The 72,089-nt window shown below is 38.2% G+C and overlaps 1 protein-coding gene and 1 pseudogene across 2 annotated transcripts; both read left to right on the forward strand.

The window, feature by feature from the left end:
• The first annotated feature begins 18,907 nt into the window (after positions 1-18,907).
• On the forward strand, positions 18,908-55,599 carry AKR1D1 (aldo-keto reductase family 1 member D1). 2 transcript variants are annotated; one of them, XM_058569378.1, is made up of 9 exons: positions 18,908-19,000; positions 30,106-30,273; positions 31,768-31,884; positions 36,835-36,912; positions 40,874-40,996; positions 46,396-46,505; positions 47,243-47,408; positions 52,919-53,001; positions 54,998-55,599. In XM_058569378.1, the coding sequence occupies exons 1-9, from the start codon at positions 18,908-18,910 to the stop codon at positions 55,038-55,040; spliced, it is 981 nt and encodes a 326-aa protein (XP_058425361.1). In that variant the 3' UTR covers positions 55,041-55,599. The 2 variants fall into 2 exon arrangements, with proteins under 2 accessions (XP_058425361.1, XP_058425370.1); XM_058569387.1 differs by lacking the exon at positions 40,874-40,996.
• An 11,783-nt stretch (positions 55,600-67,382) lies between these two features.
• Positions 67,383-68,203, forward strand: LOC131400127 (ferritin light chain-like; annotated as a pseudogene).
• The last annotated feature ends 3,886 nt before the right edge of the window (positions 68,204-72,089 follow it).

Below are 72,089 nucleotides of genomic sequence, written 5' to 3' on the forward strand. Positions count from 1 at the left end.
TCACCTCCGAGAACTCATGGTCTAGGACAGACAGATACATAAATGAATAATTGTATTATAATGGGTCATACGCAATAATGCATTTCCTCTTCTACAATATTGCAACATTCAGGAGAGTTTATGGAAAAAGTCTTCAAAATTGCATTTATTCGGCTCCCTGACGCGTGGCCCCAGAATCCTGGAATAGTTTCAGATTTACCCCAGATCAATGTCGTGTTTACTTGATAAACATCATAGAAAGCCAAGGTAAAGGTAAATGCCCAGACTTTCACCAGGCGGGCTACAGAGCCCAGCAACCACAGGAAGGAGAAAGAAATAAACTAAAATAATGCAATCATTGCAGCTAAAACCAAGAAAGGGAAAGAAAGGTGGAAGGGAGAGAGAGTGGAAGGCAGGGAGGGAGGACGGGAGGAAGGAAGGAAGGGAGGAAGGAAGGAGAGAAGGAAGGAAGAGCCAAATGAGATCTAATAATAATCATTCTAAATATATCTAATCTAAATAATCATTGACAAAAAATAATAATAACTATAAATGTTTGGGCTATTAAAATATGTATAAAATTAAAATACATAATAATAATGGCATAAAAATCAGGAAAGTGGTCAACGGAGTTAAAGTTAAACCTCTGAGAAGAGGTTAAAAGTAAAATTAATACACTTTTAATCAACTTCATTGAGGTATAATTTACGTATAATAAAATGCACCCATTTTAAGAGTATAGTTAGACAATTTTTGGCATATTATATATTCATATACCACCACCACCACACTTAGATATAGGAGACATTTCCATCATCTCAAAAGATTTCTTTGTGTCCTTTCCCAGTGAATTCCAACCTTCCATCCTGGACCTCAAGTAAGCACTGATCAGCTTTCTATCACTATAGATGAGATTTGTCTTTCCTAGAGTTTCATGTAAATGGAATTATAACTTATGTACTCTTTTGTTTCTGTCTTTTTCATTCCACATAATGATTTTGAGATTCATCTGTGTTGTTGCATGCATAAGTAGTTGGTTCCTTTTTATTGCTGAGTGGCATTCCCTTGTATGACTACGCCACAGTTTGTTTATCCATTCACCCATTGATGGACTTTTGTGTTGTTTCCAGTTTGGGACTCTTATGAATAAAACTGTTATGAACATTAGTGTGCAAGGCTATGCATGGACGTATGTTTTCATGAGCAGGTGGTTCATAGGGAAAAAGTACAAATAATCAAACACAATTTTGAAAAGAAACAAAATCTGAAACACAACCACTTTGTTCATTCGGGAACCACTCCCTCTCCTTGCCTTTTCAGGCCAAGGGAGGGTAATAGTCGCCATTGTTACCAGTGCTGACATTCTGTGGTCTCCTTACACATACGTCTTCATGGGAGGTTCCATATGACCAGTTAATAGAGGAAGAAAACCAAAGACCTGGTTTACAGTTAGATGGCATGCACAATGGCCAACACCAGACAGAAGTGCATGACTGTTGCACTATAGTCTTACTCCAGAGTAGCCCTAAAGATATAGGTGAAGGAAAATCCTTCCAGTGGGCAGAATGTTGGATGGTATATCTAGTGGTCCACTTTGCATGAAAGGAGAAATAGTTTAAGGTAAAGATCAACACTAATTCATGGGCAGTGTCTAGCTAGTTGTGTAGATGGTTAGAGAATGAACCTGTTACTTCCTAGTATCCAACAAGACAACAGATACTGCCCTACAACCTAACAAGAGCAGATATTGCCCTATTCCCTGGAGGATTGTATTGATTTCATTGGTGATAGACTGATTACAACGGACCCCTTCTATCAAAGAGGGGACAGTGTTTGTCCTCATTGGAATGGACACTTTGGTACAGATTTGCCTTCCTTGCTGACAGTACTTCTTCCAGAATATGATGACTTACAGAATGTTTCATATATTGTAATTATTTACAAACAATAGTGCCTCTGACGAAAAATCATATTTATGGACAAAAAAAAAATTAGGGCAATAGGCTCATGGCCACACAAGCCATGGTCTAACCATCAACCAGAAGTTGCTGACTTGTAAAACTGTAGAATGGACTACTGAAGACTCAGCCATGGGGTCAGCAAAATAGTCCTTGTGAAGTGGTTCTTTTGGATTTTTCCTAGTATTTTGCAAATATGAATAATTTATGCAGTGAATACTTTGTACACATATAATTTTATACTTTTGCCAATGGATCTATAGATAGATTCTTAGAACAGGGATTGCTGGGTCAATGAGTAAATGCATATGTGATTTTACAAGGTATTGCCAAATTTCCCTCCATAAGAGTGCACATCTTGCATTCCTATCATCAAAGCATGAGAGCCTCTCCAATGGGGCAGATTTCTTCTGGTCTGATACGTGAAAAATAATATCTCAGTTTAGTTTTAATTTGCATTTCTCTTATTATGAGAGAGGTTGAACAACTTTTAACATATTTAAGGGCCATTTTAATTTCTTTTAATCTGAATATTCAGTTTTTAAAGTAATTTATTGTGTTGCTACTCTTCTCCATTTTTTAGAAGCAGTTCATTAATTAGAAATATCGATCCTAATTAATGTCCTAAATACATGTGTGTAAGTATGTGTATACATACACACACATTTTTATTATGATTGTCTCTGGATTTTGAACATAGGAAAGTTTTCTTCTATATTTGCAAGATCTTTTTTTTTTTTAACCTTTTAAGACTAGCTCCCCTCATTCCTGTTTGTGAGATGTTTTCCTGGCTATTCTTACTTGGATTTTTTTTTTTTTTTTTTTTTTTTGCGAGGAGATCAGCCCTGTGCTAACATCCGCCAATCCTCCTCTTTTTTTTGCTGAGGAAGACGGCCCTGGGCTAACATCTGTGCCCATCTTCCTCCACTTTATATGGGACGCCGCCACAGCATGGCTTGCCAAGCAGTGCGTCGGTGCGCGTCCGGGATCCGAACCAGCAAACCCCGGGCCGCCGCAGCGGAGCGCGCGCACTTAACCGCTTGAGCCACCGGGCCGGCCCCTTTTTCTTTTTTTTTTGTGAGGAAGATTAGCCTTGAGCTAACATCTGTTGCCACTCCTCCTCTTTGTGCTGAGGAAGATTGGCCCTGAGCTAACATCTGCGCCCATCTTCCTCTATTTTATGTGGGACATCTGCCACAGCATGGCTTGATAAGCAGTGCGTAGGTCCGCACCTGGGATCTGAACCAGGGCCGCAGAAGTGGCGTGTGCGAACTTAACCATTATGCCACCAGGCCAGCCCCATTTACTTGGATATTTTTCCATACGATTTTTATAATCAACTTGTCCAGCTACACAAAAAAAAAATCATGACATTTTTGTTGTGAGTGTGTTAAACTTATAAACTGACTTAGGGTAAAAAAGATGCAGTCATTTTAATTCCCTTTGGTTCATTTTGTAATATTAGTTTACAGTTTTCAAATGTTGAGCGATCACATTTTTTTTCTTGTGTGACTTTTGTATATGTTAGTACGTTATTCGTTTCATTTTCATCCCTTCTTGTTTTCCTTTCAACATCTTTAGGTGAGGGTTTCATTGCAATTCTTTTCTGTTGCCCATATTTAAATAAGATGTTTTCTTGTATTTTTGTCTGAGAAGGATTTTCGTATTTAGTATTTTTGTAGAGGGTGGGATCAAGCCAGAATAGTTTTCCTAACTTCACTGCTAAGGGGCCTCTGTCGTTACCATGGAGAATCCAAACAGATGACCTCCCCGTGAAGCCACTTCTACAATTCTGAGATCTGCTTCATCTGGGTCCATTCCACCAGTAGCTGAAACTTGTTTCTCCCTGGCTTTCAGGATTTCTGCTCTACTCCCAGCAGTCTTTTCCTCAAAACATGTTTCTGTCTCCATTGAAATGAGTTTTTCCTGGATATTTCTGAGATTCTTAAAGAATTAGGCTGCCTCAAGACTTGCTGATTTCCTGCGGCTCCTTAGGGAATACTCATGAGTATATTAGCTCTCCAGTTTCTTAGTTTCACTGATTATTTTCAGATCTGTTTCCCAAGGATTCCACTCAGATTTAGGCCCTCTCTTTGATGACTTAAGAGTTTTGGGGCAATTTCTGTGTTCTGGGGCTCCCTGGACATCAGAACTTCTCTGTCGCTTCCATCCACAACTTCTACACAGACTAAATCTGAGTTATGCAGGATCCTGCTTTTTTAGGTCATGTAGCCCCTGCCCACTGATGTTCTGGGTTTCATGGAGGTTACTCTGTCACCAATTTTATTGAAGTTATCTTTTGTCTTTTTTTCCCCCTTCCTAGTTTCCCTCTTTCTAGACTGAGGACATTTGGAAAGATTCAAACACTATACTGCCATCATGGTCTTGCTCTTTCTAGAAGTCTCTCATAAAATCTTGAGCAAAATGGCTAAAGGAGGCTTTCTAATTTCCAGGGCTTTGGGCTATGTGATGAATGACCACTTATTTGAGTGCATCACTCAAAACAAACTTACCTTTACCCCTAAGATGGCACTCTATTTAAGGGCAGGACTACTCTCCACAAATATCCTGCCAAACTATCATTTTCAAAATGTTGAAGACATGACTCATATAAGTATGATAAGAACAACCATCAAGGGCTTATTTCACCCATTAATAAGGACAGAACAGATAAGATGGTAAAGCTTAGTAAAGTTCCAAGAGGATTTAAAAACCAAAGGTTTAAGTAATTCATCAGGAAAGGCAGTCTAAAAATTTAGGGAAAAAAATTGCTGGGTTGGATACAAAGCTGGTTAATGTCCCACAGGGCAATACAACTAAAACTTTTGGGGTTATCTTTTCTAACAGATAGAAATCTACAAGTTAACATGTAAATTAGTATACAGACTTCTATCAAGCGGTAAAGAGCACTAGAGAATTAAATAATCATTGGAGGAATTTATTAAACAATACCCCCATATGACATGCTGTACTCTTTTTTGATTTCCAAGTTTTAGGTAACTTTTCTTAACAATGCCCAGTGAAATTATCAGAGTTCAGCTGCAGAAACCTCAGTCTTGCAATCGTGTAGAATTACTTTCTGCCCTCACTAGACCTGGGAATAAACCTGGAAGACATTATTAAATATGGGTAATGTCACACATAATGAGTTACATCACATATAATGTAAAAATATATTCTGAATCTTCCAAAAATGGTCCACTTTTATGTCATCTACTAAAAAAGTTCCTCATTTGTTTTTGACCAAATATATTCCCTATATTTCTATATTTCACACTCTTCTCCTTATAAATCCTCTTACACACATCCTTCTGACTAAAGAAACAGTGAGGATAGCTGGACCCGGGAGATGCCTGAATCGTGAAGCACAAACACTGCCAAGACATTCGCCATCACTTGCCTCTGCTTTTCTTTGTCAGTGACATTCTCTCATATCATCTCCCTCCTCATGGCAGGGACCACTGTTACCAACAATGCTTAGTTCCTCATGTACAAAATCAACGTGAGCATTTTAAATTTGTGAGGGACTCTAATTGACCTGACCTACTTTCTGTGCTTACCCTCTAGACTAATTGACACTGGCCAGGAAGTGGGGAAGATACTATGATTAGCAGCTCTATAATAACCACATGACTAGACTAAGTAAAGGAGCACTTTTCAAAAAGATGAAGGGAAGATTGCCTCCAGAAGATGGCAGGAGTGCTAGGCAGACAAAATAATAGATGTCCACCAAAACTGATCAGTCACATAATACTGACAAATGTTTTTATATAGAGACAGGATAATAAATATGATTTGTCTATTTATCAAACAAATTGTTGCACAGGATTAAGATTATAAACTCAATACAATAAACATCATTTTATTTAACATACTGATTAATTATATATTAAGACTAAAATTAAAACCTTTACATTTATCATCTATTTGTATATTTATTTATCTCTGTATGTCTTCATACTTACTTATAAAGGAATATTAATAAATCCTTTATTAGAAAGTATCACATGAATACTGAACGAAAGGAGAAAATTACATTTGGGTTGTCTTTCTGTAAAATGACTTAGTTATTTTGTGCCACAGAGGTCTGTTTTTTATTGTCACAATATTCTGTTAGCCCTCATTACTTCTAGCAGAGCTCTTAAATAATTTTAACAAAAAGTTCCTTATTGCTTAAAAGAGTTAAAGTTTCTACTAATTATTGTTTCTGGTTGTGGTGTTTTTAAAATAGTGCCTGGACAAAACAAATACATTCTCCATAACTTGTGCTTGCCTCTAGAAACTTATGTCTTATGGCTATAAGTTTTTTCCTCTAAACACTCTTGATTTTGCCTTTCCCAAATTTAGGCCCCAAATTCAGAAAAATAAAACAATGTGGATGATAGACGTGATTTACAGATGGAATAGAAAAGCTTTATCTTTATCTCTGGGTCTCCTGGATGACATTTTTGACTCTTGGCCAAGAAAACCTCAGTTTTATGATCAGTTAGTTAGAGGGTAAGACTTCCTTGGGAACAACCTCCACCCTCCAGATCAGTTTCTTTACAGATGGTGTGTCACTGGCCAAACCAGTTCAGTTAGCTGGGCTTGATTATGTGGACTTCCACTCCATTGGTAGACCTCAAGCTGAGAGTTCTTTGAAATATCCCAGAAGAAGATAATCCCCCAAAATGACAGTTGACTCAACACTTAGTCGAAGCTAGTGATTACATAAAGTAGTCAGTTGCTGCTCCAATCTCTGGAATGAGATTAATTTTCAGAGAACTCAACACCCTTTTCCTCTGGGTTTGTTTTACTACTAATCTTGCCTATTAGCGTACATTGAAGCTCCCCAGTGACTGACTAACAGGCTCTCAGCATGCTTTCCCACGCCTTCGTTTTCTTGCTTCTAAACTCCTATGATCTTTTTGTGCCATTTAAGGAGAGACAAAACATTCTTATGCATTTTTCTCAGATCGTAGTCACTGCTGTATATCTGATGGGTGGATCAATACCCACTTGACCCTGCTGAAAAAAAATTAATACGTGTTTTTTAAAACATTTTCAAGATAGATTTCTTGTACAGATTTCTTCTGGTACTGAAATTTCTCTCATGTCATGAATCCCAACCTTCAACTTGGTAAAAACTGGACTTTGCCTCCACATCAACAAAATGCTTCTTATGAGATCATTAAACCCTGCCAACCAAACCCAGTTTACTGAGGACCGGGAACCACCCTCATTGAATGGTCAGTTTGCTCTCTTCAGAGTCACTGAATCCTGCTTTGCAGGAATTGTTTAACTTCACTCAGAAAACATGTCTGCCTGTAGGGCCCAATGATTGATTCACTCCTGATAAGATAAGCAATGTTTATACTCTCCATAGAGGCTGTTCCCCTCTAAAGTACTATTTCTTATGTGGACTCTACCACTAGAGGCCCATCACACCAATTTAAATTCATCAGCCGAAGTATTAATGGACAACCACATAACGCTTGACTTCTTTTTTGACTAACCAAGGAGGAGTTTATGCCAGAACAAACATACTTTGGTGCAAATACATAAATACTAGAAGAGACTCAGCTGGATTTTTAAGCACATTTTTGAGACCTGGGTTAAGTCATCCAGGCCCCTTGATGAACAGTCTTTTACAAAACTAATAATTTTTTTCTGGTAATTGCCCGTATTACAATTGGTCAATGCAGCCTGTCTAGATTCTTAAGCGCTACTCTACAGACACTTTCACATCAGACGATTCAACAATTTATTCTACGATAGAAGGATCAGAAGGGACTAACTCTTGTCCAACTTAGAAGTAACAATCCCCAGACAATCTAACCAGAAGAATCCTGATAATGGGAAAGATCTGATCAAAGATTAATATCCCATAGTATGACTTTTTTGTTGGCCAGAAGTGGAGATGAAGAAAGAAAAAAGCAGCCCTAAACCTATCAACTGGTAGCTGGCCTAGTTTCTACCATGAGGCCACAGTGTACCTCTGCTAAACATAAATAATTTCACAGAATATCAACGTCAATTGAGGACTCTTCATGACCATGATGGGATAAGACAAAACTAAGGTCACTGCGTAATTATGCCTGAGTAGCAACACCATGCAACCACAAAAATTACCAAATATCCCATTTTCAGCTAACATGAGTGACTGCTACTTTTTCTCCAACAGCAACTCTAGCCATGCTCCGTTCCTTCTGCTTCCTAGAAAAAAATTATTAAAATACCCAATCACTGTATTGCCCCTGTTTTATGAAGGCACCTACACATACACATAAATACCTGCATCCTCAAATCTTCCCCCCAAATCACCTAACATAAGCCCAATTTCTACAATGAGCCCTTTCTCTCTCCCTCTTACTAAGGCATCCCATTCTTCCCCACAGACTGCAAGTCTTCTTGCTGTAGGAAGCTTATAAAACTAAATTCATTTGTTTACAGGGGTGTTCCTAATGGTCCTTGACTGGTAGCATTACCAAATGATTGACTAAATGGGGCCATGTAAAGTACCGGACATACGATATACTCAAGAAATTTTTATGATCCATTTTTTTGTTACAATTATGATTGATAACAACTATCCAGTAATCTGATCAAATCAACTTTCATCTTTGGTATGGTCAAAAGTAAGGATTTTTCTATCATCAGATCTACAGAGATAATAGTATCTAGTTGGCTGTGAGTACATTATATATGGAGGTCTCAATTTATTTTCATTTAATTGTGACTTGTTTGAGTTAGTCATTTGCATGATATCTTTAAAATACTTTTTGTGGCTGATTGACTTGTCAACTCTGCTGTAGTCCCATTAAGGGTACTAGAGTGCAGTAGTTAAAAGCATGGGCTCTGGTCAGATAGCCTGATGGTTGTGCCAACTACTGGCAATTTTTGACAAGTAACTTCTTTTGAACTCAAGAGCCTTTCTATGATAATATTATCCACTGTATTAGTTTCCATGGGCTGCCATAACAAACTACCACAAACTGAGTGGCTTAAAACAAAAGAAATTCATTCTCTCACAGTTCTGGAGGCTAAAATTACAAAATCAAGGTATAAGCAGGGCCATGCTCCCTCTAAAGCCTCTAGAGAAGAATCCTTCTTTGCCTCTTCCTACTTCTGGTGGTTTGCCAGCAATCCTTGGCATTCTTTTGCTTGTATTTGCATCACTCCAATCTCTGCCTCTGTCATCACATGACATTCTTCCCTATGTGTCTGTATCTCTGTTTTCTCATCTTATAACACCAGTCATTGGATTAATCCTTTCTGACTTTATCTTAACTAATTACATCTGCAAAGATCCTATTACCAAATAAGTTCACACACTGCGGTTTTGGGTAGACATGAGTTTTGGGGGACAATATAATGCAGTACACTCACCACATAAAATTGTTGTGAAAATTAATAAGAGAATCCATGTAAAGGGCATAGTAAATACTCAATAATAATCTCATTATTTTCATCGTTAAAATTATTTGTGAATTTATACCAGCAAAGAGAGTAATAACACACAAGCAACTCTTTTATTGACTGGAAATAGGAGTTATTTTAGGTTAGGTCAATTTATTTTAAAAGTATTAATATATAAAGAGTAACTTCAGCCATTTCTCACAAGAAAAGCAATCCAATATTTAAATTCACATCAATTTAGTCAAGATGTGTAATAAATTAAGAATTAATTTAAGAAATATGTGAAGGTTCTAGTTTCAGGTAAGATGGAGTAAGCATACTCCATCCTGACTCCCCCACTGAAGACAACTAGAAAACATGAAATAATGTATAGGAAAGTTAGTTCAGAACTATGAAAAGTAGATAGCAGCAGGTGGATTGGGAAAGAAGACCAGAACTCAAGGACCACTAGGCTCTCTCAGTCTCCCTCCTCCAAACAGAAAGTGGGCAGCAGGGTGCAGACAGAGAACTTGAGGAGAAGACATCTAGTCCCGGCTTACAGAGGGAAAATCATGATACTCTAAGAGCATGAAAATCCCCCACTTTTTTCCCTCTCTTTTTTTCTCCATTCTCCTATGCCCTAGTTCCCAAGCAATGCCATGGTAGGGGTTGTAGCATTCTTAGGTAACAGGGTCCAGCAGGATCCAAAACTGGGCAGAAAGGAAACCTTCCTCTCTTTTCACTGGCGCAGCAGTTCCAAGCAGGTGGGCCCAACCTCTGTTGCTTCTATTCTCTCATCACATGGCCCTGGACACAGGCACACTTACAGAAACACACAACAGAGCAGCAGGGTAACCAAAGCTTAAACCTTCTAGATGGAGGACCAGAAAGAGAGCATTAAGGGACTAGAAAGTAACAAGGAGATTGCAGTGAGGGAGGATTTTGGGAAAGCAATCCCGTAAAGGCGTTTATGAACTACCCTGGGCTCAGCCCTGAACTGTGTATGCTTGGATACCATTCAGTATAGCAAACACTTTGAGAAAGGAGCTAACAGATAGACCACTGCCTAGGTCTCAGACTTGCCACCAGGTGGTGGACATGCAAGATAAATCCAAAGATCACGGCAAAATCTGAAAACCAGATAGTGGAAGCACAGTGCACAGAAGGCAGAGGGAACCTTGTGGCCTAAACCTAACCAGATTGACTGCCTTCTAAAACAAAAATATCAGCATTCTACAGGATTTAAACACGGTCCAAAGTCTTATAACCTAATGTTCAAAAGTCCTTAATATAATCCAAACTTACATTGCATGTGAAGAACAAGGAAAATCTGAATTTGCGTAGCATAAAACCAAGAGGTGTTAATGCCAAGATGTCATAGATGCTATAATTATTTGACAAAGACGTTAAAGCAGCTATTACAAAAGTGCCTCACAAACAATCAAGAACACTCGTAAAGCCAGTGTAAAAATAGAAAGTCTCAGCAAAGAAATAAAAAATATAAGGAAGGACCAAATGGAAATTTTAGAAATGAAAAACATAACTGAAATAAAAAACTCATTGGACGGGCCAGCCCAGTTGTGTAGTGATTAAGTGTGTGCACTCCGCTTCAGCGGCCTGGGGTTCACAGGTTCAGAACCCAGGCGTGGACCTACACACTGCTTATCAAGTCGTGCTGCGGGGCATCCCACATATAAAGTAGAGGAAGATGGGCATGGATGTTAGCCTAGGGCCAATCTTCCTCAGCAAAAAGAGGATTGGCAGCAGATGTTAGCTCAGGGCTAATCTTCCTCACCAAAAAAAAAAAAACAAAAAACCTCATTGGAGTGGAATGGAGAAACTCTCATTCATTGCTGGTGGGAATGCAAAATGGTATAGCCAGTTTGGAAAACAGTTTGGCCATTTCTTACAAAACTAAACAAATTCTTACAATATGATCCAGTAATCGTGCTCCTTGGTATTTAACCAAAGGAGTTGAAAACTTATGTCCACAACAAAAACCTGCACACAGATGTTTATAGCAGCTTTATTCATAATTGCCAAAACTTGGATGCAACCAAGATGTCCTTCAGTAGGTGAATGGATAAATAAACTGGTATATCCAGACAATGCAATATGATTCACCACTAAAAAGAAATGAGCTATTAAGCCATGAAAAGATATGGAGCAACCTTATATGCATATCACTAAGTGAAAGAAGTCAATTTGAAAAACCAATCTGTATGATTCCAACTATATGAGATTCTGGAAAAGATAAAACTTTGGAAACAGTGAAAAGATCAGTGGTTCCCAGAGATTAGGAGGGAGGGAGGGATGAAGAAGCAGAGCACAGAGGATTATTGGGGGCAGTGAAACTATTCTGTATGATACTGTAATGATGGATACATGACTTTATACATTTTTCAAAACCTGTAGAATGTACACTACCAAGAGTGAACTCGAATGTAAACTATGGACTTTGGTGGATAGTAATGTGTCCATGTAGGTTCATCAATTGTAACAAATGTTCCACTCTGGCAGGGGATGTTGATAGCGGGAGAAGTAGCGCACGTGTGGGGGCAGGAAGTATATGTTCTCTCTGTACTGCCTGCTCAATTTTGCTATAAACCTAACACTTCTGAAAAATAAAGTCTGTTTAAGAAAAAAAATAGAACTCACTGGATAGGCTCAGTAGCAGAATGAATGAAAAAAGGCAGAAGAAAGTTTGAGTGAATTTTAAGATAAGTCAACAGAAATAACTCAATCTCAAAACAAAGAAAAGATTTTTCAAAAATGAAAAGAGGAAAATGGCAGAGTAGGGAACTCCAGGGCTCTGTCTCTTTACAAAAACGACTAATGAGCTGGCAAAACCCGTCAGCATCATTTTCTGCAGACCTCGAGAATCTAGTCAAAAACTTGCAACAACCAGGGGAAAGCTCGAGGAAGAAAGAAGTTGCTGCTTTGCGTGAAGAGAGGGCTGTGGTGATTTAAACTGCCTGCCTACCAGCCGCCACACTCCTGATGGGTGGCAGCCATGAGGACTGCATCCACACTCCTGGTCAAGATGCTAGTGCCAGACGGAGCAATGCAGCTTTTATTCTTAAAGAATTGTGGTTGTGGGCTCCAGACTGCCTGGTGGCTCCCGGAAGGAACATGTAAGGGCTTGCCTATATTTTGCCTGACTCAAAGCATTCCTAGGGCTACAGTGGCTGCCCAGGGGGCTTTTGCTGTATGCGTTTATTTATTTATTTATTTATTTTTTTGCGTGTGTGGAAGATCGGCCCTGAGCTAACATCTGCCAATCATCCTCTTTTTGCTCAGGAAGACTGGCCCTGGGCTGACATCCAAGTCCATCTTCCTCTACTTTATATGGGACGCCGCCACAGCGTGGCTTGCCAAGCGGTGCATCGGTGCGCACCCGGGATCCGAACCAGCAAACCCCGGGCCGCCACAGCGGAGCGTGCACACTTAACCGCTTGTGCCACCGGGCCGGCCCCTGCTGTATGCATTTAAAGACAGAATTATTGGCTGTGGCAGCCTGGGGCTAGGGGTAATAGTTGGGACAAGCAACAGACAGACTGAAAAGTCTAGGAAAGAAGAACTTGGGAAAGGAGACGGGAGGGCTTTTAAAGGCTCCTATGTATACCAGGGAATTGAGAATGCCACACATATTGTCAGGGCTGGGTACATGCTCAAAAAAGGCCTGAGAAGACCCTAAGCTTTCACCTCTGACTGGCCTTCAGGCTCTGTGCAAGCTGGAAGTGAAGGACAAGGCAGAAATGTAAGCAGCCTGGCTACGTGTTGAAGGAGTACCCCAACATAGAAGCAGTCTGCAAAGACTGGAAGAGGATTTTTTATTGTTATTGTTCCAAGCATGGAAGGAAACTTAGAACACCAAGTGGCCACTAAGTTAACGGAACACAGACTTCACATAACAATGACAGACTTAACAAAAATAATTTAGAGAAGGTAAAACAAGCAGACAATAACAACCCACAGCAAACAGTAACAACAAACTTTGAGGAGGGGGATATATCTGATTTCCAGAGTTGTCACACTGTAATATTCAAAATCTCCAGTTTTCAACAAAAAATTACAAAGCATGCAAAGAAACAAGAGCATATGGCTCACTCACATGAAAAGAAAAAGGAAATTAATAGAAACTGTCCATGAGGACAGTCAGGCATTAAGCCTACTAGACAAAGACATTAAATCAACTCTCTTAAATATGCTAAAAGAGCTAAAGGAAATCATGGAGAAAGAACTAAAGGAACAGAAAAAAATGTCTCACCAGATACAGAATATTGGTAAAGAGACAAAAATTGTAAAAATGAACCAAATAGAAATTCTGGAGATGAAAAGTACAATAATTGAAATGAAGAATTAACTGGAGGGGTTGAACTGTAATTTGAGGAGGCAAAAGAAAGAATCAGTGAACTTGAAGATAGGTCAATTGAGATCATCCAGTTTAAGAAGAAAAAAGAGAAAAGAATTAAAAAAATGAACCAAGCCTAAGAACCCATGAGACACCATCAAGTATATCAACATATACGTAATAGGAGTCCCAGAAGGAGAGGAGAGAAAGAAACAAAAAGAATATTTGAAGAAATAATGGTGGAAACCTTCCAAATTAGATGAAAATCATGAATCTAAATACCCAGGAAGCTCGATGAACTCGAAGGAGCATAAACCCAAAAGATCCACAAGAAGACACATTATAGTCAAATTGTAAAATCCCAAAGACAAAGGGAGAATCTAGAAAGCAGCAAGAGAGAAATGATTCATCACATACAAGAGATACCCTATGAGATTAATAACCAATTTTTCTTTAGAAACTATGGAAGCCAGAAGGCAGTGGGGTGACATATTTAAAGGGCCAAAAGAAAATAAATAGTCCACCAATAATTCTATATCTGGCAAAACTATCTTTTAAAAATAAAGAAGAAATTAGCACATTCCCAGATAAACAAAAACAGAGGGAGCTGATCGCTAGGAGACTTGCCCTACAAGAAATGCTAAGGGGAGTCCTCCAGGCTGAAATGAAAAGATACTTGAAACCATATGAAGAAATAAGTAACAATGATAAAAGTAGCTACATAGATAAATACAAAAACCAGTAGTATTACATTTTTGGTTTTTAACTGCTCTTTTTTCTCCTATATGACTTAAAAGACAAATTAATAAAACAATAATTATAAATCTATGTTAACTGACCCAAAATGTAGAAAGATGTAATTTGTAAAAATAACAACACAAAAGAGGGAGGGGTGGAGTTTTAAAGGATCAGAGTTTTTATATACTTTGAAATTAGGTGGTATTAAGTCAAACTTGATTGTTACAAAGTAAGATGCTAATTGTAATCCCAGGGTAATCCCAGTACTATGGACTGAATTGTGTCTCCCCAAAATTCATGTTGAAGTCCTAACTCCCAATATGATGGTATTTGGAGGTGGGGCCTTTAGGAGGTAATTAGATTTAGATGAGGTCATGAGGGTGGGATCCTCCTGATGGGATTAGTACCCTTATAAGAAGAGACCAGAGAGCTTCCTCTCTCTCCCTCTCTCTTTCTCTGTTTCTCTCTCCCTCTCTTCCTCTCTGTATCTGTCTCTCTTTCTCCCTTTCTCCCTCTCTCTTCCCCACCATGCGAGGACACAGCAAGAAGACAGCCATCTGCAAGCCAGGAAGAGAGCTCTCACCAGGAACTGAATTGCCAGTGCCTTGATCTTGGACTTCCCAGCCTCCAGAACTGTGAGAAATAAATGGCTGTTGTTTAAGCCACCCAGTCTACGGTATTTTGTTATAGCAGCCCAAGCCGACTATGACATCCAAGAAAAAATTTTTTAAGTACACAGAAAAAGAAATCAGATGGGAATCAAAATAGTAAACTAGAAAAAAAATCACTCACAGAAGAAGGCAGTAGTGGAGGGATTGATGAACAAAAAGGGAATAAGACATATAGAAAACAAGTAGCAAAATTGCAGAAGTAAATCCTTCGTTATCAATAACTACTTGAAACATAAATGGATTGAACTCTCCACTTAAAAGGCAGAGATTAGGAGAAAAGATTTTTTAAATGATCCAAATATATGCTGTCTAAAAATGATTCACTTTGGATCCAAAAACACAAATATATTGAAAGTAAAAGGATGAAAAAAAAGTCCATGCCAAAAGAAAATTCCAAAAGAGACCTAGAGTGGCTATACTAATATCAGATAACATGGACTTTAAGATAATAATTGTTATGAGAAACAAAGAAAGACATTATGCATTGACAAAAGGGTCAATACGTCAAGATAACAATTATAAGCATATATGCACCTAATAAAAGAGCCACAAAGTATATGAAGCAAACACTGACATAATTGAAAGGAGAAATAGATAGTTTTACAGTAACAGTTGGAGACTTCAATACCCCACTCTCAATAATGGATAAGAAAACTAGACGGAAAATCAGTAAAAAAAAAAAAATAGAGGACCTGAATGATGCTATGAACCAACTAGATCTAAAAGACATCTATAGAACACTCCACCCAAAACAGCAGAATACATATTTTTCTCAAGTGCACATGGAATATTCTCTAGGATAAACAATATGTCAGGCAACAAATCAAGTCTCAATAAATTCAAAATGATTGAAGTCATAAAAATCAATCCTATTTCTATGTATTAGCAATGTAGGATTGGCAACAGGATTTTTAAAATGCCTTTTAAAATAGCTCTAAAAGAATATTCTACCTATACTTAGGTAGAAATCTAACAAAACAAATATAGGATGTGTATGCTGAAAACTTCAAAATGCTGAAGACCTAAATAAATGGAGAGAAATACTCTGCTCATGGATTCAAAGACTCAATGTAGTAAAGAGAACAAATTGATATATAGATTTAACTCCATTCCAATAAAAATTCCAGCAGGATTTTTGAAGACACGGACAAGCTGATTCCAAAATTTATGTGGAAAGTAAAGGAACTAGAATAGCTAAAACTCTTTTGGAAAAGAAGAATAAAGTTGGAAGAACTACACTATTTGATTTTAAGACTTGTAATGCTGCAATAATTAAGACAATGTGCTATCAGTAAAGGAAGGGATACACAGATCAACGAAACAAAATAGAAAGTCCAAAATAGGCTTACCCAAATATGGCCTCTGATTTTTAACAATAGTGCAATGAAATTCAGTGGAGAAAGCATAATTTTTTCAACAAATGGAATTGGAACAATAGCATATCCTTACGTAAAACAAAACAAACACTTCTAGCTAAATCTGCTAGATTATACAAAAATTTACTTAAAATGGATGACAGATAAATGGAAAACATGAAACTATAAAACTTTTAGAAAAAAACATAGAATAAAACTTTTGTGACCTGGGGCCAGATGAAAAACTTCTTTGACATGACACTCAAAACACAATACAAAGAAAACTGAAAAATTCAGCATTATCAAAATCACAATCTTTTGCTCCATAAAAAACACAGGTAACAGAATAAAAAGACAAGCTTCAGACTGAGAAAAAAATATTTGCAAAGCACATATCCAGTAAAGAACACATATCAAGAATTTACCAAGAAATCTCAAAACTCAACACTAAGAAGACAAGTGAGTTAAAAAAAGGGAAAGAGATTTGAACAAGTACTTCCCCAAGAGGAGATATAGATGGCAAATAAGTACATAATAAGGTGTGCAACATTGTTATCCACATGGGAAATGCAGGTTAAAACAAAAATGCGATACCATGACAAGTCTATCAGAATGACTAAAAATAAAAAAAGTACTGACAATACCAAGGGCTGTCAAGGATGCAGAACAACTGCAGCTCAGGTGCATTGCTAGTGGAAATGCAAAATGTTACAACCATTCTGCAAAGCAGTTGGCAGCTTCCTACAAAGTTAAACACACTTACCTCATGACCTGGCAATCCCACTCCTGGTTATTTAGCCAAGAAAAATGAAAACTAAAAATACCTGTACACAAATGTTTGCAGCAGTTCTATTCACATTCACCAAAAACTGCAAACAACCCAAATGTCCTTCAAATAGAGAAACAAACTGTGGTACGTAAATATACTGGAATACTACTCAGCAATAAAAACAAATTAGCTGTTGATACAAGCAACAACCTGGATGAATCTCAAAGGCATTTTGCTGAGTGAAAGAAGCCAATCTCAAAAGACTACATATTGTATGATTCAATTCGTATGATATTCTCAAAAGACAAAACTATAGCAATGGAGAACAGGGGCTGGGAGTGGGGGATAGTGTGATTATAAAGAAATAGCAAGAAGGAGTTCTCTGGGTTATAGTATGTTTCAGTATCTCAGTTGTGATCTGTACATGTGCTAAAATTCATAGAGTTGAATACCAAAAAAATCAATAATAATAAAAATAAGGAAACATATACTAGCCAACATCTCAGCACACAAAGGTGCACAGTAAGTGTTTGTTGGATCAATTTACAAATGATGTTGAAGACCACTACTGCCCATGTTCCACACTGCCCCAACCTAGTTGAAATTCTTGTGTCTACTGGCTGACCATGCGTATGTAAGCAAGAATGAGTGTCCTGGAGAGAGGGCAAGTCAATACAGACAAACTTCAGGACGCTTTCACCATCGTGGACAAAGTCACCTTTGATGTTACCAGGTCCAAAGTTCTCATTTTATAGACAGTACAGTCCTTTGCAGGAAGACTTTAATAAACATTTGTTCATTGTTTCCCTAACTGCTACTTCTTCCTTTTTTCTTAACAATCTCCAGAATCTTCCCAGGTGAGATTAACCTCAATTCCAAACTTAGAAATAGCTTCTAATTATCTTAAGGCAATCAGTCTTTCATTTCCTTTGACCATCATAATTGATTTAGTGATGGATCCATGAACCAAGAAAAGCAATCGAGGCCCAAAAGACTCCATTTCTGAATTACTGTGTGAGCTATGGAGTAAGCAAATCTCTTTTTTGTTGGGTTTGAACATGGAACCCTGTCACTCCAAGGACCGGTTACCATCTTTCAATGAGAAGGGGAGAGTCTGCTAAGAGAGCGAGGAGGTGGAGAGATGAACCGGAGAGTGAGAAACTCGTTCCTGGCCATATCATTTGTTTCCCTAGTCCAGCGTTTCTCCAACTTAATTAGGTGATAAAAATCCCAGGACCCTTCCCAGTCCTGCTGCATCAGAGTCTCCAGGGAAGTCCTGGGAAACTGCTCTAGTCTTACCTTAAGCTAGCCCTAATGTTGAAGTTATCAGGAATATGAACCAATAAATTTCCTTTATAGTTTACTTGCCAAGAAAAGCATCCTAACTCATAGAAGCCAGCTAGATTTCTTTCTTTTGATTTTTCAGTCTTTTCTTTGCAGAGAAGTAAGCATAAGCTCTCAGTGAGTTATGTAATTTATATGACCAGATGAAGTTCAAAGGACAGTCTCAGATAGAATTTCCAGAACAATCTGGAAAAAAATACAGATTGAGAAACAGACTCGTTAACCTCTCTTCTCTCCCACTGCTCCTCCCTCTGGCCCTCCTCTCTATGATTAAATAGGCCCTGGGTCTCCTTTTCAGAAAGACTCTTCCTGTGGTATTCAGAGTCTCTTCAACAAATCTGAAACCCCAGACTCTCTCCAAGATGTACTTCAGTGCTGAAAATCACCGCATACCTCTAAGTGATGGAAACAGCATTCCTATCATTGGACTTGGTACCTACTCAGAACCTAAATCGGTAAGCTTATCTCTGTTTTTTGTTTTTGTTTCTTTTTAAGAAACTTTCCTGAAGCATAACCTGTAATTCATTTTGAATGGATGTCATTGATTTACTTCTTTTTGTAAGACCTCCAAGGACTACTGTTTGGCTAAACGAGTATTGGGATCAAGGTTAAACTAAATCAGTGTATGATTTAAAATGATCTTAGATTGGAAAATGGGACCTTTCTGCTTCCTTTACTGAAATTCAGCTAAATGCTGATTATTAGATTGAACAGGGACACATGAAATTTCCAAGCTATGGAAAGCTTGGAACGAACTTTTAGTGAAAACCTACCATGTGTGAAGCACTAGGCTATGGAACCTTCAAATATGAAGAAAACAGTATGTCTTTTGCCTAGGGATTAAAAATCTAATAGAGGAGACAGACTTTTTAATAACTAACTGTAAAACAATGAAGATAAGAGCAAACGCTGTCCTAGACCTGTAAACAGGATCTCTCTGAAAAGACAGGAAAGGGAATAAATTTGATCGTGAAGATTGAAGTGGGTTTTCATTAAAACACGGTAAAGCTTCTACTTATAAGAAAAATATCTTTCTGCTTTCCTCCTTGCGATTCAACATTTAATGCTGATTACCAGAATAAACAGTGGTATGTGTACAAATGCTACTGAAATCTGAGTGCTCACGTATGAATGAACTCTGTAAAGCTAAGTCTGAGTTAGTCAGGCAGAGAAGCAGAGCTAAGGCAGGACTTTCTAGGCAGGAGGAAGCATAGAGGAGCAGGGGTATATGACATGTCCAGGAAAGGCCGAACGCACAGTAGCTGGCATGTGGAATTAGTGGTGGAGGTAATAGCAGCTGGATCTGGAAACGCAAGTTGAGACAGGATTATAAAAGACCTTGAATGCCATGCCAAGGAGTCGGAACCTCATTCTATAGAAAAGGAGGAATTATCTAAAGTTTAGGAACAGAGGAATACCACCATCAGATCAGTGTTTTTGAAAGATAACTCTGGGGCAGCATGGAGAATAGAAGGCAGAGGAGCAGAAATAAACTACAGACACCAAGAATAGTTAACAGTTGCATCACAATCCCACATTCCACTTCAATTGCCCAGGTCTCTTGTTTTTGGTAATGCAAAGGAAAATCACAGTTGGGGCAATTACAAGAGTTGTCATTGGCCCTTTCCTCTTCTTACTTTGCCCATTGTCTCCTATGATCTCATTCATAATCTCGGCTCCAACCACATGTATGCAGAGACTCCTAAATCTATGTTTCCTATTCTGTTTGTTTTATCTCCCATACAACTGTGGACCGGCTACATCAGAACCACCTGGGGCATTTCTTAAAAATACAGATCCTTAGGCCTCACCTTTGGTCCACTGAATCAGAATCTCTAGGGGTAGAACCTGAGAATCTACATTTAACAAGCTCCTTGGCTAATTCTGTTGTGCAATCATGTACTCCATCTCCCACAGGCACTTCTAACTCAACATGACAAAACTACTCTCACTATCTCCCCTTCCACCCAAAATACTTCTCCTAGCAAGTCACACTACCACTCCCAGCCACCCAAGCCAGAAATCTGAGTATATTCCTTCATTCTTCACCCTTCCTCGATTCTCCTCTTCTCCACATTACATACAAATGATTGTTAAATCACAGTTGAATTTATCTCAGAAACATTTCCCCAATTCATACCCTCCTCTTTATCTCCATTGTCACTGCCTGAGTTTGGGGTCTTAATTTATCTTTGGGCTATTCTGCCAGTTTTGTCCCCTTCCAATTAATCACCCAAACTGGGGCTATCAGGATCTTCCTCAGACCCAAATCTGATCATGTCACTCCTCTGCCTAATTATTTCAACAGCTCCCTATCAATTATAGGGTAGATTTTACACACCTTACCTTGCACACTGGGCCTTTACGGTGCAGTAGAGATCTGTCTGTCCAGCAGCATCTGCCACTACTCTGCCACCTCCCCCTATGTGCAAAACGTAACTACCTAAGTTCCTTGAACAACTCTCCCATCTGCATGCCTTTGAACATACTGTCTTCTACCTGGAACACCGTTTCTCCTGATTCGTTCACCTGGATAACTTCTACTAAACCTTGAAGACCCATCTCAAGGATACCTCTCCTTAGAAACCCATCTCTGAGCCACCACAACTTGTCCCTCCTGCATGCTCACAAGCCCCTTGTGCTCAACTCTACTGTAGCACTTATCACACTATATTGTAATCATTGTTTCTCTGCAATCTTCCCCACAAGACTGTGAAATCTATTGTTCAGCTCTGTGTTCCCAGCATAGTGTCTAGTATGTAATGAGTGTTCAGCTAATGCTTGTCAAATTAACGAATGAGTTTGAAAGGGGATGTATATGTATGTGAGCATCAGAGGGTATGAAGATGTAAATGGATACAATAATAATAGCTAAAATTTTCTGAACACTTAACCACGTGCCAGAAACTCTTTTAAGTACCTCACATTATGTGCATTTTTTAATTTAATGCTCACATTATGAAAGAGACAACATTTAACCTCATTTTACAGATAAGAAAACAGGCATAGAGAGATAAAATAAATTCCCCCAAACTTATAATGCTAAGGAGCAGAGCTGGGATTTGAACCAATGTAGTTTGGGTCCAGAACCTATGCTCTAATGCCTATACTATATTGCCTGTTATGAATATCTCTTATGTCAGTGAAGCCGCATATTTCTAACTATGACTTTCTGTTGTGTATTTCTGTATACGAAAGTATCTATGAGATATATATATATATATATTTATTTATTTATTATATATATGTATTTCCTGAAACTCAGTGGGGCTCAAAGTGCTGTGTCTACCCATAAGTATTATTGAGTACCTACTATGTGTCTAGTAATATTAAATGCTATGGGTTGGAGACATTCAGAAGCAGTCATGTGACATTTCCCAAAAAGAACTGTAACTCACTTTAGAAGGTAAGACACACACTAATTAGAGAATATGACATACGAGGAATACTATTAGAAATGAAGATCATGCATGCACCAACCACACGGTGGTCAGAAATACTACCAGTGGTAAAGTACTATATGGACTTAATGGTATGTCTCACAAAACCAGAAACCCTACTGTGAAGAAAAATACACCACACATATCTAGAAGATGTGGGATGTCTGGAATAGCTGGGGTTAAGGGCGGAGCTGGGAAGTGGAAAGAATGGAGTGTCTCAAATAGAGCAGACTCATGGCTTTCTGTTCCAAACCACACAACTGACAATTCCATTATCACCTACCCAGGGCTGATGAGGCAAAGGCAAGGACTACCTGTGCTCAGTTGGTCACCCTGAAATAAAAATATCAAATTAGATTTAACTTCAGAATCAATTTTAGTCCTAGAGGGCCAGTCTGATGCCAACATTTAGTCTTCTCCACTTGACATGCCTGAGATTCTTTTCAAAACCTTTCATTCCACAACAAGAGATAGAAGGCAGATGCCGGGCTGAGGTAACCCTTTAACTAAAAGTCATTGATGTCTCATGTACATAGTCAAGTCAGCCAATATTTGTCCTGGGATCCTGTTCAGTTTTGTTGCCTCAGAAGTTAGAGAGCAGCAGGGTGCCAGGGGAAGACTTAGGCATGTCTTCAGGGGGAGATGGAGTGGGAGCAGAGATGGAAGGCTAAAGTAAGGAAGACTAATACTTCTGCTCCAACTTCTGCCCTGTTTAGATTCCACTAGAACATGTGGAGATAGGAACTGTGGGAAAGCAGCTTGGAAGAACATTATTGTGGAGCTGGGAGAGGCCGACCAGTCCAGCTTCTCCTGACTTACAAAACTTTTTTTTTCTTAATATGCTCAACTTTCTTGTAAAGGTATTTCATGCCTGTTGATTCAGGGAATTTGAGATGGAACCAACATTTCACAGCACCAAGCACTCTGTGCATTACCTCACTTGACCATCACTAATGAAAACCAAAATGTACCAGTTATCCATGTGACTTTTCCCTATGACAGCTTCCCAGAATGCTTTCATACAGGGACCAAATAGTCTATAATGGCCTCCCAACAGGTCTCCCTTCTTTCTGTCTGTCTCCCAATAGCTCCATCTGGGTAAGTCCAATAGTTTCTTGAGTCTTGTTCCTTTTTCTTGCTTTGATAAAAATTAATTCGTTTTCTATAAATATCAGCCCATAGAGTTAAAAAGCCAATATTTATCAAAAACTTCAGATCAAACTGAAGAATGTCGCTGGGTGTGCAGATGACACAAATCTGAGACCAATGGTAAATATTTTGGTAACTGGTAATAATTCAGTTCAATGAATATTTGTCGTGTGCCTACCATATGCGAGACATTTTTCTAGGTAATGCAGAGATGGAAACAAAGGACTAGAAACAGGGATGTAAAATCTGTAAGTGGAGTGACTGAAGGCAGAAAAAATAGATACACATATAACTAAAATATAAGGAAAAGCTGAAGTGCTTTAAGAGAGACAATACTTGTTCAAAGATGAAAGTAGCAATGAACAACTCTAGTTATGGGGTAGATCAAGAAACATCCGTCAATGGGGAAGGAGTGGAGTAGGAAGGTAGATTGGGGTCGTAAATGATCCAGGATTCCTTCCTGGGTGGCCTTGGTGGAGGTTTCTGTAGCTGCAGGCGGTTTTCACAATCTGGAGAGTGAGCCAAACGCTTTGCCCATGGGGCAAAGGAGAGGTGATGTCCAAACCCTGATGAATACCGAAGAGGAGCCTGAAACATCAAGTCCATTCTGCACCTGAGCTGGAGGAGGTGGAGGGTACAAGGCTCAGGACCCCTTCTCAGGAATATGCCATCCTTTAAGTGGTTCTTGCTGTCTCCCCAGTGCCCAATTCCCCTCCTCCTCTCAACTCAGGGAACCTTGTTTCACCTGGAGAAGGCAAAGCCTTGCTCTTCCAAAGATTTTTTTTTTAGATCTGTTTTTAAGCTGAGGACGGAGTGTTAAGGAAAAATAATTATTCTGTGTTAAATTATACTGTGTTAAGGCACAGTAAGGAAGACTTTATGCAAGGGAGGGACTGTCGTGATGGGTGTAGGGACCACTGTGATTGAATTCTGCTTAGGGGAAAGAGATTGGGCTCAACTCTGAACAGCACGAGCAAGTGGGAATTTATGGCCAAGGAACAGGTTTGGAGTCAGTGGATGGAAAACTACCAAGAGGAGACATCAGGGGTAAGGGAGGATTCTAGCTAAACCCACCTAGCAGGATTCTTGCTGAAGACAATCTAGGTGATCAGACATCACCTGGGGGATGGTGGAGGCTGAGGAACCTGATTAGATATCAAGAGTGATGGGATATGGAGGGTGAGGGGTTGTTGCTGAATTGACTTAGCAGCATTCTTGCTAAAATTGGACAATGCAGAGACCAAAATGGAAGTCCATGTTGGAAAAGAGTTCAAGGGAGCCTGATTAGAGTTTGGTCAATGAAAGAAGCTTTGTCAGGGGTAGCGGTGGTTTCACAATATCTTCCTAAAGGGACTACGAGCTCGGCAGGAAGCATGAATAAGTGATCCTGAGTAGCTAAGTCTATTTCTCAATTTTCTTCTGCTTTCCCATTTTGAAAATAGACAGGAATGCAAGAAATGTTTTGTTTTCTTCTTTGCTACAAGCAAAAGGAAAACACATGCACCTAACACTCAGGAGACTATCGTCAACACACAATAACTAGAGGACCAGAGACCCCACCTACCGTTCTAAAAGAGGATGGCAGCTTCTCCACTACAGCCAGTTGTCATGCATAAACTAGGGTCCAGTGTGGCCTGATCTTCAACCATTTTTTCAGAGAATGTTGTAAAATTAATTATTATTTTTTAAATAATAGCAACTCGTTTCGATTTTTGTAAAACGCTATATGGGTAATATTTTGAGGGCCAAAAAACAAAGAAGAAATTCAATTGGTGTTATTTTTACTTTTAGTAGAGTGAATATCCTGAGTGCTTTCCAGTACCTTCACACTCACACTCCTGCCACGGACCTTTGCTTTCAGAAATCAATCTGCATTTTGTTATGTCATTCCTCTCTAGAGGCAATAAATCCTGCACATCAAGCTGCAAAAAATGGTTTGATGGGAGGGGTAGAGGGTAAAAAAAAATGCCAGGGAGAAAAACATAGGGTCATATTTCAAAAATATTAACCTGCCAAAGTTAAAATGAATTAAAATGAGAAGAGACGGAATACATGGAGATCAAGTGAGAAGGCTTCTGTAATAAATCAGGCAAAAAAATAATGAGGACTTGAACTTGGTTGGTAGCTATGAGGAAAATAATTTGGCTGGAGCCTAGGAAGGAAGTACCTTGGCTGAAGGCTACAAATCATTAGGATGAACTCTACAAAGCTTGGCAATCAATTGGATCAGGCAAAGGAGAACAAATGGTAGATCAAGGGCAAAAATGACATTTCAGGCCCAAGTTAATACATTCTTTGGATCTAAGATTTTGAAATTTATTTGAGTCACTTACCCCTTATTTTTTATCTCCCTCCTGTTCTTTTTGTAACATTTAAAATTTTGAAATATAATGTCTTAGAGAGGGACAAACACTTTTAAAGCTAACATTTGTGTAACCACCACCCAGCTCCCAAATTAGAACATATCAAACCCAGTAACGCTCCCTCAAGAGGTAATTGTTTTTCTAACTTTTATGGTGATTATTTTCTTGCCTTTTTCTAAGGGTTGCACAACTTTAACATGCATTTCTGACAATATAGTTTAATTTTGACAGTTTTTGGACTTTTTGTGAATGGAAACATACTGAATGCACTATTTGTTTCTCTTGACTCTGTTTCTAAATATTATGTTGTAAGATTCCCCTATGTTATTAATCATGTCAATCATTTTTACTGCTGTATAATATTTAATTATACGAATATATCAGTATTCATTTTACTGGTGGGCATTTGTCTTGTTGCCAGTTTGGGGCTTTACAGACAATATTGCTACGAAGAGTATTGCACATGTCTCATTGCACACATGCATGAGTTTCTCTAAGATATATACCTAGGAGTGGAACTGCTGTGCCATCGAGTATCAGTATCTTCCATTTTAGTAGATGATATCAATATAATTTCCAAAGTAGTCATATAATTTATACGCCCTCCAACAATGTATGCTCCACATTTTCACCAACACTTGATGTCTTTTTAATTTATGCAACTCTAGTAAGTGTGAAACCATCTCTCATTGTGGTTTTAATTTGCATTCCTTTACTCTATATGAAATTGGTCAATTTTTCATATTTTTATTAGCCATTGGATATCTTTTGTAAAGTGGCCATGCCTTCTATGCATTTTTATTTATTGAATTTCCCTTTTCTTATTGATATGGTGAATTTTTAAAATATCTGGATATGAGTCCTTTGTCAGTTATATCTATGTGAAAATATCTCTTCCCATTTGTCATTTTACTCTTGTCCTGGTGTCTTTTGATAAGTAGAGTTTCTCAATTTTAATGTGGTCACATTTATCACTCTTTTAATTTGTCTTTAGTACGTTCTGTGGTTTGTTTAAGAAATCCTTCTTTACCCAAGTGTCAGGTTGGATGGGGAACTCTGGGGGAACAGCCTCTGACAAGGAGATTTGCATGCTAGAGGCTTACCCGTAAAGGAGTGAGAAAAGCAGGTCTGTGCAGTGGGAACTCTTGAACTGTGATGGAGTCGCTTAGCAATCCCACAAGAAGCTCTGGAATGGGAAGGGTGCTACAGAGTTTTGCTGAAATACTTTGCGCTGAAATATACCCCTGTATCAGCCATAGAGGCACTCAGATGTGAGTAGTCAGCAGCCAACACTCCTGACATCGAAGGAAATGAGTGCCTCTGTCCTGTGGGGTACACCATGACATCCACTACAGTCTACCCCGGTGCCAATTGGAGCTACTGGCTTTGTATGCTAAGTTCACCTTGGGATAGCTCTTCTAGAATTCTGTTTAGTCTCTTTCCTGGAAAAAGTTTAAAAGAAGAGGTTAGCAGAATGAATATAGCTCCTGCCACTAAAGTTGTCTTCAAGTTGCAACTTATATTTATTGTCTGTCTCCAAGACTACCCATTCTAGATTCCCCGCACCCTTAGCCAACATCTCTGCTAGTCTAGGTGGCTTACCTGATATTATGACCCAGATCCTCATCCTTGAGTTGTCTGAGTCCTTGGTCAACTTACCCTCTCAGGTCATGGCTGCTGTACTTGTCCATTAACAATCAAAATTGGGAAGGGGTATGTCATTGGGTCACCTAGGTGCCAAACATTTTCTTCCCTGTCTCATTGTGTAACAATGGAAGAGCCCTGCCTCCTTCCAGGATAAAGGTCACTAACTCCCGCCAGTATGGCAACTGCTTTCTCTGAAGGCTGAACTCTTGAAATAAGGAGGCTGGTTTCCCCTGGTAACGACAACAAAAGATAACTACAATAACAAAGTCTAAAATTCAGGGATGGGAAGCACACATTTTCTAAGTGGGTAAAAGGGAGTGATGCTAAGCTGAACACTCCTACTGCGTTTTCAGACTCGCATATTCTACTTACTGGGAACACAACACCATATAACGGATGTTGACCTAGGGTATACGTCACGTCCTGGAGGATGGCACCTCATCCTTGTAGGACTCTCCCCTTTCTTGGCCATTTCAGGAAACAGAATTTTTTATTTTACTGAGATTGTCCTTAGTTGTGGAGTCAAATTTTTGCATTTTAGATTCTCCTTTCATATCACTTATTTGAGTCTCCAAATATGGTATTCTATTTGATTTTCCTGATTTTTCCCTATAATGGATTATTCTAAAGAGTCTATCAGAATTTATATAGAATTCTCTTATGCTACATTTAAGAGTTACAAAGAAGTATTTTTCTCTTTTCCAACTAGTTCTTCCATATTGATTAGAATTAAGTCCAAAATAGTAATGCACCTCATTGCTGCTTCCGCCATCTAAGGGAGAATATCTTTAGCAAGTAAAGAGTGTACCAGATATTCAGCTTTTAGCACAGGCTCTTAAATGATAACTGAATAACTGAAGACTTTCATTACTATAACTTGCTTCTATGCCATAATCTTTATTAAAAAAAGCATCATCCATATATTACTTCAGGCTGACAGTCAATACCTCACTCCCACCTCAGCCCTTGTCTTGCTCACTTTCTTTATCCTAAGTGCTCTCCCTGTGCTTCTTTTCTTGGGTTAATCTTTGAAAATAGAAGCATATACTTTAATATGCATTGTTTTGGGCTCTTCTCTTTGTGTATTAAATCTACTTTAGCTCTGTACTTGAATTATCAGTTCCAGCCCACAAAATCTCAGTAATATTTCTGAGATTACATTTATCATCTCATATTGAGCTTTATTCTTTTCATTAATACTATGTACACACCTGAGGAAAAGAAGCAATATTTTTATTTTTTCCCTGTGAATTTCTGGATTTTACTCCAACTCTCCTCTTCCTACTGTGCTTTTGTTGTCACACTTGCTGCCATCCATAACATCTCATTTTACAGTTTTGGATTTTTTGCCTCAATTTCTGTTCGAGTCCTATTGATCTTATTGTCAATTAATTAACCAAAGAGGTATTTCTGACATTCCTGAAATGTGTGTCTCTTTTCCCAGCTATTTGATGTTTTTGACTATGAATCCTATTTTCTAATACCATCTGTGTAGCCAGTTTGTTCATTTATCATATTCTCTTAGCTTAGGAAAAGAAAATACAATTTATGCTCCCAAGGCTTTCTATTTCCAGCCCAGGACTGCAAAGTCACTAGCAATATGAGAGATTTCTTGTCGCGCTCATTCTACAACAAATCAATAGCTATGGGCCAGAGTTCACAGGTCTGGTATGAGTTGTCAAGCATTCAGTTAGAACACTGAAAATACAGAACAAAGCACAAATAGTTCTTAACATTTGTGAATGAGATCACAATGAGCTCCATCTGAATATGAGGTCAATAAAAATCTACAAATAGGATTAAACTTCTTCCCCACACACAACCTAAAAGATGATTTGAAAATTTTATTTGATGAAACTAGGTATTTGTCTTGACGGAAATCGCCATCAAGTCTTCCATTTCTCATTAAGAAAAAATGTAACTAAGATGAGACATACTCTTGTATATTTAAAATGTCGCCATAATTAAAGAACAGTAATTTACGTGCAATCTGAAAAACCGATAACTTATACCTCAGGTGTTAAGAATTTGTCAGTTTTTTGGTCCTGTCAATGTTCAGGGGAGAAGATATTCTCATTCTTATGTTTCATGCAGGTTAATAAAATGAGCAAAGGTTTTGCTACCAAATTGGATTAAAATATATCATGAAAAATCTAACATGCCTCCCAAACAATCTTTTTTCCCAGCTTTATTGAAATACAATTGACATACAACAAGCTGCATATATTTAAAGTATACAATTTGATGAGTTTGACACATGCGTATACCCATGACGCAATCACCACAATCAAGATGGCAACCATATCCATCACTGCCACAAGTTTCCTTGTACTCCTTTGTAATTCCTCCCTGCCACCCATGCCCACGCCCCCTCCCCCACACCCCAGGCCATCACTGAGCTGTGTCTGTCACTATAAATTCATTTTCATTTTCTACCACTTTGTAGAAATGGAATAACAAAGTATTTATTCTTTTTTGTCTGGCTTCTTTCACTATAATTATTTTGATATTTATCCATGTTGCTGTGTGTATCAATAGTTCATTCCTTTTTGTTAACGACTGGTATTCCATTCTGTGGCTATATCTCAGTTTGCTTACCCAAACTTTTCATTTATAATTGAGCCTTCTTCAATGAACTTGTGCCCTCCTATAACATGGCTACCATGAAATCTCCTGTCACTGGTAAAATTGATCAAGTAGCATTTCTGAAGCCACAAATCTGAGAGCAGACCTGGAATGGATGGAGTCTCCACTGAGGCTGGGAAGCTCTGCAGAAGGTCAGTTTCTCCAGTCCCTGGACAGCATCTTCCAGTCACAACAGCATGGAATGTGGAGTTTGTCATTCCAGTTTGTCATTCATTGCTGTGAAACAATGTACAAAACGCAAAGTGACCTGATTCAGAATGATTAAACTAAAGGAAAAACACACTTCCCTTTTCCTCCACCGCCTTGTCATTTCAGACCCCTAAGGGGAACTGTGCGGCATCAGTGAAGGTTGCCATTGACATCGGGTATCGGCACTTTGATGGGGCCTACATCTACCAGAATGAGCATGAAGTGGGGGAGGCCATCAGGGAGAAGATAGCAGAAGGAAAGGTGCGGAGGGAGGATATTTTCTACTGCGGAAAGGTGAGATCTTCCCTTCACACTCTATCTCCTTATATTAATGGCGGATCTGATGTCATTTTTCTCTGCTAAATAATGTTGGACTCACCAAGAGGAGTGAGTGCTCAACTGTCAGATTCCTCACTCTTGCCAACAATTTAGGGACTAATTAGCCCCTTGAAGGTTAGGGAAAAACTCCTTCTTCATACATGGGCATTGATTTAAAACAATATGGGAAGAGCCAAATCTACAAAGCAGAAAAACTGGGGGTAGAGGGATGTGGGAGGTGGTTCATATGACATAAGCATTTGTCTAAGCTTTCTTTTAAAGGGCAGCCTTCTTTTTCTTTTGTGTATGCTTATTTATCCATAGATCACTAATTTTTTTATTGAGATGTAATTCACACATGCTCTAGTTTGATAACCCAAGCCGTAATTTTTCATTACCTAACACTTTAGAGATCAAGTAATTTCTTTTTCTTTTTTTGTTAAGCTAAGTTTCCTTTATTTACTTTATTTTTTCTGCTTTATTGAGATATAATTGACATATAACATTGTATAAGTTTAAAGTGTACAATGCACTGATTTGATACACTTATGTACTGCAAAATGATTACCACCCTAGTGTTAGCTAACACCTCCATCACATCACATAATTACCATTTCTTTTTTGTGGTGAGAACATTTCAGATTGACTCTCTTAGCAACTTTCAAGTATATAATACAGTATTGACTATAATCACCAAGCTTTACATTAGGTCCCCAGAACTTATGCATCTTATAACTGGAAGTTTGTACCCTTTGACCAACATCTCCCATTGTCATTCGTGGATAGCTATCTAATTAATTATCTTTGTTGGGGGAAGACGAGGCTGGGGTCTCCTCTGCTGCCATTTTGGTGACATCATTGGTTCAGCCAGAGGTCAGGTGATTTCTTAGTAGGAACTGGCAGAATTTCCCTGGGATCTGAGTAAGACCAAATGAGAACAAAGGAGCAGTGAAAGGGAATCTAAACTTTTGCAATAATTTAAAATTTCACCACCTTATGCACTGACCATCACAAATGTGAAGGATCCAGAGAAGTCACACACACAACCATATTTCTTGCTCAGGTGAAGCACACCTTTTTTCAGAATGACATGAAAATAAAGCACCATGCCGGGTCAGAATAACTAGTCAGACATGTTCCCTAGTTACACAATGAGGAAAAGTGAGGGTGCTGAGGGTCAGTTAGGAGATTAGCACCAGGCAGAGGAAGACTTTGTCATTGAATTAGATACTCTGGGGTTCAGGTGGATCTTTAGGTCTCTGGTACTATATTCAGCTAAAGCTATACTCTGGATGTCAAGAGTTATAGCAGCTCATCCTATACTCAGATGACACTGTAGCATAAACATATTTTTGTGAAATGAAATGAGTGAATAAAATGTGTATGAGTGCTTTGTAAAGAATAAAGGGCTGCATTATCCTAAAAAAAATAGTGTGGACGTTAGTTAACTATCCGCTTTTATTCTTTCAGCTGTGGGCTACAAGACACGTCCCAGAGATGGTCCGCCCAACCCTGGAGAAGACACTCAAGGTCCTCCAGCTAGATTATGTGGATCTTTACATCATTGAAATACCCATGGCTTTCAAGGTGAGCTCAGATGCCTAAAGGTTAAGGCTCTGCTCTTCGGCAACCATGAGCCAGCAGCTATGTTCATGAAGCCAGTTCATCACTTAGCACCGTAGAATGTTATGGTGTTTTGTTTCCATACATCAGAGAGTAGTGACCTAGCCTGACAAATGCCCGGAAGGATTATGTGTAACAGATGCAGGCCTGGATCCCAAGTTTCTTGATTCATAATCCAATGCACTTTCTATTGTATGATGTCTTTACAATGACAGTTTAAATTCTCTCCATCAAACCAACGTGTCGTCCCCTAACTGTAGTCCACATTTCACTTGCCTGGCATCCAGACACACCCTCTTCCCACTCATACAGTCATGAAAATGTCCCTGCAATGCATAATGCAAAGTAATATATACAACTGAAAACCTACTCACCATCTACCCCCTCCAAAGGGAAATAATCCAAAGAATAGTCAAGTTTTTGGAGCTAGCTCCAAGATCAGGATATCTATGTGATATCTCTTCCTCTAGTTCAAATGCACTCCTTCCTTGAACTTAGATCTATGGACTCAGTGTTAATTTAACCACGAACAACACACCCAATATACACTGCTGAAGAGGAGTAACTGCTTTAAAAGTTCATTGAGGGAAGGAGAGATTGAAAAACAAAACTGGCCACTTGTCCACAGGGTAAATCAGATCCTACTGGGCAGGAAGAACAAGGACTCTCTTCCATTGCAGTGGCCAGAATTCCTTTACGCAGCCAACCTGGCTGCCCCTATTCTGTTCTTTGGAAGTATTTTCTTTACTGACTCTCCTCTGTGGTCACATCCAAGAAGAACTTCGGGGACGGTTCCCCTTCTTCATGTGGATATGGGTTTGGAGGCTTCACAATGGCCTTGATAATCATAGGCTTTTATTGGTCAGGTTGGGATTTCATGGACAAGACAATATCCCTTAAAAGCTTGATAGGCTTTTAGTAAACTCGCATTCAGTCAACTCCATGAATGAGTAATTAAAACTAGAAATATTATAGGGTCCCATTTCTTGCATCAAATCCTTGGCCTGTGGTTTCTGTCTCTTAGTATAGAACCTCCTTTTTCTCCTCATCTGCCCAGTCTTGAGGTTAATGGCCTCCATCTGGCTTGAAATAATACAAAAACAGAGAGGCACAGATAATGTGTTCTTTGCACCCAGTCTGCATCTCATTAGATGGTGCGCCTTTGTCAGTTAAGGCATCCATGGCCTGAGATTTTTGCCTTCAAAGGGACATTGAGAACCAGAATTTTCCCAAAGTCCAATTTTATTTCCTCTAGGATTCTTATCTTCCTGCCTTGGCTGGCATTGACTTTTCTATCTCTGGAAGACTCAGATCTGAACTTCTGCCATCTTGGATGTCATCCAGGAGCAGAAAGTACCCATTTTAGCAAAATGTCATCTTACCTCTCATCTTACAAGCCCAGTAGCAACAAACACATTTATCTTTCCTCAGGACCTGACTGAAGACTGCAAAAATGACCAACAAATTCTAACACCCAACGTTTTTCTACTCAGTCCCCTTAGCTCCAATCTTAGTAGGCTCATTGTCTGAATCCAAAGACACAAGGCAACAATTTAACTAGATGCCATGCTACTGGATAGCAAGAACTGCCAATTCTCAGCTGGAGGTGGGAAAATCCTCACTGTCCACAATCCCAAACTGACCTAGCCAATTCCACATTTTTGGTCCATTACTTACTACATCCCAATACCTTTGTATTAGTCAGGACTTTTGTTATAAATGGCACAAATTCAACTGAAGTAGGCATTAGCAAAAAAGGAAACTAAGAATTCCAAGAGATACCTAATTCAGGCACAGCTGGATCCAGAAGCTCAAACTATTTTCTGCACTCTGGCCTTCTCTATCTCTGTGTTCTGGTTGGCTTTATTCTCAAAAATCCCTCTCTGTATGATGGCAAAATGGCCATTGACATGCTAAGCCTACGTCATCAATACAACTTGAGAATTCAGACAGAGACCGCACATTAAACCTCATGGAGAAATACTGATTAACCTTGCTTGGGTCATGTACCTATTACTGACTAACCTTTGGTCTAAGGGCATGGATGACTGATTGATGTCTATGGCCAAGAGTGGGAGCTGGGTCAGTCCACCCAAACAGCATGTAACGAGCTCCTTCAGAGAAGAGAGCACAGGAATGATAGAAAGCAAAATAACAGATTTCCACTATACTCATTAGTTAGAGGTAAGTTAGCATAGTGGTAAGGAGCGTGGGCTCCAGAGCCAGGCTGCCTAGTTTGAATCCCAGCTCTGTCACGTATGAGCCAGATGACCTGGTCACACTATTACCTGGTCTCTTTTCACATCACCTAAACATGGTGCAGTGGAAAGAGTATGGACTTTGGAGTCACACAGAAGAGGAGACTGACTTTCAGCTTTATTACTTACTAATAGTCACTTTGGTCTTTCTGAACTTCAATTCCATTATCAGTAAAATGGAGGCAATAATAACTAACTTGCTGAGTCTTGTGAGGAGTCATTAAAATTAACCATGTGATATTACTGACACAATGCCTGACATTTATATATAATAAATGAAAGATAATATTGTGAAATGTTTAAGTGGAAAAGAACCTTAGCAATTATATATCCCAATAACCTTTTTCACAGAAGATAAAGTTGAGGCCTCAAGCCATGCCAGGTTTAAAGTCCATCAGAACTGGGCCCAGATGCTGGATCCCCTGATACCAATCCCATACTTGTTCCCCTACTACACTGCCCTTCCTGCCCTGTCCTCACAAGCCTAACAATCCCACGATCCTGTGGACTATTTCTTGATTTCAGGCTCTTGGGAGTTATAACCTCAGCCCTCCTTCTCACTCAGCCAACTTTGACTCTCATTCAAACGGCAGATTTCTAAGCTGAGTCTTAAAGATTTAGAAAGAACCTGTATTTAAAAGTGAGAAAATGAAATTTACATCTCTGCGGCTGACTAATGACTTGTAAAATCTTTTTGGAGAAGGTAAATAGAGAATTTCTATTCCTCTTCTTAGATGGGATCAAGACTCAAGGACACAGAGAAGGTAAAACTTTTAACAGTGAGAAATAACACAATATAATGACATTACCGCCCAACTGAGCCTGTAACTCCTGTATTTGAGAAATCAATCTTTGAAGCCAAAATATCACATGCTTTTTGAATCTCATGATTTTTTAAATCAAAAAAGCCTTTCTTGCTGAAATATTTTAGCACTTTATTATTTTTTAAATGTCAAGTTAACAAGCAGACACAATTTCAGAACAACAAAATACAAAAAAGTCATGATAAGACGTTTTAAAAAGATGAATAAAGTTATTGCTGAACAGGAACGAGAGTCAATAGCATAGATTTTTTAGAGGATTGGATTATTCTTCTAACGATGCCTTATATTAAAGAGTGGGAGTGGAGGAAAAAGACAATGGGTTTATCCAGACGAAGAGATTAGTAAAGTAAGCACAGTGGAAGCTTAACTAATAGGGACACCATAGAAACATCTAACAAGGGTTCAGGATTGATAAGGACTTAATCAAAATCTGGGAAAGTAAAAATTATTTAAGAGAGTTCATGATGGAGGCATAAAGCCATTTCAGAACAGAAGTAAGATTAGGAAATGCAAAAGGCAAGAAATACGATGGAAGACTAGAGTGGAAATGTGGGTCATATGTGTGCAGAAGGTCAAAGAGCTTAGAAATCAGAGACAGAAAGGGTAATTAATGTGAGTGATTACACGGCATCGGGAAGAAAGGAGCCCTTTTCCTGCTCTCAGTGAGGAAATTGAGATGAAATTGTCTTCACTACAGAGGACAACGGAGAAAGTGTTATCATCAGGAGAAAGTTTCATTCAGGTGAGATGGCAAAGGGAAAAATTAGGGGGAAAATTTAAGAATATAATGGACTTTGTCCAACTGCTTGATTTTTCACTAAAAAACCATCTATTATCAAGATCTACAAAGGTTTCCATGCTGCTGACCAAATCCAATAGATACTCTGTCCTCACATTATTTGATCTCTTTCAACACTGTTGACTACAGCCTCCTTCTTTAAACATTTTCATCTCCTGACTTCTGAGCTCACACTCCCCTGATTCTTTGGCAGCTTCTTCTCTGTCAACCTCCAATGGTTATCCCAGTACTCTATCCACAATATTCTTGTCTTACTGAGAACATTCTCTCTATAGGTGATCTCGGTCAGTTGCATGGATTGAATACCATTTTATATGCTGAGGATTCCCAAACTTTATCCGCAGCCGTGACCTCTCTCTGAGCTTCCTTCTGAGGTTTCTCTGTCCAATTGCCTCCTCAAATATCCACTTGAATGGTCTTTTCAAACTCAAAATATCCAAAACAAAACTCTTGATTCCTAGCCCAACCTCAGGAAATGATTACCATCATCCACCCAAAGAGCCTAGCAATCATGTTTTATTTCTCTCTATCCCATTCCCAAGCCCATAAGAGATGGATCTCATTTTTAGATATAGCAAAAAAGGAGAAATCTGAAAGAGAGTATTCCACACCACAGTCAGTCTTAGTTGGGAAAGGATGACCTAAAAACTAGAGAAGGAGATTTGACACCCAGATAGTGTGTGAGGTAGAAAAAGAGATGCTGAACTCCTGGAGAGCCCGAAAAGGGAAAGAAAAGAACCACTGGGTGGTTAGCCAGAACTGAGAAGTAGCGTGCTGTGCATTTGCCTTATTCTTATGGAGCATTCCATTCATCAACTATATTTTTCTTAGCTGAAGAATTTCCTCTCACCCTTAGTAATGATCTTTGGTTTCTTATGAGAATAAGAAATGTATCTATTTATAAATATATAAATAATTAAACTTGAATTGCTCTTCCGGTACCAGAGTATATTGGTATATTGACAACTAAAATTCCATAATTTTAATCCCCAGATATAAATCAAATGAATTACACTTATTCTTTTTTTTGAAGCCTGGAGATGAAGCCTATCCAAGAGATGAGAATGGCAAGTGGTTATATCACAAGTCAAACCTGTGCGCCACCTGGGAGGTAAGTTCAAATGAGCCTCTCTTAAAGGACAACGTTTTTAAACTGGGATCTGACTATTCTTGTCCGATTTATGGGGAGACGCAGCCTTTACTCCCAATGGAAAGTAATAGTCAGAAGAGGCATTTCTAACCACAAGCAAAGACGTCTAAAATGTCTGCTTCTGGGTGCTGAAAAATTCTTGATTTTGTTTTGATGGAAGAGAAGAATGCCAAAGATAAGGAAGAGAGAAGGGTGGAAAGAAAAATTAAAAGAAATGTTCTACTGTAACAGTAAATAAAAAATATGTACATAAATGAGATAAACTCACAAATTCTAAAAGTTTCTCAAATTGAATTTTAAAAAATCAGTAATATGATGTCTAAAAGAAACAAACTTAGTAGGGTGGTGAACATGATGTAGTCTACAAAGAAATCGAAACATAATGATGTACACCCGAAATTTATATGATGTTATAAACCAACGTTACCTCAATAAAAATAAATAAATAAACAATAAAAGAAACAAAACAAAATGATACATGAAAAATTGAAGATTAATTCTGGTTCCATTTCTGAGCAGGCTGCTGGCTCCTTCCCCAAGGTCACAAGAGTGGGAAACTGGGGAAAATAAGAAAACCCTATAGATTCATGGGCAGGGGGACAGATATTTTGAACTGGTTTGATTATGAGGTAATGTGGCAGCCTTTACCTAGAGCAGAAGGCAGCCCAGCAAGCAGTTAGGAGGAGGCACTATTGGTGTTCTTTTTGCTGTTTCTTCTTTCTTGCTATATTGTCTTAGGACAATATTGTCTGCTCCACATGTGCAGAAACTTAGGCCTCGTGTTCAGATGTCTTCAGGAGTCAAATCAGAGCAGCACTGAAATCCTGCACTTGTGAGAAGCTGCGAAAAACACGAGTTACTACCTGGCCTCTGGCAGTTGTTTCTCTTCCTCTCCCATTCCAAACTCCAAAAGCTGGGAAACTATACTCTAATGAGTATCTCTTTCTTTTGTGTGTGTGAGGAAGATTAGCCCTGAGCTAACATCTGCCAATCCTCCTCTTTTTGCTGAGGAAGACTGGCCCTGAGCTAACATCCGTGCCTGTCCTTTTCTACTTTATATGGGACACTGCCAAAGCGTGGCTTGACAAGCAGTGCGTTGGTGCACACCTGGGATCCGAACCCCAGGCCCACGCAGCAGAGCGCACGCTCTTAACCACTGCGCCACCGCGCTGGCCCCATGAATATCTCTTTCTAATAGACATCCCCCTGTAGCTAACGGCTGAGGATCTGAACTGTGGAGTTGTTTTCAGAGGTGAGGAGGCACTGACCAGGTTTTCTGGTGCCTGGGGCTCTGCACCCGAGAGACCACACTCTCACTCCTGACCTCACTGGAGCTGACTAGGTTTGGAGTCTGGTGTTCCACTCAAAGGACTGCCTGACAGTGTAGCCAGTATCCACAGGAGAAAATGAGTCCACAGCACAAAATAACAAGGCATGTATTTCACAAGGAAACAACATATCTCAATTACAGATCCCAACCTAAACAAAACAGAGGATCAAGAACTTTTAAATTGGCCAATTAACATATTCAAGGAGATAAAATATTGGCAATATGAAACAAGAACAAGAAAACATTTTTTAGAAACAAGTGAAAGTAATTATTAGAAAAAATAAAAAACAATGCAATCTATGGGATAAAAATAGAATGGATACAGATAAGGAGAAAATTATCACATTGAAAGATCAGAATGAGGAAATCTCCCAAAATTATCACATTGAAAGATCAGAATGAGGAAATCTCCCAAAATTATCACATTGAAAGATCAGAATGAGGAAATCTCCCAAAATTATCACATTGAAAGATCAGAATGAGGAAGAGGGAAAGGACAAAAAACTTTTTAAATATGAAAGAAAAGCTAAGAGATGTAAAGAAGAAAATTAAATTTTCCAGTATCCACACAATGGGAGTCTCAGAAAAAAGAAAGAAAAAGAAAAAGAAGTAATATTTGAAGGAAAAAACCAGAGATATTGAAAGGGCAAGGATTACCAAAGAAGAAAGAGAAGGAAACCTTCTAGATGCATTATAGTGAAATTCCAGAATATCAAACATAAAGAGAAAATATTAAAACTTCCAGAGTATAGCAAACAAGCCAATAAAGGAAAGAAAATGAAATAACAAAAAATAATCAATCCAAGAGACGGCAGGAAAAGAAGAAAAGAGGGAAAATGAATAGATGGGGAAAATGGAAAACAATTAGCAAGATGAGAGAATTAAACTCAGTGGTAACAATAAGTATAGTATATGTAAACAGTCTAAACAACCCACTAAAAAGGCAGAGGTTGTCAGAAGGGATAAAAAGCAAAACCCCACTATACATTATATACAAAAAATCTGTTTTAAATTAAAAGACACAAACAGGTTAAAAGTAAAAGTTAAAAAGAAAAGAAAAAATAGAAAAAGATATACTAGGCTGACAGTAATCAAAAGAAAGCTGGAGTAGCTAGTTTAATACCAACAAAGATTTCAGAGCAAAGAGTATTACCAGAGATGAAGAAGTTTGTTTTATAATAATAAAAGGGATCAATCCTAAATATCTATGCACCTAATAAGAGAACTCCAAAATACATGAAGTATAAACTAACAGAACTAAAAAGAAAAAGAGAATAATCCACAATTATAGTCAGAGATTTCAAAACCTCTCTCTCAATAATTGAGATAATAAGTAGAGAGAAAAATCTATAGAATACAGGAGATTTAAACATTATCAACCAACTTGACCTAATTGACATTTATAAAATACTTTGCCAAAATATCACAGAATGCTATTTTTCAAGTGCATATGGAACATTTAACAGAGTAGTGCATTTTCTGAGACATAAAACAAATCTCAATACATTTAAAACTATTCTTTACGCAAAGTAGGCTTTCTGATAAAATTGGAATTAAATTTGAAGTCAATAATAAAAATATATCTGAAAAATCAACAAATATTTGGAAATTAAGAAGTATACATGTAAATAACATATAAAAACAAAGAAGCAATAACAAAAATTATATCTAAATATAATCTGTATGCTAGCAACACAGTTGGAAATTATATTTTTAAAAAACAATATTAAATATTTAGAGAGAAATTTAACAAAATCTGTGCCAGACTTATACAGTAAAAATTACAATACATTACTGAGAGAAATTTTTAAAAATCTAAATAAATGGAGAGATCTATTATGCTCTTTGATCAAAAGACTGAATACAGGTAAGATGTTAATTCTTCCCAAATTGATCTATAGATTCAATGCAATCCCAGTCAAAATCCCAAAAGAAATGAAAAGCTGATTCTAAAATGTATAGGGAAATGAAAATAACATAATGATAAAAGATTCATTTTGCCAAGAAGATAGACCAATTTTAAACACATATGTACCAAATAAAATATCTTCAAAATATATTAAGCAAAAATTGATACAAAACAGGAAGACATTGATAAATGCACCATTATAGTGGGGGATTTCTGACATATTACTTTTAAATTATTGAGAAGCCTGGAAAAACAAAACTTAATTTTACATATAATGTATGTACGTATATATACATACACATATGTATGAGAGAGACACACAGAGAAAGAGATACTTTATCCAAAAATAGAACATACATTTTTCACACACACTAAACATTTATAAAAACTGATCAGGGACCATGCCATAAAGAAAACCTCAACAGACTTCAAGAAATAAGATCATTATTAATGTGTTGGTATATATTGTGAAAATACAAGGGGAAGATATGTTATACGATATTTCCCAAACTCGTTCCATTACAAAATTCCTGCCTGTCTCCCCGACTTTTTTTTTCTCTACAGAATGCCTATTAATATTCCCAGGCACTTTCTTTTTTAAAGAATTCATAGTCACCTTTAAAAACCCTTATTCTTCCTTGTTTTGAGGCTCCTTTCTTGACCCATTGGCATTTACTCTACAGGCTTTGGAAGCTTGCAAAGATGCTGGCTTGGTGAAATCCCTTGGAGTATCCAATTTTAACCGCAGGCAGCTGGAGCTCATCCTGAACAAACCAGGACTCAAATATAAGCCAGTCAGCAACCAGGTACCTCTTGACAGGGGAGTGGGAGGCAACCCGGGGGGCGGGGGACGGGGGGGATCCAATATTTACTTAACAGAAAGAACCCTGGGCAAGGAATGAGCAAGTCTGTGGTCACTCTACATGCATCTCATCATAAGACTCTGGGCAAGTCTTTTGACTTCTCTCAATTTAAGTCCCTTAAGAAAAAAGATTTGGAAGTTCAAATTCATGCAAAAGTAACTCCAAAAATTTTTTGAAGAAAAATAATGAGGGGGAACAAGACCTGCCAGATATTAAGACATACAAAGTATTTAAAATAATGTAAATAGTGCAAGAACCAACATACAAATAAGTAGAAAGTAAATATCTTAGAAACAGGCCCACGTATACTAAAACTTACTGGAAAACAAAATAGCACAAACTAGTAGCAAAGGGATGGATTTTTCAGTAAATAGTGTGGGGCAAATGGCTAGTGATGTAGAAACAAATAGAGATCTTTGCTTCATGTCATACGCCAAAGTGCCCCTTTGATCAAGAGTTAAAGAAGAAAAGGGAAATCGTTTGTAAATACTACAAAGAATTTTAGTTTTCTGGAGCAATGGATAGAAAAGACAGCCGTGGGAAAATTATAAAGAAAACTGATACATTTAATAGTATAAAAATATTAAACTCTAAAAATATTAGAAACAAAGAGCAAACAAAATTTTGCTTTTTAAAAAATATAATTATATTTTTAAAAATATAATAGAAAAAAGGAGATCATATCCTTATGAATTAAAAGCCTAATAAAAATCAATGAAAAAAATCAATGAGAAAAAAAAACTCAACAGAAAAATGGGCAAAAGAAATGAACAGAAATTCACAGAATACAAATTACAAGACTGGTAAACACATGAAAAATGTTCAACTGCACTAATAATTGCAGAAATTTAAGTGTTATTTTGTATTGTATATCAAATTAGCAAAGCTTTTGTTTTAGTTTTTAATATAATGTTCCATGTAAGCAAGAGATGAAGTGCTGGAAAGTGGAAACTTGCTCAGCCTTACTGGAAAGCAATTTGGCAATAAGTATCAAGAGCCCTAAAAATGTTCACAGTCCTCTATTTCTAGGAATTTACCCTTGTGAAAAAAACCAGAATGCCCAACATGTGTGTTTGTCACAGCACTGTTTATAATGGCACAAAAAAAGGGAAATGACACAAATATGAAAAATTAGGGGAATGCTTAAATAAATTACAAAACATTCATGTTATGTGAAATCTTAACAAAAGATGTTCTTGAATCATTTCTGAGGAAAAGAGAAATGGCCATGATATTAAGAGGAAAGACCAGGATACAAAATGTAATACAGTATGAAGGCGATCATATTATGAAAAACCATGCATAGAAAAAAAGATTGGAAAGAAATACATCAAAATACTAACTGTGGTTTTCTCTGACTGTGAATTTTGTTTTCTTCTTTATGCCTTTCTGTATTTTCCAAGTCTTCTGTAGTGAGTATATATTACTTTTATAATCACAAAAAAATACTATTATCCATCTTGTCCAATGGGGATAATGATACCCTCTTCACCCTCCTTCATAAAACATTAAGAAACCACTTGGATTCTTGGATTGGGTAAATATTCACATAATGTGATTATGGTTGGCTTGTTTGTTTGATTCATTGTTTTTAGTAACTTCAAAAGCATCTGGTATGAGTTAATAACAGAAAGAATGAATTATTACCTACATCATGACAATAGCCCACAGCTAAAATAGAAGCATTGTTATATTTAAAAGCACCACTTCTGAATTGACGCCTAAGCTAACACTATACCATATGCTCTCAGAAACAGAGGAACAACAACGTTTGACGTCCTAACTGATCTCAATCCATCCCTTTATTCCTACCGTACCCCTCAGCAGCGCAACTCCTTCCTGCACCCCCAAGAACAATATTTTGTTATAAAATGTTGAAATGACGAACAGGTTTCTTCTTATAAATATAAAGAGAAAGATGGTGATTTTTGAGCTCAGAATGAAAAACAGAGTAAAAATTGGACAGTGTCCCCTCATGCCAAGGAGGAAATACCCTGACCTGTTGGCACAAGAATATTGCTCAGCTTCACAAATCTAACCCACGAGGGAAGCAGACGTATTGGAAGATCATAGCCTGAGCCTACTCACGTGTTCCGTGGTGTCTGAAAGTGGAAGTACATCAATACTCTAGAGACGGCACAGATCAAAGTGCAGGTCTCCTGGCCACCAGCCATTACCCTGTGCACTGGGTAGGACCATCTCTTCTACTCTAAAGATCCAAAATGAGCAGCTTTCAGCGCACAAGCACAAGCAGTTTTCAATCCAGGAACATGATGAGCATATTGTGGGCATTACACAAAGTGGACACATTTTATGTGCAAAGGATACAGACCTGAAGACCATGCATAATACAAAATTCACATATTTCAAAACTAATTTTCTCATTAGAATAAATCTAAAGTAAAATTTGCAAATTTTTGTTTTTTTCATTGACTTCATGAAAAAATTCACATAGAATATAACCTCACTCTATACTTATTCTCAGGGCCTGAGCATGCCAAGATTCCTTAGTACCACCTGTGATGTCCATCTGAAGAAACGTGTCTCCTGGCTTAGTCTATCTGAAACCCTTCCTGGTGGGCAACTTGTCATCAGTGCTTTCCCAGCCTAATTCAAAGGAGACTACAGATCTACTTCAGGCCATTTAATTTCATACAAAGTTCCAAACCTAACTCTACTAATGTAGTGGAGAGGGGAGGAAGGGAGGGAGGAGTTAAAAGGAGGGTGGGAGGGAAGGAGAAAGGAAAGGTATCAAAATTCTTCCAAGTTTTTCCTGACCCTATTCTCTATGCCTAAATCACAGGTGTCCTGACACACAGAAGTCAATAAATATTTCTTGAGTGACTTAATTAATAAAAGGAAAATTCAATGCAGTTTTTTACAGACAGACAGAAGAGGATGGGGTTAATTAACTAAAGGGCTTTTGCTATTTTTCTTCACGGATTCTGTCCAGCTGCTTAACTTCACATTGTGAGATTTCGTTATCTACCGCTATAGCCTTACCAAATAGTTCTGTAAAAGCCCCTAAAATGTCAAGACACTGACAAGTTACATCAATTTTACATAGCAAACAAGAAAAAGTAAACCTGCGTCTCCACTGGCCCATTCGCAAAGGGCTGGAACCAGCCCCTAATAAAGAAGGGAGGCAAGTGTGCTTAAATATGCTTCTACTTGGAAATGAGGAAGTTCCAAGACAATGAAAACATCAGAAACCATCACCACCCTCTACCTTGGCCTGAGCATCCGGTCCCAGCCCACTCAACAAGGATCATTTCCTGGCCTGAAATGACCCCAGGAAGCTGCAGCCCTTCTGAAGCCCAGCCTACACCAGTCTGCAGCATCAGTAGTGGTGTTTCCCAAGATTCTGGCTTTGTCCTCTAGTACAGTTGTTGTTTTCATTCATTCAACAAATAGTCATCGAGCACCTGGCTTATGCCAGGCCCTTGGCTAGATTCTAGGCATTCAAAAGTGACCCAAGACAGACAGAGTCCTTGCTATCATGGCGCTAGCTGTCTAGTGGGACCAGACATTAATCAAACAATCACCAAAGTTATTTATAATTAGAAAATGAGATAAACGCTGTGGAAAGAAGGAATGTGGTTCTCTGAGTTCATATGCACTTGGATCGTATTAGCTTATCCACTCCCACCCCCATCCCCATAATTTCCCTCACTAAGTGACCCTTCAGTGATAACGCCCTAAAATTTTTATCTAAGAACCATCTATGCAAAGATTTATATTATTCTTTATAGTTTATATTATATTTGAGTTTATATTACATTAACTCAAAAGTTCTGTTAAATACATGTTTCTAGTATGTACTATACTATGAGTACATATATACTCGTATGTACTAATGCAACTCTCTGTAAAGTCCCAAATTTGTTCAATCACAGATTCTGTATTCACACACCTGTTTGTTCTATTTTTAACTGTATTAGCCTTATTATACATACCTTTTGCTACAAACCATATAAAATCCTTTTTCAAAGGGTAGTTTATAAAAATGTTCAACATATACATAAACACGCACACACATATATATAAATATGGATATACACATACATGCATGTACGTGTTTAATAGGCCAGAGGCAGGTCATGGCACTCCAACCTCATTAGAAAGGCGGGTAAAATTTGTGGGTAAAATTAAATGTTGTATTTGGAACAAGCAGGCAGGCATTAAATTAAGGAATTCATACTTAGTGTCTAAGCAGTAGAGTGACACGATAAAACATGTTTTGGAAAGATAAGTCGACCAATGATAAACAAGCTTGAAAATAAAAAAAGGGCTGAAAGTGGAGGGTGATGTTGGGAGTGGGAGAGAGTAGAGGAAAGAAATACGATGAACACTATGATTCCTAACTTATTTTAGTCTATGTGTCACTTTTGAGAATCGTTTAAGAAATGTTCCAAATGGGGGGAAAATCCACAAGTGTGTCTTAGGTAAAGGGAGGGAGCAAGATTATCGGAATGAGGGGAGAGAGGAGAAATAGTAGAAACTGACATCAAAAAAAAAATCTATACCAAATTAGAAAAAGGGAAGAAGACCCATCACTATGAGCCCCCGTTTACCTTTCTACTTCATCAATAGCATTTCTTGTGCCTTCTAGAAATGTAACTTGTCAAATATTCAGTCTTCCAGGTGGTGAAAATAATAAGTACATTCTTAAAATATTTTAATTAAGGCTTGGTTGATTTTAATTAAAAAGAAAAGAAAAGCATAGGTGAAAAACTACCATTGTGTTTAAGAAGAAACTTTGAGAACTTTGTCGACACAGGTATTTGTAGTGCAGGGATCTTGTCAATAAGATACTGAAAATAAGAGTAGGCTTACGTTTGGTGGTGTAAAGACCTCTCAGCCAAGAAGACAAAATTATCTTTAAATTTAGTTTCACACATGCTCTACCTCTTGTGAAAATATTCTTACATGTTTGATAGCTAGGGACAGAGGCTTCTGCAACATGTCCCTTCTACTTATCAACACTGTAATCTGAACTTTGCGACTGTATGTTTGTTATGGAAAACTGTATTTGGTAGAATGTTTACTATAAATAACTGAGTTTGTTCACCTAAACTATGATAGCTATACAGAATTGAATTTGTTCCCCAGTTATTTTAGAATTAAGCTACAGATGGTGACCTCACTAACCTTGTTTTAATTAATCTCACTGGTATATAAATAATGTAATTTTCTTGTTAGGAAAAATATTTAGGATTTTCCTCATTATCCATAACACTTTTAAATGGATTTTATTGAAGAACTTTTATTTTAATTATGTAAAATTGCATTCATCTACGAGGCCTTAATTTTGTGCTCTGTTCTCCACTGCAACCACATAGGTTGAGTGCCATCCATATTTCACCCAGCCAAAACTCCTGAAATTCTGCCAACAACATGACATTGTCATTATTGCATACAGCCCTTTGGGGACCTCTAGGAATCCAACTTGGTAAGTAATGCTGTATGTCTCTTTAGGAAGTGTTTCCTTTGGTGTAGAGTATGAGGCTAATGTGAATTACTTGATTGAAATGACTCTACTTGGCTGTGTGATCTTAAGAAAGCAACTTAACTTCTTCGAGTCATTCTCCATATATACAAATTAGAGCTAATAAAACCTTCCTCACTGAGGTGTTGTAAGAATCGATTATACTATATGTATGAAATTCCCTAACAGTGTCTGAAACACAAGAAATGCTCAATAAATATTAGTTTAGGTATTATTTGACAAAGAGTCTCTAAGGTCATATTCTGAAATTTTAGAATTTTTTGATCTCTGTATTCAATGGCGACACTTCTACTGTGACGTGTTCCACAGACTTAAGTAGAAATTTTTCTACTCTAAGATGATTCCAAGAGTTGTGCCTCTAGTTCTTCCACTTCAGTCTTCCTGCTCTCCTCTTTATGCTTACTTCCAACCCTGTTCTCTCTGTTAGACCCATCGAAGAAATATGATTTACCCTTTGAAAGAGACAGCTCTGTAACCTTGCCTCTCTTGACCTTCCCATACTAAGAGCAACTCTTCATGGAGTACTCTGCACTCAGAGAAATTGGTTACAGGTGACCTGAGGTGTCCTGGTAGGTTACCAGGTGAATGGGGAGACAGAGGAGGAGAGGGATTGATTAGCCATTGGTTCTCATTACTGGAGCTAAATACGATGCATGTTTTGATTTTTTTTTAAATCAAAGGGTGAATTTATCTTCCCCACCTTTGTTAGAGGATGCGCTTCTCAACTCATTGGGGAAAAAGTATAATAAGACAGCAGCTCAAGTTGTTTTGCGTTTCAACATCCAGCGAGGAGTGGTTGTCATTCCTAAAAGCTTTACCCCTGAAAGGATCAAAGAAAACTTTCAGGTAAGAGAACTGCTTCTGGAAATGTAAAAAGCAGAGTATTTTTTATTTAGAGAATTTTCTGTTCAGATTAATAGAAAACTGGTAATGCCTTCATATTTTATTTTATACCAGCTCCCCAAACCCACTCTGCCCATATCTGGATTTAATCTTAGCTGAATTTGAGACAATTCCTGGTACTTCAGGATTGCTTTGCTGCTTATACATTACCTAGCTCCCTTATTTCTTCTCTTTCCTTACCTATTGACTCTTGACACTACCTATTCACTTCTCCGCCAGCACAGCAGGAATAGAAGGTATAAAATCTGAAATTCATAGTAGTCAACTTTCCACCTTAATGACTCAGGTAAAAGTTGGGGACAAATTTGGAAATTATTGAAGAGGATCCTTTAGACTTCAAGAATGCTGCTTGCCTTTATTCCCTCTATAAATAATCTGTGATCAGCCTTGTAATTTACAGATGAGAAAAGAGGCCACTAGACAAAGGAGAGATTAGTTTACTCTGCTACTACTAAAGACTAAACTGCTAGGTAAATACAGCCATGGAAAAGTACCATGTAAAATTAATCGATTACCCATCAGTTAATAATTTAAATTTCAAAATTTTTTTCTTACTGATATTTAAAGAGAAAAATGAGATAGTATTTATTCCCTTAGATAGGAAAATAATCAGAATGTTGATGATATGTGGGAAAAATTTCATATACTGCTGTTGGAAACATTAATTGGCATAAGATTTGGGGGAGGAAGACATCATTTTTCCAGACCCATCAAAATTCAAATGCACATATCCATTGACCCAACAATCTTATCCTATAGATGTATTTGCACATACATGCACATATACGTGGATGTTTATTGTGGCATTATTTATCATTTAAAAAACTGGAAACAATCTATAGTAGGATCTTATAAAACAAATTATGATATATTTGTACAATGAAATATATAGCCATTTTAAAATAATAAAATGAAAATATAAGTACTGACATGTGAAGATATCCATGATATTAGACAAATTTATCTTCATGGCTTTTTTTGCTACCACAGGACAGAACGCAACTCAAGTTTAGCAAAGAAAAAGAAACAGAGTTTATTGGCTCACATAACTGGAAAGTCCATGGCTAGATCAGACGTGAGTGGACACAAGCATTCAAATGATTTATAAAAGGATTAAGTTCTCTCTCTCTCTCTCTCCGCCCCTCTCCCCCACATGGTGGCACAAACTGTCCAGGCTAATCTCTTACTCATATTCAGAAAAGATGATCACATATAAAGGCTTCTGTTGGGGTCTCTGTCAATCCCTGATTATCCCTTTGTGGGTCATTAGCTACCCTTATATTAATCACAGTGTCCAGTAAGCAAGATACCTTGATTGGCACCTTGGGCTACATCCATATTCCTGTGCTGGAGGAGGTGAGATCATGTGGCAAACAGCCCCACTAGGTGGGGGAAGGGAAGTTCATAAAAGGAAAAAAGGGATTCTGTTATTAGAAAACAGGGGAAACAATGCTGACATTTAAACCAACTACCAACAGTATTTTAACTTTATTTAACTTACCAAAATACCTCTTACTAACAAGTGGTTGACACTATGTTTTTAGTCATCTTAAAAGAATAAGAGATCCACTGCATGGCTAATGTGTAGGTTCATCAACAGTTAAAACAAAACAAATTTTGATGCACCTGAAACGAATGTTTTCACGGATTCAAAATTTTACTGTTTGGAAATGGAGAGTGGTTACTAATCGTCTGTGCAATGGAAGCTTAAATCTTTTGGACTTTATGACATTTAGCAAATCACAATTTTGTACTGAAGGAACTGTCATTCTCCTTAAAATTTTTCATTACAACCAATTCTGTTATATTCCATAATTCTATAGCCCTGATAATAAGGGAATGGAGTTCAGAGATTCACATACCACAAGAAAATATGAAAGGGATACAGATTTACAAGGAAAATGAGAGTGGAAATCACAGCCAATTTCCACTCTTTAGGGTATAGACTCACCCTATAACCATGAATTTTGCTGGGTATTAAACCAAGAATCAACAAAATAGAAAATTATGCTCTTTTAGAGCTGAAGTAAAATAACTTAAAAATATTTTAAAATAATGGTAAAGACCCACAAAACATAAAGGGTAAAGGGAAAATTAAATAAGTTTACTATAAAAGAAGAGAAAGTCATAGAAATAAATTATGTAATAAAAAGTTAAGTTAAACCATAAATTTAAAAACTGGATAAAATTAAAGGTAAAAATGAAGAAAACCAATAAAGAGGCAGAATAGTTTTCAAGTTAAAACAATGAAAAAATACCAAATTACACCACCAGCCTTGTTGCCATCATCCACATTCCTTGGAGATTTTCTCTCTTGACTCACTTTCAGTCTCTCCAACACTCCTCCTCTCATAATTCTTAGTGAATTCAACATCCACATAGATGGTCCTTCCAACACCCTGGCCTGACAGTTCCTTGACTTCCTCTCTCCCAATGATCTTGTCCTATATATCTCAGCCACTAATTCCAATGGCTATTCCTTGGAAATTGCAATTACTAATACCTAATAACTCCTCCATAATCTCAAACATCCCACTCTCTCTCCTGCATTATCAGTTGTTCCTCTCTACTACATAATTCCCATCAACATACAAACATTTTGTAACCTCCAATCTTAAAAAGTAAAATTCAGGGGCCAGCCCCATGGCCTAGTGGGTAAGTTCGGCACACTCTGTGTCAGTAGGCCAGATTTGGTTCCCGGGTGTGGACACACACCACTCGTGGGCAGCCATGCTGTGGTGGGGACCCACATACAAAATAGAGGAAGACAGATGTTAGCTCAGGACAAATCTTCCTCAAGCAGAAAGAGGAAGATTGCCAACAGATGTTAGCTCAGGGTGAATATTGTTCAGCAAAAAAAAAAAAAAGTAAAATTCAGTCCAGGCTCACTTTCCTCTTCAGCTATTATCCATTTCTCTCTTTCTGGTTACAGCAAACCTCTTAAAAGAGAATTCTCTTCTCATCGCCTCCAAGTTCTTTCCCCATGCCCACCCCAAACCTATCAAAACCAAGCTTTCACTCTGACCATCCCACTGACACAGCTCTTGTCAAGGTTAGCAGTAACCTCCACATTGCTAGAGCCAACAATTAGTTTTCAGTTCTTGTCCTACTACATCTTTCAACAGTGTTTAATACCGTTAGCACTCTCTCCTTCTTAAAACATTTACTAGAAGAGAAGCAGGTTTGGGGGGTAATATCAGGAGCTCAGTTTTGTAATATGAGATCCTCATTCACTTAAGATAGTTTGCGTCATGAAAAAAAAAGACCGCTGAATCCACATAAAATAAGGAAAAACTGCACAGAAACAATGGAGGAAGGGGAAATTTGGAAGTTTATCTTAAAATTGAAACCGAAATTTATGAAAGTAATTTTACTTATTTTATATTCAACAAAATTAAAGTTACAATTGCATATGTGCAATAAATCTTAGAAGAAACAGTGAATCAGTGTTGATTTTTTAAAATAGACTTGACAAAACTACATGATAACACAACATGACATCCTCTACTTCACAGAGGTTTTTGCAGAGTGATCACAAAGAGAATAATTTTGATAAAATTTCAGAGGGCTTCATCTGAAGGAGATTCTTAATCCTTTTATTTTTTTCAAATCATGCTCTTTTGATATATTTACCAAAGTAGATTTTAGCTGTGTCAGATTCTTATTTGAAAAAGATTGTGCCTACAATTAGAGCAAATCTCCAAGATCACTTTCCTTCACTTCATGAAATCCTACATCTTGGCCAAGATTTGCAACTTCGCTTTGCCATTAGGGCTCATTGAATATTCACCGGAGTTGGAGACTGACTCACTGACACTCAGAGGGTGGGCAAAAGGGCACTTTGCGCAGCAAGGATTCATTTTATAAGTGATTGCTTCATTCGTGACTGTTTTTATGTTATGAAAACTTTTGATTTCTTACACAATACTTGGATAATAAATATCAAAGAAAGGATTCCCTGAAAAGAGCACTTAGAAGCAATCCATGGGGGATGATTAAGTAAATTGTGTTACATGGACGCAGTGGTTAAATGAGTAAAGTCAGTCTATATATTTTAACAGAAAAGATCACCAAGACATGTTATGTAAATGAAAGAAATTGCAGAATAATAAAGATAAGATACAATTATTGCATTTTGCTCTCAGTGTGTTCAGTGTTTGGAAGGAATATCTGGGAAGGGGGATAGGACTGGGGTGGTGGGTAACAAGAGGAACTTTTCCTTTTTATCCCATACATGTCCATGTACTTCTGTAGTGTTTCATTTCTTTACGAAGAGCATATATTTATGTATTACTTATATAATTAAAGTTTGTAAATTGTTAAATACTCTAAAATAAAAGTTATGGGGTAGAAAAATAAAACAATAAAGTAAGAGCAGATAAATTATAAATAGATAAACCAAATATTAAAAACATAAATAAGCTAAAATAAAATTTTTAAATGTTAATAAAGGACATTTGTAAAAACCAGAGTATAAAGTGTACAAGCTAAGAAAAAAATAAAACAATGAAAATGTAATTAGAGTTAAAAGGTAGAAGAAGAGACATTACAAATGAGGAGAGAAAGAAGAAAAAACTTGAAGAAGATAGAACAAAGCAAATTAACAGTTAAAAAAATACATAGCCAAATTTATCAACTAGAAAATATTTAAAAAAACAAAATAGTGTTCGAAGGCCATAGTCCAGAATCAAAGTTCAGCATCTTATCCGGAAATAATAAGAATTCTTCACTCTTGGAACTTCAGGAGATGTCTGAATATATGTTGTTTCAGAGCATTTGGAATTTCTTGCAAGATGTCCCCAGCAGGACTGTCTTAAAGACAAAGGACAGGGCAGGGCCCGTGGCTTAGCGGTTAAGTGCACGCACTCCGCTGCTGCCAGCCCGGGTTCAGATCCCGGGCGCGCACCAACGCACCGCTTCTCCAGCCATGCTGAGGCCACGTCCCACATACAGCAACTAGAAGGATGTGCAGCTATGACAACTATCTACTGGGGCTTTAGGGGAAAAAATAAATAAAAATAAAATTATAAAAAAAAAAAAAGGCAAAGGACAAAAGCGAATTCCAGTTCCACATCGGTTCCACTAGTTCAGCTCCCCTTAGACATCTGCAGAGATGTTCATAAATCTCTGAAGCGGGGCCAGCCCGGTGGCATAGCGGTTAAGTGCACGTGCTGAGCTGTTGGCAGCCCGGGTTCGGATACCAGGCACACCGATGCACGGCTTGTCAGGGCATGCTGTGGCAGCATCCCATATAACGTGGAGGAAGATGGGCACAGATGTTAGCCCAGGGCCAGTCTTCCTCAGCAAAAAGAGGAGGATTGGCATGGATGTTAGCTCAGAGCTGATCTTCCTCACAAAAAAAAAAATCTTTGAAGGGCTCTCACTGCTGGCCCCACTATCTGAGCCCAAGCTTGACCCATCGCCTACCATTAAAAATATGTCTTTTATTTCAGATCTTTGACTTTTCTTTCACTGAAAAAGAAATGAAGGACATTGAAGCCTTGAATAAAAACGTCCGCTTCGTGGAACTGTTAATGTGAGTTCTGGGGGATCCTTACTCAGGCACTGCCTCGTGGCGTTGGATTGTCAAGCATCTGGGCTCTTATGAACCCAGACCTATGTCCACAGAAAATACAAGCGTAAGGCCAGTGGGCAGCATGTTCTGTATATTAAACAGGTCTGGGTGAATTGCATCCACTCTAGGATCTTCCTACAAATCTACATTTTTATTTAAAAGAAGTTTTCTGGCATTTATATGACATCTCATGACTTAGGTTAAGTTATGAGAGGCTAAAGACCTTGGGGAGAACTAAGTCATAGTGTATATATGTTAACACAATAGTGGCACAATTATTATATATATGATATATATATTATATATACATATAAAAGAATATAGCTTATAAATATATATACACACACATATATTTGTATACATACACACACATTTTTTTCTCCTTAATCATTCTTTATTAGTATTTCCAGTTCTTCATATCACCTGGATAGTCATCCTCTTTCTGCACATGACTCTTTAAGTGTTTAGAAAATGCTTATTAAAATGGTTCAGATAGTTTGGACACTTCACTTATAGGCCCCAATATTTTTCATGAGTCAGAAAGTGCTCTGACTGTGTTATTGAATTTCTTAATTAACGAAACAGCTTCCTATGTGAGTTTTCCAGGGGAAAAAATTATTTGACATCAAAAGCACCACCTAGCCTTGAGAATAAGAGTAAACACCAGGGCCGGCCTGGTAGTGCAAGCAGTTGGGTGCACACGCTTCGCTGCTGGCGGCCCAGGGTTCGCCCGTTTGGATCCCGGGCGCGCACCGACGCACTGCTTGTTAAGCCATGCTGTGGCGGCGTCCCATATAAAGTGGAGGAAGAGGGGCACGGATGTTAGCCCAGGGCCAGTCTTCCTCAGCGAAAAAGAAGAGGATTGGCATTGGATGTTAGCTCAGGGCTGGTCCTCCTCACAAATAAAAAAAAATAAAAAAGAGTGAACACCAACTCAGAACTAACCAACACGTATAGGTTAATTAATAGCTCTTGAAAACGGACAATTTCTATTAAGTAAATATTAAATTAAGAAGAGAAGTAAGATATAGTCAATCTACAAATGTACTGATTTTTTTACAGACCGTTAGTTGGTGACATTATTCGGTTTGATATTTGACATATTTAATACCTAATTCTAGCAACGCTGGGAAAATAACTCATCATACCAGGAAACAACTAGAAAAATCAGCAAGGAGAAATAAAGATTAGGCCCCATTGGTCAAAAAAATGTATCATTTAGGGATGTTGGGCCATGATTCATCTCTGTTTTTCATCCAGTTGATCTTAGACACTGAGAGCCTTTTTTTGTTTTGTTTTATATTTTTATTTAAAGCTCATAGTACTTGCAGAGACAGAGAACTGAATCTTGGATATGTTCCATGACAGGCACACACATACTCCAGTAATTTTATAGACTGTTTCACTACCGTCATTTAAGAGATTTGTTCATCATCACCATTATTGGCATGGAAACTTACTTTGCTGGTCATCATCTTTCTAGATCTCAAACTTTCAGTTCTCAGGAGGCCTAGTGAGAAGGGCAAGTAAAAACTCTGAGAAGACAGTGACACTGACTGGTAACAGAGCTTTGAAGAGAAATGCCTATGTGCTTCACTGAAATGGGAGGCAGCCTGTATCAGGAGCAGAAGGCAGGAAGGAGTTGGGAAGAGGCATGAAAACACAAGCAGGCATCGCTCACCTCCTGTGTTTTTGTTCTAAACAAAATGTAATGTGGAGGCAATCAGCCTCCCCCTCTCTCACCCTACACACACACTTACACTCAGGGTGCTGTCCAGGGCTTCAGTAAAAGGTGCTGACTTGAGGAAAAACAGGGAAGGAGAGTGGGTGAGCAACAGAGAGGGAATGAGTAAGAGAGAGAGGGAGTAAGCAGTGAAATTGTCAAAGGATGCTAGTAACACACACAGCTGTGTAACTTTGGAGTGAAATTTTTCCCTTTGGGAAATTGTTTTGGCAGGTGGAGTGATCATCCTGAATACCCATTTCATGATGAATACTGACTTCAGAGAGCTTCTGAACTGATTTTTCCCTCCCATGTGTGTCAGGACCTTTGACTGTGTAGTTCCACCAGATGTGAAAATGAAAGGAGTTTTCCTATCCTCACACGAAGTGGTGATGGAAACATGCTTAATTTTTGTGTAGTGTAAGTGACTTTGACCTAGCTACATTGGAGAAAAAAATGTTTAAATCTGTTGAAATAATTATTTGGAAATTATCAGCTAATATTTTATCAGATCAATGTCTTCTGGGTTTCCAAACAAAAAAACATCAAGCTTTAGAAAAGACTTCAGAGGCAACATATAAAGATAAATAACATGAATCTGAGTACTACCACTGGTAATCTGAGTTCTTTAGTAGTTAACAGGGCAACAAAAATTGTGGAGAGCTGGCACATGCCATTGTGCTGGCAGTGGCCTTGATGGTTTGCATCATTGACTGTAAGACAGACACAGCCAAGATAAGAACCACACGTGCATTATTAACAAGGCGTGATTTGCTGCACCTTGAGTAGAGAGAAAGGACTAAGTGTAGAAGAGTCTTAAAATAGAGCTAATTAAACACTACAGCAGTCAGCAAAGCCATAATGACTTAGTTTTTGTCTGTTTCCATCCAATGTATGTTTGTTTAGTTTTTACCTAGCTTGAGGAACAGATAATTGCTGGTTCCCTCTTGCATGCTTTAAAGGGCTTGAGCTTCAACCTAACTGGTGATTCAGACTTACACTGCCTGTCACTCTTGCCCCCATTCATCACAGGACAGCCATTATGTGAAGTGGCTTGAGACAGCCAACATACACAAATAAAGCCCTGTATCGTAAAATAGTCCAAAGATGACTATTTTAAAAGAAGGCATTTAAAAAGGAGGTTTTAGGAAACATATTGAAAAAACAGGTTTTATAAAATTATTATACTTAAGACTTTGAAAATGTTATTGGGACACCTATGTGAATTTTGAGAAAGTAGCAAGTTTAAAAGAACACTAGTAATTTTACTGTACGTAAATTTTTTTTAAAGTGAATAAGAAGATTATTAGAATTCCACAATAGAGATGTACCTATTTTCAGTTCAACTAGAGCAATAAATTTTATTGATTCACATTAAGTCACTCTCACAGGGCAAGAGAGTTCTTCAAAAATTATGTTTGCCCAAGACCAACTGTTTTCAGACCATCTTCAATGACCAGAAAACATATATTTCTCAGAAATGATCACTTTAAAAAAAACTGATCTTGACTCACTGTTTCCATGGATTCTAATATTAATACTTATTATGCTGTCCTCTGGAAAATTTCTTGTTCAAAAGAAATAATAAAATATGATGATTTGTTTCACCTCATGAGTCTCCATTTTTTGCTTGGGATGGGGGAAGGTGGGAGACTCATCTGAATTCAATTAAAAGACTTGTGATTGTGTTCCTACTGTACATTTAGCACTGGGCAGAGAGGGAAGAAACACGGGTACCATCATGGAAGAACAGAAACTCGAGTCCTGATCCCTGTTGTCAGACCCCTTCAAAATATTTTGAGGGGCGTGGTGTGGAAGAGGGACCACACCTATCAAACTATTTTTAAAAGGCAGGCATTTGAAAAGAGTCCCACCATTTTTCAGGGGAAAAAAATATATTTCTAAAGATTGAAGGGTTGCAATCCTCTCTTAGTCATAACAGAGATGGAGGGAAGAGTTGAAGACAGAAAGGAGGAAGGTCAGGAAAGAGTGACAGTCTGATATGAGCTTCTGCATGTCACTTCTTCCTCCACTCTTACCCTCTCAAGATTCCCATCTATTTTGGGGATGAACTGTGTCCCCCCAAAATTCATCTGTTGATGTTGTGGCCCCCATTACCTCAGAATGTGACCTTATTTGGAAATAGGGTCATTGCATATGTAATTAGTTAAGATGAGGTCCTACTAGAGTAGGGTGGACCCTAATCCAATCTGACTGGTGTCCTTATAAAAAGGGGAAATATGGACACAGACAACATACAGGGAGAACACCATATGTAGATAGAGGCAGAGATCGGAGCGATGCTTTTACAAGTAAAGGAACCCCCAAAGATTTCCAGCAAACCACCAGAAGCTAGAGAAGCATGGACCAGATTCTCCTTCACAGCCCTCAGACAGAACCAACCCTGCCAACACTTTGATCTTGGACTTCTGGCCTCCAGAATTGTGAGACAATAAATTTCTGTTGTTTAAGTCACCCAGCTTGTGGCACTTTGTTATAGCAGCCCTGGAAAACAAATACATCATCCCTCAGTCGACATTTCCAGTCTCTCCATCTGACATCAGCAGTAAAAATGGCCTTGCTTAGTCAATGCTTTGCTGAGCTCAGATACTGATGACCAATAATTTTGACCCTCTTGGGAACTCTTGCAAACCCAGAGATGTTTGCTAACCCAACTCAATCTTCTTTCTAATCAGAGGCTTCTGATCAGCTATAGAGTAAGATATATCAGTAGTGATGTAACATGCCTGGAAAAGGAGAGTAGGCCAACAGCATACCATGGTCACTGATCCATAAAAACACATGGACTGGAGCGCAAGGAGTAACCGCCCCAGCCTGCAGAATGTTTCTTGATCTGCCTATCCCTGACTGTTGTCACTGGAGGACCTCCTTCAGGCACTGACTTCCGTAGATAATGACATGGAAGAGGCCATGAGAGATGCATAGGCAACGATCCCATGTGTGCAGGCTTCAACACTTTGAGATGTGCCCACTTCATGCCCACAGTTACAGGAGTTAACAAAGGTTGAGCTAAATCATATTTCCCAGGCTTGCCATTTCTCTGGAACGCCTTTAAAATTTTAGGCTTCTGCTGGTAACTTCAATTTCTGGTAGCTGCAGACTAGTAACTAAATCTGGATATCCTGTAGAGCCCTGATCCTTGACTGAACTCTCCCTAAATCTGAACTGTAGCCTTCATGTTCCTACCTCCAGATACCCAATCTCTAAGTTCTTACTTCTCTTTGCTGGGCAGGGGGTGGGGAGGGGTAGATAATCACTTTTAATCATAATCTCCTTCTGGGCACTGGGATTTCAGCCCGTTTGAGAGCTGAGATGCAGAGTGTGGTGGAGGGGAGTAGTAGTGGTCTCGACAAGAGTACACAGACCATTGTAGGGCCCCCCTTAAATCTGGCTATTGGTAAATCTTCCTACAAAGGCTATGTGGCATCCTTAGAAGCAACCGGGCCCCATTAATCCTGTCTTGAGGGTTGTCAGGAAGGGATGAAGTTGCCAGATTGGAGCTGGGTAGCCCTCAATTTAAGTCCTGCTGAAGGCCATACAGAGGTCAGGGAGGAGAGCCTTACCAGGAGCCGGTGGAAATGATTGAACACATTTTTTTAACTGTGTTGCTAGTTGGTAATGTACTATTGAGCATTTCTGTATTGATATTTATATATAAGACTATTCTGTGGTTTTCTTTATGTACACTCTTTAATTTGTTTCTATTATCAAATTGTGCTCATTTCGTTATTAAAAAGAGAGTGGATTTTCTTTCATATTCTCTGCTCTAGAACTAATTAAATGAAATTTAGATTATTTGTTCCTTAAAGTGTTGGTGGAATTTACCTGAGAATTTCATCTCTGTCAGTAGGGACCCTGTATATTTTCTATTTTGTCTAGGATCAATTTTGCAAATTTATCTTCTCGAGATGTATCAATGTTATATAGTTTAGCAAATGTAAATATATTTGTTCATTTAGTCAATAAACTTTTTTGTGAGCCGCCCCGCTAGGCTCTATCCTAGGCAGTTGGGATAGATTAGTAAACAAAAGAAAAATCCCTGAGCTCTCATATATGCTTATACTCTTCGGATTCCCTTACTTTTCCTAAACCTGGAATTATTTCCCCCTTTACATTCTTATATTGTATGTTTATGTTTTGGTTTTTTTTTCCTATTAATCAATTAGTGGTTTACCAAGTTACTTTTGCTTTTTTCTGGATTTACCTTAGAGCAAGTTTCCCAAAGGAAAAGAAAACTCATTGATTAGTTCTGCTGTTTTTCTGTTTCCTAATTCATTAATATCTTGTTTTCTTCTACTGATCTCTTGTCTATTTTTCTTAGCTTGTCCATAAACTTCTAACGTCTTCGGTTGAATGCCTATTTCATTGATTTTTGTTTGTTTTTCTTTTTCCTGTTTAGTAAAATAAACATTGAATGTAATGAATTTTCCTCTGAGCACTGTTTTAGTTAAGATTTCATAAATCAATATTGTTATTTTCTAGATATTCTGAATTTTGGTTTTGCTTTCTTCTTTGATTAATAGTTGTTTACAAGAGTTCTTGTCTTATTTTAATTTCTAATGTTAACGGCTTTTTTTTCTAGCTTTTATATTCTACGTTTAATCATGCTGAGCTCAGATATCATCAATCAATGTTTTTAATATTTCATGGGATTGTGACAAGATACATTCTATTTTAAAGTATTGAGCTGGATATAATGGACATACATAAGCAGAGAGCCCGTGTTATACATTTTTACCACCTGGCATTAGAAAAGCTATTTCGAGTGAGTGGTTCTTTCCTTTACAACAGAGGTTCTTAACTGGGGGCAATTTTGTTCCACCTTCCCCCAGGGGACCTTTGGCAATGTCTGGAGACATTTTTAGTTGTCACAGTTAGTGGGGGGTGGGGAGAAGTGATACGGGCATTTAGTAGTGTAGGGGATCAGAATTGGCCACCCCAAAATGTGTCTCTTTGGCTTGATTATTTTTAAGGACAAGAGACTCTGAAAGAAACTTTGACCTTCCCCCTAACTGCCTAAAAGAATTTAAGATTGAAGGCCTGTCCCGAGGACAGGTCATCACCGTAGATAACTCTGGGTATCAGTAGACTGGGAAGGTCCTTGCTAAGCCCATTCTTATCAAAATTCTGTCTACCAAACATTTGTTTTTCCATTTCCATGTGAATTGCCTTCCTCCCCTTTGAAGTCCCAAACCACTACCGCCAACATCCTCCTTTGTCTTTAGCTGCAGATGGTATTTAAGGTGGCAGTATTTGACCATTCTGGCGAGTTACTCAGTTTTTCTGGGTTTCGCCCATGTATACATGTTATTAAACTTTGTTTGATTTTTCTCCTGTTATTCTGTCTCATGTCAATTTAATTTTTAGGCCAGCCAGAAGGACCTAGAGGGTAGAGGAATTGTCTTCCTCCCCTACAGTAGGTAGAGGCCAGGGATGCTGCTCAACATCCTACAGTGCACAGAATAGCCCCCACAACAAAGAATTATCTGGGCCAAAATGTCAACAGTGCTGAGGTTGAGAAACCCTGCTAACACAAGAGTTTTTCTTGATAGATATTCAAATGTGCTTATTCCTAATGCCATAATTTCAGCTCATTGCGTATAACTGAAAACTAATCCATTTATGCTCATTTTTATAGTGCTTAACATAAACCGCCCATCCTTTATAATTCATCTATGTTTTTTCTTATCTTTTCTCAGATTGTTACACTGATAACAGGTTTTAAGCTTTTAGTATTTGAGTTTAAAGCACATGGGCAAATGAGTCCCAATGAAAATGAGTTAATGCAGGAAACAGAAATTATAAGTGATTTCCTCAGTATGAATCAAAAGAAAATTGCTCTGATAAATAACAGCCTGCTATTAAAAGATAGAAGCAATCTGAGAGATTAGATTAAACTGATAATCTACTTTCCTTCCTGCCCCAAATTCCTTGAAATAACTAAGCAGAGAGCCAATTAAATAGTCCAAATCCATAGCACCTCTGGAATAAAGAAAGAGTACCATCAGTGAACCAAAACTCCTGAAGGATAGAAAGCAGAAGTAATTGGGTTGACAAAGAAATAAGAGCTGAAACCTGTAGCCCAAAGCACTTGCAGGAAACAACTGCTGCAAAGATAACAGCAATTTTAGATATGCTTCAAACTTAAGAGTCAATAAAAAAATAAAGTAGAAGTTCCAATGACCTCCATTCTGCCAGGGCTATGCCCCCCTATACACACACACAGTTCTGAGGGGCTGCCAATAGCCATGTTTGTTCTTCAGGCTGAAAACCAGTTCTTTCTAACCAAAGTGAATACTATTTCGGAAGAGGTGACACAATATTGAAACTGGAGAGAGAAACAGATCACTGCCTTGGGTAACTTCAAAGATCTGCACAAAAGGCAGGATTAAAAAAAGAAAAGGGCAAGGCCCATGCTGGCATTTACTTCCAGTATAAAGCTATAGAGGGGAGGAAGGGGAGAAGAAGTGACAATAAAAGGAGGAAACAGTAGGATGTATCGGTATTAAAGGGGTCCTTTGACTATATAAGGACCAGTGTAATTATGACTGAAGGAGACCAGAATTTGCCATCCTAAAATATGCCCCTTTGGCATAAGGATTATTTTGAGCTGAAGGCAATTGAGAAGAAACAGAGGTAAGAAAAGCTCTCTGCCCTCCCCCTATTTGTCTAAAAGCAGGACACAAACTTACAATGGTGTGTCCCTCCCCCCCCAACAGGAAGGACAAAAGTTAATCACTGGAGACAACTTTAGATCCTTATCAGTCTGGAGACCACACCAGAGGAATCTACATAACAAACTTTACTAACCAGCCTTTGTCCACCATTAGTCTCCCATATATTTGCCTTCAAAATTTGCCCTTAGAGACTTTTCCTTTGTCTTGTCACTTCTTTAAAAATTTATTGTTCCTTTGCTAAGAAGCAAGCCCAAGTTCTAACCAAACCTTTGAGTTACTCATCTCTGGATACTCCCATGTGTTACATGAGCTATACACATGTTAATCTACTTGTTTGTTTTTCTCTTGTTGATCTGTCTTTTGTCAATACGATTTATAGAGCTCCCACCAGAGAATGCAAGACAGGTAGAGGAAGAGATATTTTTTCCTCCCCTACATGACTGTGTCATGTATAAAATCATATTATCCTCCTCCTAACACCTTCCTGGAGGAGGCAAAGAAGCCAGGAACAATTACCATGGAGACCATAAGACCAATTATCTCCTCTTGCCAACTTCACTTGCATTCTGGGCAAGGAGCCTCTGAAAGGAAACAAACGCCAACTATGGAAACCTAAGGAACAAGAGCAGCACATAGGTTACACCAGCTAACCGCAAGAAAGACAGCAACAGGGTTTTGCCTAAAATGACCTTGGGCAATTGGGAGTCTAGGAGGCAAAATCAGAAAGCTAGAGGCTCCAAATGCATTGATGACATCCAAAATTCCAAGAGCATTCTTCAAAGGTGGCTGGCATGAAAAGGACGGCCCTTATGCAGAGGTGTCATCAATCACAGCTGTACCTGACCATTAGCACCATTGATTTCCACCTCCCTCTTCAGGCTCTTTGAACAGGAAACTGCTTTCTGACCTGGTGGTAGACCCCTTTGGAATGCCTCGTATATCCTTTGGTATAAGTCCCTGAATACAGATTTTCACTGTGTAATATAAAAGAACAGCTTCTTGTTAATACCTAATGACCTTGCATGCATCCACACAGGCACATAGGCCAAGTTTGAACAGCAGCTGGTCTGAGTCTTGGCACAACATCCTGGATCCTCCCAAAACGTGAGCGCATAGGAGGCTTGTGAGGAGCTGCTACAAGGCCATTTCTCACTCTCTTCCCTATCTGCCAAGGAGGCTGAAATAAGGCAGCTTCTCACCTCCTCCTCATATCTGATGAGATGTGAGGCTCTCTCTCTCACCTCCTCGGGGTCCAACTGCAGGCTATCAAGTGGCTTAGCAGCAGCATAGCACGGATCCTCAGCAACGGGAGAGACCATCATTCATATTGCAATCATCTGAGCCCTTTGATTCGGTGTTGCCCTATGCAAGAGACTGAAAAAACAAAATTGTCGGGGCCAGCCTGGTGGCATAGTGGTTAAGCTTGCGTGCTCCATTTGGGCAGCCTGGGGTTCGCCGGTTCAGATCCCAGGTGCGGACATACACCCCACACGTCAAGCCATGCTGTGGCGGCATTCCACATAGAAAACAGAGGAAGGTTGGCAGAGATGTTCGCTCAGGGCCAATCATCCTCACCAAAAGAAAAAAAAAAAAGGAAATTGTCATTATTATAGGGACATGGAAACTGAAAAAATGAGAGATTATGCTGTTATATTCAGAAGGAAATGATAAAATTAGATTTCAATAATGATTTTCCTGAGGGTCCTGCTGGTACATAATTATATGTCTTTGTTTCTTTAACAGATCAATATTCTTAATAGATACCAACATCTCTGTTTTCATGTTAGATTGTGCTACTTTATCACCATTGCCACTCTAGTTGCAGAAGAGTTGGTAAAATTTCCCGTTTTATAAATACAATTTTTTCGAGCAAATGTATATCTTATCTATCTCTAGGAAGAATTAATAAACCTGACTTAAGATTTATTAAAATTTAATGGAGAAAGTTCTTATTCCAATTATGCAATAGAAACAATATTAATATATCAAATATTAATGTAAATGTGAAGAGGAATGCAAGGTTTCCTAGGGATTTCTTTTTTACGCTTTATAATTTTATTTATTTATTTATTTCCCCAAAGCCCCAGTAGATAGTTGTACGTCATAGCTGCACGTCCTTCTAGTTGCTGTATGTGGGACGCGGCCTCAGCATGGCCAGAGAAGCGGTGCGTCGGTGCGCACCCGGGATCCGAACCCGGGCCGCCAGTGGCGGAGCGCATGCACTTAACCGCTAAGCCACGGAGCCGGCCCTTTTTTATGCTTTAAATGTACTGTTTCTAAGAAAAAAAATGTTGTGCTAAAGTGGTAAAAAAAAAAAAGTTTAAAAAAAATTTTACGAGTTTAATTAATGGTTAATTGGTTACGTGGCTACTTGGAAACATGTCAAGAGGAAAAATTATTTTTAAACAACCTAAAAGTTTTAATATGTGGTACACAGTTATATAGGGAAAAGTTTCATGTAATGATCAGGATGATTCCTTGGATAAATTAGATTTTATGCTTTTGGATTAGAAATAGCTATCTTTTCCCTGATTTTACCAGTATAAAATTATTTAGCATATTTTATTGCATTTATTTTCTAATAAAAAGGCTAATTAATTTGAGTTTTCTAAATTTCCTTTACTGATTTTAATGGGAAATAAGCTAATTCATACAAGATTATAAAATATTAAAATTAAATTATCAAATTTAAAAAATGTAAGTTATCAAATTAAATTATAATAGATAACTCTTTCTAAGACGGATTCTTACAATGCTATAAATCATACAGACATAATATGTCAGCATAAATTGTAACATCCAAATCTTTAGTTAGTTTTAAGCCCTTAAACTAATATTAAATTGAGTTAATTATTGAATTATCTTTGGATACCTGGAAAATTTCTAAGTAAGTGTTAAAAGCCAGACAACAGGCCCAAAATGGAGTCACTTATACTAAACCCCATGTCGCCACACTGAGACTTAACTTAATTACACCAGTTTGCTTAGTACAACTTCCTTGTTCCTGCTCTCTTCTGCCTTTAGAATGTTTTCATTTTGTACAGCTCCTCAGAGCTCCTTTCTATCTAGTAGAGTGGGTGCTGCCTGACTCATGAATAGCTGAATAAAGTCAATAAGATCTTTGAAACTTACTCAGCTGAATTTTGTTTTTTAACATAAGATAAAGATAGAAAACACTGGTCACTAATCATTTTAATTTACCCTTCTCTCTTATTTTTACCAAAATTATAGAATGCCCATCAATTAGCAGATTAAAGGATGAAAATGCCTTTAAATGATAATGCACATGCATATTTTTCCAACTTAAAATTTGATAAGATGATAATTAGTACTCATGGACAAATATAACTAGACAGTTCTTACTTCTCTGCCTTTTAATTTTCTCTGTCAGGAGGATACAAAATTGGTTGCTCCAGTTGAGATCGCAAAAGCCCCTCTTGGAAGCCAGATCTTAAACAGGCCTTTTCCTTTCTTAACAGATATTACAGCAATCCCTACTCTGGGCATTTCTAACTATGCCAAACCTCTTTCAATATTCATAAAAGTCAAGGTTATTTTTATAGGGTACAAACTCCAATTTAAAACCCTAAACTCGTCTCATTCTAATTTGTCTGATACCCAACTCTGATGACAATATGATGTTATTTGGTGTTAAGAATAATTAAGGTAATTTCTAAATATTTTATTTAAAATATTATGTTGCTAACAAACCATTCTATTCAGATAACTCTGACCCAAACATGCCACATTACCAGAGGTTTAAGAATTAACATCTAGACTTGATGGTAGATATTACACCTTTAAAGTAGTTTATGAATTTCCCATGCTATGAAAATAAAGGAATTTTCTAATTTCTTTGTGAAGTCCAATAAAATTATTGGAGATAATCCAACATCCAAAGAAGATTTCATTATTAAGTTTAAAACCAATAAAGAAAATGCATTATCTTACTATTATTACTGGTTTGCATCAAACAGAGACTAAACCTTTATAGGCAATAAAAAGACAGTTATTTAATCTAGTTTCTGGAAGAAAAAAAAAAGGTATTCAATTATTGATAGAATCTTGCCTTATTCGTAATTTTCATAAACCAATAAAACACTGAAGCTGTAGGGCAAGGACTGAAACCCCTACCTAAAGAACCCTTTGAACATTTACAAATGAATTTCATTTTATTGTTTCAAGCTTTGATATATATTTTAATAATTATTTATAAATAAATATTCTGGTTGATCTGAAGCAGTCTCTTGCCAAAAGACTCACATGCTGATACAAAAACATGGATTTTGTTTTCCTGCCTGGAAGCATCGTCAATAATTAATAATGATAAAAGCTTACTTTACAGGTAAAATTTTTTTTTAATGTATGCAAAGTACATTAAACTGAAAAGTCCACACTATCCCCGAAGCTCTAAGAAGAAAAAGGCAAGCTAATGATACTTTAAAACCAATACTGCCCTGCTTCTAGAGAAGCTTGGCCCAGAGTTTTACCTCTAGCCCAAATGATAATGGGATCTATACCTCAAAATCTCCATAAATTCTCACTATATTAAATTGTTATTAAAATGCCCTTAAGACTTGGTTGAGTTCTCTACTGACACTGTCCACCGTGATACATCCTGATCTCAACAAGTATTATTTGTGTACTTAGTTATATACATGGCAGGTGCCAGCCACACCTCCAAAAGGGACACCAATAATACACCTCTACAGACTAACTTATCTAGAAATACTGCAACATGGATGAACCCTGAGGGGATTATGCTAAGTGAAAGAAGCCAGTTATAAAAGGACAAATATCGGGGCTGGCCTGGTGGCATAGTGGTTAAGTTCCACCACTTCACTTTTCCAGCCTGGGGTTCACAGGTTCAGATCCTGGGCGCAGACCTGTGCCCCACTCATCAAGCCATGCTGTGGCAGCGTCCCATATACAAAATAGAGGAAGATTGGCACAAATGTTAGCTCAGGAACAATCTTCCTCACCAAAAGGAGAAAGATTGGCAACAGATGTTAGCTCAGGGCCAATCTTCCTCACCAAAAAAAAAAAAAAAAGGACAAATACTGTATGATTCCACTTATAGTAGGTTCCTAGAGTAGTCAAATTCACCAAAACAGAAAGTAGACTGGTGGTTGCCGGGGGCTGGGGGTAGTGGAGGAGTGTGGAGTTAGTGTTTAATGGATATGGAGTTTCAGTTGGAAGAGATGAAAAAGGTTTGGAGATGACTAGTGGTGATAGTTGCACAACAATGTGAGTGTACTTAATGCCACTGAACTGTACACTCAAAAATGGTTACAATGATAAATTTCACGTTATTTATACTATACCGCAAGAAGAAAAAGGAGAAAGGGAGAGAAGAACTTATGATTCTACAACCCAGCCATACAAACTGGCTGGAGACCTACCTCTGAGGCCCACGAAAAGGCCCCAGAAACAGACCAATACCAAAGCAGACAGCTTCCTGTGAATTCTGTAATTCAAGATTTTGCAAATTAAGATGACATAGGTGTAGAGAGTGTACTGCCAAGGCCTTCAAATCAAGATGCATCATCAGGATATAGGATTCACACTTGAGCTTAGATTTCTTAGTCATCTCACCTCCCTTCCCTTACTTCTTTCCTTGCATATGAATCCTTTTTAGCATGGGCACCACTATCAATTTCCAATGTTGAATCTGCTGTCCAACCTTTTCAAGTATTTAAAACAAAACCTGATAGGCACCGCCCCCGGCCCCCGCGGATCTGTCTTTTGCTTCAACAGTGTTTGGATGCAACAGACCCAGGGACGCCCCTTTCTTCCAGCCTCTGAGCACCCTCCAATCTCTTTTCCAGTTGCAACCTCCGGGACCATCTTCTCTGCCATCCTCTACCTCTGGGATGAGCCAACACCATTTTCCAAGCTTAGCTCCTTATTTCCCGTCAACCATGAGCTTCCAGATTTGTCAGAATTAGTCCACTGAGGGGGAGGCTGCCTTCAACCGCCTGGTCAACTACATCAGCAGGCCTCCTACACCTACCTCTCTGGGTTTCTATGCAGACCCCGACGATGTGGCTCTGGAGGGCGTGGGCCACTTCTGCCGCGAGTTGGCCGAGCAGAAGCATGTCTCTTGAAGATGCAAAACCAGTGAGGCCGGCGGCCCGGTGGCTTAGCGGTTAAGTGCGCGTGCTCCGCTACTGGCCGCCCGGTTGGGATCCAGGCGGGCACCTACCACCGCTTCTCCGACCATGCTGAGGCGGCGTCCCACATACAGCAACCAGAAGGATGTGCAACTATGACATACAACTATCCACTGGGGCTTTGGGAAAACAAAGGAGGAGGACTGGCAATAGATGTTAGCTCAGAGCCGGTCTTCCTCAGCAAAAAAACAGGAGGATTAGAATGGATGTTAGCTCAGGGCTGATCTCCCTCACAAAAAAACAAAAAAACAAAAAAAAACAGCGAGGCCGCAGAAGCAGTCCCAACATGAGTGGGGTAAAACCCTGGACGCCAAGGAAGCCGCCATGGTCCTGGAGAAGAACCTGAATCAGGCCCTTCTGCATGCCCTCAGTTCGGCCGTGTAGACCCCCATCTCGTGACTTCCTGCAGAGCCACTTCCTAGATGAGGAGGTGAAACTCATCAAGAAGATAGGCGACCACCTGCCTAACCTCTGCAGGCTGGCCGGCCCCTGGGGGACTGGGCGAGTATCTCCTCGACAGACTCCCCGTCAAGCACAACCAGGAGCCTCTGGAGTCCAGCAGACTTTGAGGGGCACCGCTGGCTTCCCCCTGGCGTCGGGGCTTCTGCCAGAGCCTCTTCCTGCAGCCAATACGCAGCTGTTTAACCATCCTGGAGCCCTGTCCCAAGCTGTGGACCAAATGGAAACAATCAAGCATTTTGCAGCAAATAAGTAAATATACTAAAAATAAAAAAAATAAGGAAAACCTGATATCAAAAAGGATCTAAGACACTGGAGTTCACTGATTTCTACAATGATTCTACTCTGGCGAGAAGTTTCAAAACTACAATGTGTGATCCATAATTTATCTCTGATGAGGAAACAAATAGTTAAAATGCTCCATTAAAACAAGCACACAAAATGCAGCTTATATAAATTTAGTGAAGCTACTTTCTTGCTAGGCCTTAGTTTTCCAATTTTCTCTTAATATTTGTGGTTGTGCTCATCCCTTTGTGCCCTCCTCCACTGCCTGATAGCCAGGGGCTAAAAACGTGGCTATGCAGCCATTCCTTTATCCCCAGCTGACATCCAACTGAGAAGACTGTGTCAAGAAAAGACTAACCCCTTATACTAAACGTTCTCCATTTGGAGCTCGTTTGACCAAAAGCGGGGGAGTTGAGAAATTCCTGAGGGAAGTGGTACAGCCCTAGCCTAACTAAAAGATGGTGCCAACAGAAGGACCCAGGCAGATGTTACAGAGAGACAGCTGTTGTGTATACTCGACGACTACACTCCCATATTCTTCTGGAGAATCCATAAACCGACGAAGTTCTTGGATACCTGTCATCAGCCTTCTTAAGGACAGAATGTTCGGACTGATCCCTGTACCAGCTGCCGACTAGCTATCCAGTGGGGAAATGGAAGTATGTTGTAATAAGGCTTTTATATTGAACAGGAAGTTGTTGACAATAGTCTAAGTTAAACACGCATCAGGGAAACTTTAGAGCAATCATTTTAAAAAAAAAACGTGGAGCTAATAAGTCAATAGTGGAGATCAACGTAATCATAAAAATATTCAGTAAATCCAAAAGAAGGTAGAAAAAAAAGAGAAAGAGTTCAAAGGACAGATGGAACAAATAAAAATCTTATACCAAGATGGTAGATGCAAACTTGGTCAAATCCATAATTATATCTAGTGTAATTTGAGAATTCAAAATACATAAAAGGCAAAGATTGTCAGACTAGATAAAAATGTAAGACCCAACCATATGCTGTCTACAAGAAACTCACTTTAAATATAAATTAGAAAACAAAATAATGAGATTGCTTTATACTTGTTAAATTAGAAAAATTGGGGGAGCTTGGCCTTAAGGAAGTGCTTATGGAAGTGTGTTCTGTCAGCACAGTCACGCTGGAGAGCAGTCTGGTATTTGGCCAAATTAAGTCCGTGCATGCCCTATGGTCTGGCTATTCCACAAATCTAAGCAGTTATTCCAAAGAAACTCCCACCCGTGTCCATAAGGTTGCATGCACAAGGGTACTCACAGCAGTGTTGTTTGTTGTAGCTGGGTGTAGAAGCGATCTGGTGCAGATGGCAGAGGAGAGAATAACTAAAATACGGTAAATGCACACCGTGGAGTACTATGCAGCCAGAAGAAGTAACAGGCTAAGTGTAAACATAGCAACATGATTCTTTAAAACATAGTGCTAAGAGAGAAAACAAAACAAAGAAGAAACAGGATGAGATCTATAATCATATAATTTACATAATTAGAGACATGCATTCTAAACAACATTACCCATTTTGGAGCAATACAAATGAAAGAATATGCATTTAAAATATTAGAATGGTTACTTGTATATGTAGGGGAGTGAGAAGATGAAAAGGAATAAATGACAATACATAAATGCGTAGGTACATGTATAAAAACAAAAGAGGAGCCTCGGACGAGCTAACAACATTAATGTGCCATGAAGTGAGGCATATGATTAACTCGACGCCCATCCATGAAGTCTAACTAAGAAAAACATGTAAAATAAAATGTCATATAGTTGAATCTGTCAGTATTTTCCTTTAGACATTCTGACTTTTTTACCCTATCCTAAAATTATATAAATCACTTCTATTTTTCTAATCATTTCTAGTTGTTTTGTTTTCTGTATTTACATTTAGATCTTTAATTCATCTGAAAACACTTTTGCACGTGCTATGCAATATAGCCATAACGTTATACATTTTTTAATAGAAATCTAGTTGTTCCAATGCCGTTTATTCAAAAAGGCCATCTTTTCTCACTGATTTCATTTTATTTTTTTTAATTTTATTTATTTATTTATTTTTTCCCCCAAAGCCCCAGTAGATAGTTGTATGTCATAGTTGCACATCCTTCCAGTTGCTGTATGTGGGATGCGGCCTCAGCATGGCCGGAGAAGCGGTATGTCGGTGTGTGCCGGGGACCTGAACCCGGGCCGCCAGCAGCAGAGCGCGAGCACCTAACCGCCAAGCCACCAGGTCGGCCCTTTTCTCACTGATTTTAAATGCTCCATTTATAATATGCTTAACTCCTATAGTAGATGAGTCTGTTTCTGGGGTCTTCTTGATTCCTCTGATCTATTTGTTTATTCCTCTACCAAAACTACTAATTGGTGTTCTTTATAATATATTTTAGTATCTGTTAGGTCCTCCCTCGCTATTACTCTTTTCAACAATTTCTTGGTAATTATCACATTTTTTTTTTTCTTCAGATGAAAATAGAAACTTTTCAGTATCCCCCTAAATGCTCCATTGGGATTCTGTTTGGAATTGCACAAAATTTATATAATATTTTGAGAAATGTTGACAGCTTTATTATATTAAATCTTCCCACCCAGAAACATAGTATGTCTCTGTGTTCAGCTCTTGTTTTATGTCCAGTAGTAAAATCATGTAGATTTCTTCAGATAAGTGTTCCACCTTTCCTGTTTGATTTATTCTTGGGTAATTTATAGATTTGTGCTACCGTCAATTTTTTTTTTTTTAATTTTCATTTCTCACTGGGATGCTATTATAAAGAAAAGCTATTGATTTTTGACTGTTTACACTTTATCTAGAGATCGTTCTAAATTGTCTTTTATATATAATAGTATATTTTTATTTCAATATCTTGAATTTCTACTTTCAGAAGGTGATAGGCGATTGGTAATTGTTTTCCTTTCAAAGTGAGCAGGGAAAAGAAGGAATTTAGATTCAAACTATCTCTATTTTATTTTATACACACACACACACACACACACACACACACACACACTGGTGAGCAGAACGTTTACAACATTGTTTAAAAATTGGAAAATTTTAAAGCATTTAGTTCACCAACATATAAGGTAAAGGTTGTGTCCAGAAGTAAACATAAACAAATATAAACATAATAAAATGAGGTATTTAAGAAAAAGAAATTTTTTTTATATATAAAATTAAGTGGCTGGGCCGGCCCGGGTGCACAAGAGGTTAAGTGCGTGCACTCTACTGCAGTGGCCCGGGGTTCACCGGTTCGGATCCCGGCCATGCACGGACGCATCACTTGGCAAGCCATGCTGTGGTGGCGTACCATATAAAGTGGAGGAAGATGGGCATGGATGTTAGCCCATGGCCAGTCTTCCTCAGCAAAAAAAGGAGGATTGGCAGATGTTAGCTCAGGGCCGACCTTCCTCACAAAAAAATAATAAATAAAATAAATAAAATAAAATAAAATTAAGTGGCTACATATAAAATTCAGCGACTTCTACAGGCCAGGCACAACACTGAAGCTTGAAGTTTAATGTAGAAAACCATTAATAATATTAAATTATTTTAAATAAGATAAATGCACCTAAATTTGTACCAATAGGCAACATCATATCAACTATAGGCAATCCTCCCTTTGCATGTGAGACTTTCAAAAAAGACCATGCAAGCTGAAACCGTGCAAAACAATCTTAATAATCAATGGGAAAAATTAC

This window comes from Diceros bicornis, chromosome 3 (assembly GCF_020826845.1).
Source record: "Diceros bicornis minor isolate mBicDic1 chromosome 3, mDicBic1.mat.cur, whole genome shotgun sequence".
NCBI lineage: Eukaryota > Metazoa > Chordata > Mammalia > Perissodactyla > Rhinocerotidae > Diceros > Diceros bicornis.

Excerpts from the sequence above, each read along its gene's own strand:
- AKR1D1 (XM_058569378.1), top strand. The coding sequence starts at position 18,908 with ATGTACTTCAGTGCTGAAAATCACCGCATACCTCTAAGTGATGGAAAC. Across the intron at positions 36,913-40,873 it reads ACCTGTGCGCCACCTGGGAG|GCTTTGGAAGCTTGCAAAGA; the intron begins GTAAGTTCAAAT and ends TTTACTCTACAG. Across the intron at positions 53,002-54,997 it reads CGCTTCGTGGAACTGTTAAT|GTGGAGTGATCATCCTGAAT; the intron begins GTGAGTTCTGGG and ends TTGTTTTGGCAG.